At 39.4% G+C, this 72,089-nt stretch overlaps 2 protein-coding genes across 3 annotated transcripts; both read right to left on the bottom strand.

Annotated features, from left to right (window-relative positions):
• Nucleotides 1–17,467: 17,467 nt before the first annotated feature.
• Nucleotides 17,468–53,374, bottom strand: LOC135477534 (mediator of RNA polymerase II transcription subunit 24-like). Of its 2 annotated transcripts, none has more exons than XM_064757674.1 (23): nt 53,228–53,374; nt 51,586–51,792; nt 50,051–50,133; nt 48,818–48,930; nt 46,118–46,332; nt 44,514–44,637; nt 43,545–43,704; nt 42,447–42,560; nt 40,830–40,957; nt 39,503–39,589; nt 36,674–36,776; nt 34,304–34,446; nt 33,848–33,968; nt 33,255–33,439; nt 31,661–31,760; nt 30,612–30,787; nt 27,783–28,014; nt 26,217–26,451; nt 25,224–25,282; nt 24,736–24,826; nt 22,268–22,342; nt 20,174–20,319; nt 17,468–18,578 (listed from the first exon to the last, which is right to left on the bottom strand). In XM_064757674.1, the coding sequence occupies exons 2-23, from the start codon at nt 51,749–51,751 to the stop codon at nt 18,402–18,404; spliced, it is 3,033 nt and encodes a 1,010-aa protein (XP_064613744.1). In that variant the 5' UTR covers nt 51,752–51,792; nt 53,228–53,374; the 3' UTR covers nt 17,468–18,401. The 2 variants fall into 2 exon arrangements, with proteins under 2 accessions (XP_064613744.1, XP_064613745.1); XM_064757675.1 differs by having other exon boundaries at nt 33,255–33,424.
• Nucleotides 53,375–62,417: 9,043 nt separating this feature from the next.
• On the bottom strand, nt 62,418–65,927 carry LOC135477646 (beta-1,3-galactosyltransferase 5-like). The gene has a single exon (XM_064757820.1). The coding sequence runs from the start codon at nt 65,917–65,919 to the stop codon at nt 64,867–64,869; it is 1,053 nt and encodes a 350-aa protein (XP_064613890.1). The 5' UTR covers nt 65,920–65,927; the 3' UTR covers nt 62,418–64,866.
• Between the last annotated feature and the right edge of the window lie 6,162 nt (nt 65,928–72,089).

Below are 72,089 nucleotides of genomic sequence, written 5' to 3'. Positions count from 1 at the left end.
GATAAAGTGTATATCAAGTCAAAAATAATGTGTCTCGAACGGAAGGTAAAAGAGAACTATCTTTAGGAATAATTTAAATATTTCTTTTTACATTGTTTCTTACCAAGGTATTCCTCAAGATCCCATAAAATGGGTTTTTCAGACTACATTTTCCTTATTAGGTATTTCACATTTACTTCAGAGTTTGAAAATCATATAAAACTAACTAGAATGATCCTAAGATATAGTTCAAATGTTTTGTAGACATTTGAGTTATAAACAGAATTCACGAGACAATGTAGAATATTCATGTTGCCTATGTGTAGCTTTTTTATACAGGCGTGTGCATGTGTTAAATACATGCGTATATATACTTGATGGAAGATGGATGCGTATATATACTTGATGGAAGATGAATGCGTATACATACTTGATGGAAGATGGATGCTTATATATACTTAATAGAAGATGGATGCGTATATATATTTAATGGAAGATGGATGCTTAAATTTACTTGATGGAAGATAGATGCACATATATACTTGATGGAATAATGGATGCACATATATAAATGATGGAAGATAGAAGCGTATAACAATACTTGTTAGAAGATGGGTACATGTATATAATTAATGGAAGATGGTTGCGTGTACATACTTGTTGGAGGATGGATGCGTATATATACTTGATGGAAGGTAGTCGAGTATATATACTTGATGGATGTAGTGTACATAATTTTAGGTCAGGTAATCCTTCTGTAGTCTACATAATTTTAGGTGAGGTAATCCTCCTGTAGTCTACATGACGCCTCCATATTAACCGCTCTGGATCGTTACATTTACTAAACTCTGGTCAGCGTCCAAAAGGTGTCTTAACTTTACGACAGACTACGCTACTTCGTGATCTCAAAAGAAAGCACGCCCTAAATATCAGTAGACCTCATATCTACAGAACAGTCGTAGCTATCGTAATTCAGTGGTGTCCTTTTCTAAAACGCAAAGCACCTAGTTGCCCAGTGTAGCATTCCAACAACTGGCTCTGTCAACAAGATGTTGTGTTAATACTTTTCTCTGTTTACAGTTTTTTGTAACCATGTTACAGCAGCAGTTAACATGTTATATTTTTAACATTTAGAACATGCTGACATTTTGACATTTGCGTTTAGAGAGATCGGCAATCCTGCTGTAGTGTGCATGTATTTAGGTGAATTTACCCTGCTGCAGTCAACATGACATCAGGTGCAGAAAACCTGCTATAGACCACATAAATTTAGGTGATGTAATGCTGCTGTTTTCTACAAAACTTTAGGCGAGGCAATGCTGCTGTAGTCTACATAACTTTAGATGAGGTAATCCTGCTGTAGTGTATATAAATTTACGTGAGGTAATGCTGCTGTAGTCTACATAACTTTAGGTGAGGTAATCCTGTTGTAGTCTACAAAACTTTGGGTAAGGTAATGCTGCTGTGGTCTCTATAACTATAGGTGAGGTAATACTGCTGTAGTCTGTATAACTTTAGGTGAGGTAATCCTGCTGTAGTCTACATAACTTTAGGTGAGGTAATGCTGCTGTAGTCTACATAACTTTAGGTGAGGTAAACCTCATGTAGTCTACATAACTTTAGGTGAGGTAATCCCGCTGTAATCTACATAACTTTAGGTGAGGTAATCCTTCTGTAGTCTACATAACTTTAAATGAGGTAAACCTGCTGTAGTCTACATAACTTTAGGTGAGGTAATGCTGCTGTAGTCCACATAACTTTAGGTCAAGTAATCCTGCTGTAGTCCACATAACTTTAGGTCAAGTAATCCTGCTGTAGTCTACATAACTTTAGGTGAGGTAATGCTGCTGTGGTCCACATAACTTTAGGTCAGGTAATCCTGCTGTAGTTTATTTAACTTTAGGTGAGATAATCCTGCTATAGTCTATATAACTTTTGGGGAGGTAATCTTGATGTAGTCTACCTAACTTTAGGTGAGGTAATCCTGCTGTAGTCTACAAAACTTTAGGTGAGCTAATCCTAATGTAGTCTACATAACTTTAGGTGAGGTAATGCTGCTGTAGTCTCTATAACTTAAGGTGAGGTAATCCTGTTGTAGTCTACATAACTTTAGGTGAGGTAATCCTGCTGTAGTCTACATAACTTTAGGTGAGGTAATCCTTCTGTAGTCTACAAAACTTTAGGTGAGGTAATGCTGTTGTAGTCTATATAACTTTAGGTGAGGAAATCCTGTTGTACTCTACATAACTTTAGGCGAGGTAATTCTGCTCTAGTCTACAAAACTGTAGGCGAGGTAATCATGATGTAGGCTATATAACTTTAGGTGAGGTAATCCTGTTGTAGTCTACATAACTTTAAGTCAGACAGCTGCAATTTTATGTTTACTTATTGCTTTTTTTACAAAGCAAATGTTGGAATTTTAACATTTTCTACATTAGTTGCTGTTAAGAATGATGCAGAATGTTAAATGTTGTAAGGTAAGCGTGCCACCAACTAATAACACTGCAGACTGGGATATAGGTAACATTGCAACATTTACAATGTAAAAACAGGTGCAGAACATAACGCCGAGGTGTATTGATTGGGAATTAAGATTAGATTGGTATGTTTGAAATTTATTCAATTCCTAACACTTTATAATTGTTTGTTCCAAGAATACACGCTTTCCCTCTTGCCCCACTGCCATGGAGTCAGGTTTATTAACACTGCAGTGACGCCTGCACGGATTTATACTGATATGGGCTAACCAGTCGTTGTGCTATCCCCTTAATGCTGAACGCAAGGCGAGGAAAAATTATTCTAGCTGCATTTTCTTAACGGTCTTGCAGACGGCCACCATATCCTTGTATTGAGTTTGTGGTTTTAAATGAATGCTATTTTGGTAGTGCGCATCAGTGGTTTGTACAGACGCCTGTTCATTACAAATTTCCAGTTTTGAAGTCACAACTATATATAGTCACAATATATAAACTAGTCGATTAACTGCATTTCATTATACTTGAAATCGATCAGACACAAAAGTGCCGCTCCTCACTTTAGGGTTATAAAGGTTTAATCGAACGGCTGATTATGCCTTGTAGCTTTAATGACTGCACTGAGGACTGGGCAACAGCTGAACAATCGATGGCCAGCAGTAAGTTATTGTCCACATGTCATCGTACAAAATCAAAGTTAAAATTGATAACGGTTAGACATCGGAATTATGTTGTCGTTCTGTCAACTAGAAGTATGACACATTTTATGTATCCACATGCTGCAGGAAAATATTGCTTATAGGTGCACTCATGACAAAATCTTTTTTCCTGATTTTTCATGTGACATGATTGGAGCAGTATTGAAGTAAATAGTCCTGTTTCTATTATTCCCTTAGTGATATGACTAACTCGGGTTTAGTATGGAAGCACATAGTGGACATCTCTCTACCTCGCTGCCTCGTTACGCTACTTCGCTTCCTTGCTCATGTCGCTACCTCGCTACCTTGCCGCCTCGCCGCCTCATTACCTCGTTAATGCTTCGCTTAGCTACTTCGCTGCCTGCATTAGAAAGGTCGAGGTATCTAGATGTCCTCTATGAGGGTCCATAGCTTAAAGTCATACCGTAGCGAATTCCTTTAGTAAAATTTTGTCCTAAATTTGAAAATATTGTGGTCTGCTAATTGAGGGTCGTGGATGTTCCCCGCGGTGTGCCCGGTCTCCTATTGCCTCCGGCCAATATCGTATAAGTGAAATATTCCTGAGTAGGGTAAAGCACAAATTAAATGTATCAATAAATAAATAAATAAATCGATAAATAAATAAATAAAAAATTATGATATGCTCACGTCTGTCATTTTCCATTCTTGATCGTAAAATATGCCATTCTTTTTTGTGATACTTGAGGGTCAATTTGTGTTAATCCTTTTGTATATTATACTTATTTATTTATTTGTTTGGTGTTTTGAATATTTCACTTAAGCGGTGGACACACTAGACGGATTTATTTCGATCGTACAAGCGTATTTTGGGAATTTCTAAAAATGCGCCTAGTGTATTTCGCAGGCGGTCTTGTTCGCCCCGAAATTCGCGTGTACACGTAATCAAACATACCAGATAATAGCGAAGAATTACGCCGGCGATTTTACTCTTCCCGTGTCGTGGGTCTGCTCCAGCGAATTTCGGCGATTGAGACGATCGAACTGACCAAATGGGCAAGTGTGTTGACCTGTGATATTTTGTTTGTGCTATATGGTGTACTGGGTAGCATGACATAACCTATACTGATCACGATCAACGGAAAAATCCGCCAAGTGTGTCAGCAACTATGCTGTGAACATCGTCAGTGTATTTCGCGGGCGATTAAGTCTGTCACGCAAAAACTTTTGCCTTTTGTGACCCAGGCTTAGTACGACGACGGCCAGCATTATGGTGAGTGGCTGCTGGACAAAGGTTGAAGGTTGAGAAATTGCCTTGATCAACTAGTGTCATTTAAAACACCCATACATTAATAGCATCACGAATGGAAAATTGACGTAAACAAAATTTACCATGAACTACATTAATAAATAAATAAATAAATATATTGTTGATAAGATGTTATATAAGTTGTTATATAAGTTGAATTACAGACGTTCTCAAACCAAAAAATAGTAATAATTAATAAAAAAATAGAAAAACCCAAAAAAATTTTATACCAGATGTTTCTGTCTTCACCCTGTTTTACGGTAGTAATTTAGCAACGCGCCGTCATATTATACGTCAGGTCCTTCTAATAAGTTATATGGCGTGCAAAATACCAAAATCTAGCAAATCCATACAAAACATTCATCCCTCATCCAGCAACAACAAGTTTTGTTTTATCAGCATGCTTTGCAAATACAATGTGCTCTAAAGCTTTTTATATGAAATGGTCCGATTTGTATCTGCCATGCTGATTTGGTGTGGAAAAAAAGAGTACTTTCGATATTTTTGTAACACCTGTGGTTATTAGCTCACCTGTCCTTAAGCCGCCAAACCTTCCAATGTTAAAGCATCTGTTGAGAAGACAATCAAATAACGAGAGTACACCAACTAGCTGTATTGTTGAGTACTTAATTGATAGATGGTATCTAAATTTGCACTAATCTGTCAATATTGATGTCCACAAAATGAATTCCCTATATATTCAGGCACGAGTCAACCAATCCTCGACTTAGTTCCCAGTTCACCAATCCGGGCGTATCACTCTCTGACAGTCATGGCAGTTTGGTATAAGATACTTTTACTCTTAGCGGTCGTTTGCGCGGTTTACGGGAGGCAACAGTCAGGTAGGACATGTTATGTGCCATATCCGCAAGCTTCTTCTCCCACTGCTACGGAACTACGGAACACTTGAACGTCGAACGAAAAAAGCTTCGGTTAGGTGGTCATACATACATTAACGCTATAATATTCCGAAAAATGTATGGTTTTGTTTTTTTTAATGCAGTTCCAAAAGCGTTGGCCCAAGCGTTCAAATTTTACAATCCCCATTGGACAAGCTCCAAAGCTTCTTCCTCTCGCGTCCGAGTATACTTTCAAATAACTCGCCTATTTAATTATCGACAACTTATATACTAGCATATATGTAACTTATTCGCCAAGAACATTTCTTAGCATGATTTCGTCTTTATTTCAAACTTACTTTACTTCCTTAGACCTGTTAATCCTGGTGGTGGTTTGTATTAAACGTCGTTTTGGGAACTGGCCTACATAGAATTCCAAATGGAATGGGCTAAGCTGGTCCCGTTTTCCCAATATATTTATGTCCGAATATTTCCCCTCAGTGACAGAAAAAGAGCATCAAATGGAGAGATTTCCAAAAAAAATAAACTATATTTATAATAAATGAGCATATTTTTTTCATTTTTGGCATATCTTTCTTTATTTTCCTTAAAACCATATACCCTTCCTTTCATAGTACTTATCCACGTATCCTTTCAGTAAGGTTTAATCTCAAAGAGGATATACCGATCAACCCAAATCCAATCCAGTTTTTGCTGTTACTTTGGGATAATTACCGTGCTCAAAATGCAAGCCTCATGCCGCTCAAAATCAACCATAAAGTTACTAAAGTTTATTAAGCCGGCCGCATTATAACCTTTTTCAAAGTTTAGAAAAAAATTTCAACAGTGTGAATAGTACAGAGAAGAGTCTGATATTCACAGAAAGGCAATAACTTTCTTGAGCTATTCTTGGTAAATACAGAAAATTTGAATTGATTAGCGAATCTGGATTTTTTGTCAACCCAATATAGCCTTTTCAACCTGAAAACATTCTTCTGCAGTAAAATGCTGACTGATCTTACGGATATCATTTTAACACTATACCAACTGTTTTGGACTTTCATGGTGAAAATGAATATTGACATTTTAAGTTAACGTTTTAAAATAATATACTTCCTAGAGCAGAATATTTTAAGAGAAGCTGTGTTCCAATTTTTAACTTGTCCTTTGGTAAATTGGGGCCTGGAACTATGAATGTGAGTGTCCAGTGTAATGCGCACGCAGTGTCTCATGCAATAGGCAATAAGGCGAACGTTTTGCTACATGTTGTCTTGTTGTGTTCGAAAGGGGTTCTAATCTCCATTTGTTTTTCCGCAGATCTAAACTGCCCATCTCGCCTTTGGCTGGCAGTAGATGACGACCTGTGCGTGGCGGGAATTCCCAAAGTTGCCCGAAACAAGCCGTTATACTGCAAGAGTCTGTCAGAGTCCGCTGAGTACAGGCTGGTAAATGGCCGACACATTTGCTTGCTGCATGTTGAGACAGACCGGAAGGCCAGACAAGGTCGGTTCATGTTTTACATTAAACTCACTAAGCTTACTGACGAACTTTCCAAATTGCGACAGATATGCACATCATCTTACACCAAAGGAAAAAACAGTTCAAAACACCAATCTAATAATTAAAATAAATAAATATTACGGCGACGAAAGCTGACATAACGCCCAAAACAGCTTTAATGTACTGACGCCGGTGACTTGGTCCGCCGCGCATCCCACAAGTAAACCATTTAACAATCACGAGGCTAATCTGAAGGACTGCAGATACATATCATGTTGTCGAACTCAGTCTGGGATGTTTTAATGTGAACAATGTTCATGTACTTACATTCTTTCTTAATGGCAAATCTATTTGCCCTTCCCGTGAAACTATACTTAAAATCCAAAATTATTCCAAAGTCAAGCAAGTTTCCATGTTGCAGATCTATAGAAAGGATTTGAGCATCTGGAAACATCTGGAAATAAACGATTTTTTTCATTGAAGAGCATATTATGCGGTCTCTGTGAGTTCAAGTCCATCTCGTGCTGGTTTCATCTTCATCCATACGAGGTATAAAGGAAGTCTGCAAGCTACGCATAGTCATGAATTTCCCCTGGGTTCTGCCCCGTTTCCTCTCATCAAACATTTGACCACTGGCGTAAAGGGGAAATTTTCTTGAGTACGGCGTAAAACACCAATCAAACAAATAAAACTGAAGAACGTAATAACGATGACTGAATAAATACCGACATAGAGAAACATTTACTTTTTGTCTTTCTAAGAAATTTGTTTTTCTAAGAAAGTTTAACTTTTCCAGCAGCAAATTTCAGCAGACATTACTTAATGCTACAAATAATTCATTTTCTCTTCTTTTCTCCTCTGTAGATGATTATGATCACAACACTGGTGGTTTTCTTAACGGAGGATTGCCAGGCCGATAGAGGGCGTGCGTAACTTCCTATGTCAAGCGGGAAGCAAACTTGAGGTTGGCCACGTTTTGAACATCATCACTTCCTTGTCTAGTAAAGTTCACGTATCGCCATCGTGTGTGGAAGTCACGGCTGAATCCTCAATGATCACTGTAAAACATTAAAAACGTGGAACACCAAAACTGCCTTGTTTACTTCATTAACCAGTGCTTGACCACTTTCCTTATAGATGTTGTAGTGTTTCCCTGTGACTAGGCAGTTGTAGAATTCGGACGTTATGTCAGTATGTCAATGGAAGCGTCAAATTTTTTGACATCGTGTCTTTAAGCATTGGTGAGGCATTCATTTAATCCGTGGGCTGAGTGTAAGACGATGTAAGAAGTTGCAGCAATATATATTTCACAGTTCATAAGCTAGTTTCAGTAGAAGGACCGTCAAAACTTATCCAAGAGTAAATTTATTTATGTACTCTCTGAACAAAATGTAGCTAAATACTTGAAATCTATGGTGGCCTCTATCGACCATGATGATAAAGTTGGATGTCAGTGATGTAAAAGTTTTTAAACTTTTCGATTCACCTTAGAATGAAATTCTTGTAACCTATATTTGTGTTATGTTTACGCGTGTGCCAAAAATGAATAGCTATTCCGTTATTAAATATAGCATTGGATAGAACAAGCAAATATATCTTTTGTGACGTCAATGGCAAATAAACTGGTACAGAATAGCCAATTTCAAAATTAGACCCTATCAGTCAAAAACTGCTGCAAAAAACATAACGGTAGTTAAGAATATATTTCTCAAGGCGCTCTACCTATATTTGCTTATTAGATATAAATGAAGACTTACAGCATAAAGAGGTAAACCAGAACACTGACGACAGTGTGATAGCTGGAAAATGGTCACATGTACCCTGTGAATTACGGCCTCTTGTCAATTTACCTCACCGGCCCGGATAGCACAGTTGGTAGAGCGTCCGCTTCGGGACCGGTAGATCCAGGATCAATCCTTGATCGAGTCACACCTAAGACTTTAAAAGAGGAAGTTGTAACTTCCTCGCTTGGCGCTCAGCATGAAGGGGATAGTGCAACGACTGGTTGACCCGTATCAGTATAATGGCTCGGGCGGGGCGGCTTACTTGCCTTCGGTAAGTCGTCTCAGTGAAGCAGCACTAAATAAAAGAGCGGTGGAAATCCGTCCTGCATTACACGTGCATGCACCCTAATGATTCCTTCGTCGTCATATGACTGAAAAATTGTTGAGTACGACGTTAAACCCCAAGCACTCACTCACTCACTCAATTTACCTCAGTCAGAGTTTTATTCTCACTGTTCATGTAAATGCTTAAAGCGAGGTAGTCGCTTTAATATTATTTTCCTGAGTTGTATTTAAACGTTTATTTGGATCTGTTCAACTGAACTTTTCAACCATACGCGGTCGGAGTTAAGGGACCTGGATATTAATATGTAACAAAGTAAGAACGCGTTTGTTTACACCCTTCATGGTCGAATACCAACGTGTCTTGACAACGGAATTTTCCCATCGACTTAGGTTCTGGGAGTGGGTGGAGCCTTAATACTGTCGCTCAGGAGAGCTATCTGCTGAATATCCAACTTTTACAAGTTCTAGGTGCTGAAAGCTGTAATTTTGCACATAATCTGTATTCAACGAACTCTGTTATACTGTGGAGTTTCAATTTTCTAACCTTGATCCGACTACCTCGCTTTAAGTTGTACCAGAAGCTCATTATCTAGAAGTATCCAACTTCCCTACAGCTAGTCTCCACCGCACCTTACACTTTTAATCGATCTTTAACATATTAGGCGACGTATCTGCGCAGCCATGTATTTTTCTCTTTATTGCGCAGCAAATGTTGGAGGAATGGCTGATGCAAGGTGGGCAAAAATATTTCAAACGCTGTTACGACAACGGAGAGTTTGTAAAACTGTCTTTGACAGTAACAGTTTTAGAGTTGCTTCGAAATATAAAATAGTCGTCCGGTTCTTAACTGAACACCAACTATCATTAGCGAAAAAGTAGCTTTTGAATAAGAAGGTTCGGTTTCACATGTGACCGGTTCTTGTTGGAGCCATTTACAATAGATTTCCCATGATTCAATTCACAATTTTTACCCAAGTGGGAGGTATATTTATCAACCAGGTGGCACGATCTTCTACTGATCACGTAACATCTGAAACGTGTGACGCAGACTAGCTATAAGGAGGCTGCATACTTCTAGGTTATCAACTTCAGGTAGTAGCAAAGCAGCGGGTCATGAAACACGTAACAAGGATGTCAAAAACAAGATGGCGTCAAGACAATGAACAATGGGATGAACAAGACAAGATATTTGTAACAAACAAGGCAAAAGAAAGGTACAGAATAAAACGTAGACAAAACGACAAAAGGTTTATGAAGAGGGCGTGGCAAGACGTAAATGATGTCAGTTACACACAAAATAAAGGTCATGAACACGACTTCATTCAGGACAGAACCGTTTCAATGCTGTGGAGACGGGCTGAAGGTACGCCCAGGTACAGTGGCCAGTTCAAACGTGTATTATCAGTTTAGGCCGGTCCTGACTTTAGTTAGGACTAACGCGCCGTTAGTCTTTTATTAGGTTAAGACTGGTGTTAAGCCTTAAACCTGGCTTACATTTTAATACATTTTGGAACAACAGTTTCATAAGTTGTACCTTCCACCGTACTCTGGCTGACCGAAATGGTAAGTCACAGTAACATCTCATTGGCTGAATACCAGTGACTACTGCTTATAACAACTCATCTTACACCGGGAAATATAAAGGTTCTCCTTCTTCCGTTAATAGAGGAGTTTTGACATCAAACTACTGGATCATGTGACTCGTAAAATATGTTAGGCAACCTTTGTTCACACTGGTTTAAAGATCACCTGTCTCCTCACGTTCCGGAAGCACAGATGACACCTCTTTCCTTCCAGATATTCTTAGGCAATAAACTCCCAGCTCCTTAACTAAATAACTCCTTGTAAAACCTTTTGTGAGATGCCCATGTTATGATCCTTGAAAAATCGTTGCTTAACATTTCAGAGAAGAGGTTCTCCGTGGCTGTGAGTGTTAGCACCCCAGCGCAGTCAGAATCGTTAAAGAGCCTCTCTGTGAGTTGAGGCCCAGCTCATGTTGGCTTTCTCTCCGGCCGTATGTTGGAACCCGTGACAACAACCTGCGGATGGTCATCTGTTTCCCCCTGCAATATTGGCGGCAGAAACCTCTGGCAGTTCTAAGGCACTATAGACTGAGTCATCAGTTTTAATTATACTGAAATGATGGTGGTGTTTCCCCCAGGCTCTGCCCGGTTTTCTCACACAATGATGCAGGCCACTGTCGTATAAGTGAAATATTTATGAGTACGACGTAAAACACCAAATCCATACATAAATAAATAAATGTCAGTTGAACTTTTTCTTTACCTTTAGTGATATAGATTTAGAACTTGGAATTTCCATATTGTTTCAGAGGGCTAGATGGCTGGTATAGGCCAACTTAGTTTATTTGATCAACATATTCAGTTAACAAGACAATGGAAAGCGAGAGTGGACTATCTTTGATTCTTTAATCTTAAAATTACATGTCGCTTTGGACAGGTATGGAGTCTTGTACATTGATATCGTGGTATATTTTTGAGGCTGACCATGAAATTGCAGGTTTTGGAAAGTCAGGCAATCAGATCGGTTGGGTACATTATCTAGAGACCTGGCGGTGGAGGCGGAGGGGGTGGCGGTAATCCGCCTGCTCCGTTGCCTGAAGGTCCTTCCTCGTAAACTGAAAATATAGAAAAGAGAACCTTCAAATGGTTGTTTGTCTTGAATAACAGTAGATTAAAAACAAGTGAATGTTTTAATATATTTCAACTAGTACTTTGGTACAAATACAATTTTTTAACAGTCACACTCTCAAATGTTTCACTAATACGATGGCGCTCAGCTGTATGGTGGCTGACGTAAACCACCAGTTTTCTAGTGCCTGCCATAAACCACCAGTTCTCTGGTACCTGCCATAAGCCATCAGTTTTCTGGTGCCTGGCGCAAACAACTGATCACGAAAAGGCCACGAACAACTATGTTCAAAACTTATGCTGGCTTCCTCACCGGTCGTATGTGGGAAAGTCTTCCAGCAACCGGCGGAGGGCCTTGGTACAGTGTACATCTCCAATCAAATAAATAAATTGTTCGAAACCGGCGCACGTCTTTCTTAGGTCTATATCAGTTGCAGCTACTGCATGGTCATACCGTATTTAATTTCTTCATCTTGGTAAAACGATCTAAGGATAGACTTTCTCCCTTAAACTGTTGTGGTTTTCGAAATAAATATGTAGATGACAATATGCAAAGCCATTGGTTTTGGAAATTTTTGAAAAGTACTCATACTAAAACTCTAAACGGCTCAAATCGGACTCACATCTTGCAGGTCGGTGAATTCCCACTTGTAGGACACACACTTCGCCATTGGGTCCCGGAATGACAACAGCTGTTTCTGAGAAACTTCGACAGTAGGACTCCTTATCATGGACATGCGCAGGAAACTCCATCACACAGAACTCTTTACCGACTTTCTGCCAGGTGTTTGATGGACAATGTAGACCTGTGAAGAATACAGGAGAACGTCGATAAGCCAAGTCTGAAAGAAGATGCTCTGAAAAACAATCTGTTAATTTTAACAGAAAGTCTGTTGTCTTTGTGATGCTGGAATGTATTCGCTTGTTGAAACAGATTTTTTCCCTTCAACATAGCACACGTATTCTATTAATTCAAAGACAGAAAGAAGATGCTCTGAAAAACAATCTGTTAATTTTAACAGAAAGTCTCTTTACTGTGTGATGCTGGAATGTATATGCTTGTTGCAGCAGATTATTCTGTCAAAAATAGCACACGCATTCTTTTCATTGAAAAGAAATATTGTGTTAGTCTAACGAGATGGTAAGTTGAATATAACAGAGTACTATGTTATAATAACGGAATACATTCTAGCATCACGTAAACATCAGACTTTCTATTAAAATTAACGAATTATCTTTATTAGTGTTTTTTCATAAGGCAGCAGAAAAATAACACATGCCCGATTGACCTGATTTGGTTCAAAGTAGTTTAATTATTTTAATAGGCCGTCATTTTCAAACAAGTTCATACACAATGCGAAAATCAGAACGTGTGTTTCATGCCCGAATTGATTGATAGCTAAAACTTTAACATTGCTGGGTTTGGTAGATTCTCGCTTAGCGCTTGGTATAAAGGAAGAAATTGGTCATGTGCTGATCGACAAAGTGTCTGTATTACGTGACTGAGTGGGTCGTCATGTCTGGTGTCTTCAGCATGACGTTCCATTGAGGCAGCGGTATAAGTATATCGGCACTGGGTCAGACCTGTTGCAAAAGGACACCATTGTGATGTGGCCGAAATGTTTGAACCAGAATCAAGTAGACTGACAAACCAATGTCCTTCTCAGCATCTCTTGTCTGCTTCAATTTTTGAATAGTATAACTTGCATATGTTTAAAACAAATTCAACAGTGTATATATGTTTATTTTAATTATTGGGTTATTATTTCGCCTACACGACGATATCGTTAGGTAAAAAAAGGACAGGGGTAAGAGGTAACATTCGCACATAAATTGAAAGGTACTTGACAAAGCGCCTGACCTACAGATGCAAGCTAACCAACATCGGTCTGGTTTACGGCAAGTTATTTTGATAGCACATGTATCCGTTATATGCCAATTGTGGCTGATAATAGTAGGTTTAAATTGCTAAGCGCCTTAGGCGTGTTGACGTGCATTTATTTAATGATTTATTTCAATGTTGTTCAAATGTATCCCATGCTGGCGGAAGACCACGGCCACACGGATATCGTTAACCATTTATGATCACCAAGTAAAGCCTAGCAAACTGTGAGATATTACGAATCTACTTGCTGTCCAAGGAAAGGTTTGAACCCACAGCTCTTGAATTCTAATGATTGAAAAGCAATATAGACCATGGCCTGCTCCTGTCTGTGAATTAAATGGATGAATGCGATTTCTATGTCTTATACATTTATTAGTTTTATGTGTTTATTTCTTGCCGTAATCAAGAATATAATACTTATTTGATGACGGCCAGCACTATGGTGGATGAAAACCGGGTAAAGTCCGGGGAAGCTTACGACCATCCCCACGTTGCTGACAGACATTCCCACGTATGGCCGGAGAGGAAGCCAGTATAAGGTGGACTTCATCTCACAGCGGCCGTATTGGGAAGAGACTCCTGTGTCAATGCGCCGCGCTATGGTGCTAATCATCTCGGCAACGGTATCCCCTTTATTCGGTATTATTAATTCATTATTCAAGAAGTTGTTATTCACGAGAAATGTTTGACCGTTTAAAGGAAAGGAATAACGAGTGTTCTGTTTTTAAAAAAAATATCGTTATCTTAAAGCCATGCACGAAAACTTGACAGAAAAATTCTCAACATACCTGTTTCGTCCAGCCCAATCACCAAGGAACTCCCCACCAGGAGAAGGACTACGCCAAGACAGGCGGTCACGGTTGCCATCTTTACCAGTGTTGGTGTTTCTCATGTATACGCCTTATAAATGGGCGATATAAATAGGCAACTAACATGTAGGCCTCAATCTGAATAGATATTAACTGATATCATCTACCAATATAGCTGGCCTATGTGGTAATAGTGGACCAATCAATTTTGGCGAGATATTGGACTCTTGAAGACTGATTTAATACTGATACAGAGTATACTAACTTTAGCATATGTTTAAGCACATGCTGTAGCTGAACCAAACCGTGTTGTTCGGGAGTTACACCATTCAAAAACATCTGTCCGGAAATCAAAGAGTCTTCATCTGGCTTGAGGATTCACCTGTACAGAAATAAGACAAAATTGTATTTTTCTTTTGGTTTGGTTTATCTTTGCAGACATCTGTGAAATTCTTGTCAACTTTTAAATATTCCCGCTGGTATGCTTGAACCACGTAAAAATGATAAGATTAGCTGTCTGTCTACTTCTCCATTTCCATTACTCACGAAAGAGATGAGCAAAGATGGACATTGCGTGCAATGACTCAGAAGCCTCTCACCAATGCAGTCGCTTCCTCGGAGAAAGAGTCTGTCACAAACCTGTGGATGGTCATGAGCTTCCCCAGACGATGCCCTGTTTCCTCCCACCATAATGCTTGCCTTTGTCGTAAAAGTGAAATATTTTTGAGAACTGCCTACATCAATCAATTAAAATACAATTCAAATACACGTATATATTACTGTTAACAGTGTGTCTTCTCATAGTATGAATTTTGTTTTACCTGTTGAGCGAAGGGGGAATTTTTTTTTTTTTTGCAACAACAGTCTGGGATCTTGAAGAGTTCTCCAAATGCAGTTTCGACATGAAAATATATACATCAGAAAATAAGTAATAAGTGTAAATTGTACACAAATGTGAATCATATCCAATACAACAGGTTTCTACTCAAGTGGTGCAGACAGAAAGGGAAAGAATTCTTTACTCTAAGTAAAGCGATCCTGTAGATGCAGTGGAAACACCAAAAAAGCTTGCGCACGTGAAGACATGAACGGACGGACGGATAAGCCAAACGGTAATACGCGTGCAACGAGCGGTTGGAGATCGCACTATAGCTCAATCTCGTTCCATTTAACACATTCTACCGGGGATACAATAAATCGTTCCAACTATAAATGTGTTGAAGATTCAAACAAAGCCCATATAAAGACAAACTAATTCTTATGTTAATATCCAGCTGCTTCAGTCGCGCTGATAAAGTGTATGTCAAGTCAAAAATAATGTGTCTCGAACGAAAGGTAACAGACAACTGTCTTTAGGAAAATAATTCTTTTTACATTGTTCCTTACCACGGAATTCCTCAAGATCCCATAAAATGGGTTTTTCAGACTACATTTTCCATATTTGGTATTTCACATTTACTTCAGTGTTTGAAAATCATATAAAACTGTGAAACTAAGATATAGTTCATCAGACATAATTTAACAGAAAATATTATATTTCAAGTGTTCCTTAGACATTTCAGTTCCAAACCGGATTCATGAGGCAATATAGAATATTCATGTTGCCTATGTGTAGCTTTTATACAGGCATGTGCATGTGCTAAATACATGCGTATATATACTTGATGGAAGATGGATGCGTATATATACTTGATGGAAAAATAGATGCGTATATATACTTGATGGACGATGGATGCGTATACATTGGTAAAACACCAATCAGACAAATAAGTGAGCAAATAAATAAAGCTCTCAGTGTATACGTTAACGCCGTCGATGTACGTGTTACCGTTCAAAATCGTTAATTTACATTATTATTTTTTCAAGCTTAATAATCATTTTAACTGTAAATAGTATAAACAGAGCTGTCAACCCACCTGTAACAAGGCCGTCTCCTTTTCCACATTAAGGTGTACTACAGTTGTGTTTCACCAGAATCTTATCAACAAAAACTTTCTCCTAGGCCACCTGACGCCATGTTTACGTAGAAAACATCGCCGGGTATATAATTTAACGTCGGCTTTTAAATATTTTAATATACTATGTGTATTTGAACAGATGTATGTTAAAGGCAAAAAAAAAACCCTAGTAAAATAAAGTGTTTTTCAGATGAAAGACAATAAAACACTTTCCACGAAAATAGTTTGATTCATATATGTTTGTGTAATTTTTCTAACCGACCTAAAATGCATTTAAAACATAGGATTGCATGGTCTGTTTTATCCAAGAGTCACAGTAATATTTTAGACTTGAAATAGTTCGTTTCAAGGCCACAATATTGATTGGTGTACTTTCTCACACTACATATACTACATGCTGGTGTGTTCTTTGCCTTTTCGTGGCCGCATTATTGCAGTCTATGTTTGGCTGCATTGGTAGCTGGTATCGTAATATAGAACGTCACGGTTTTCAAAAGACGGACTGAAGTTGATGCTTTTTCTGGTTACATGTTATTTCTACGATGTATTTATTTGATTGGTGTTTTATGCCGTAATCAAGAACATTTTATTTATACGACGATGGCCAGCATTATGGTGGTTCTACCCTGTATATTTTTCCTGTAAATTGCATACAAAAATCCGGAAAAAACCGGAAGCCATTACAGTTGTGAAGCTAAACATAAATGGCAGTAAGGATGTATTTGTGATGTTGCTGTCTGCGGAAAATATCTTACTTATTGTCATAAACATGTAGCCTGTAGCGTATGTGGTCTCACTTTCAGTACAGAAAAATTCCACTTTGAAAAGATCAGAGCGTGTTGCGGTCTAAAGACAGCCAATTGACTACTATAACATTTACTAAATATATATAGTTTAAACTGAAGTAAGACCTTACATAGGAAAAAGAGAACGTTAGGTTTCTTGTTGCAATTACCGGTTTCCTGTCACCATAATGCTGGACTACGTCGTATACTATTGCCTATTGGCTTCTCCTGCAACTAGAGACGTAAGTCCAGCTTATGCTGGCTTACTCTCCGGCCGTACGTGGGCAGATCTGTCATCAACCTGCGGATGGTCGTGAATACGGCGTAAAACACCAATCAAATAAATAAATAAATAACAGCTCTAGAACCTCACTACTGTGTATCGCTGAATCATAGTGCTCTTTGGTGTACAGTGCATCAACCATACGTATTTCAAACATGAAACTTAAAACTGTACAGAGAGATAGGGCACTGATATGACCAGAATACTGTAGAAAACAACGTTCAACTCCACGGAAGGAAATAAACAAAACAAAACAATAAAGCATGAGGGATGGGATCATTTATTAGCTGACTAATAAAACCTGGCAACAATCTGACAGTGAACATATAATCAGGTGAATAAATATGAGAGTCCGTGCCAAGTTACAATAAACAGCCATTGTAAAATGACAAGCATCCACTGCCAGGTAACAACAAGGTACCAAGAGATTACCGGTCGCCTGATTGAGCAGTTTGTAAAACTGCATGATGTTCACGTCATGTGATACATTCAAATATTGACCTCTAAACCAACAAGAAGTAGAATGATTGACACTGTCATACACAGATATTATCCTCTACTATAGTGTTATGATCTTGCCTTTAAATCAACAAGAAAGATTACAAAATGATTATACTGTCACAAATATAACTGTTTATCGTATGCTTAAGGCTTACACAGCTGTGACTTAATAGAAGTCATATGTTATGCTGTTGTAAATGATTGTGGTGGTAAAAAAAGACACTGTGGGCAGTGCACAGCTTTACCACAGAGGTCTTTGATACACAAATTGCGAACCACATTTGGCAATCCAATTACTATTGTAGGCAAATAGCTGAGCAAGATGTTGAGCTATGAGGACTTCCTTGGTCTTTATTGCAATATGCAAATTGCTACCGATGATTGGTTGTGTGTGTACTATGGATGGCCACTGCAACCCTAGGATTGGTCAAAAACTTTAACCAAACTGGACACCACCAAAGCATCTGATCCCTCTCTCACAATACCGCTCCTTACTTTGTAAGGCGAGCTAAAAAAAAAATCACTACCCAGAAACATTCATATTCAAATATTCAGTTACACATGGCAACATCATGTTGTGTAATCTCTTTATATCAGCTGTTTCCATCTGCTATGGCTGTACATTGCACTTTGGTAAAACGTCACTGAGGAGCTGTCTTCCCTCACGTGTGGCGCGAGTTCTCACATGCTCTCCATGTCACTATTACGTCAGAGAAGCAGTGTCTGCAGCCTTGGCGCTGCTTTTCCGTCGATGGTAGCGTGTGTTTTGGCAGATGGCTTTAGCGGCCACCTTCCTTCCAACCCGCGAGGACAAGTCACAGCCGTTAAGAACATGCTGATCAGAAAAGGCTTCGGGCATCATCTTCATCAAGTGACTCATCTGCAAAAGGATTCAAGAATGAACGAATGAATGAATGCTTGAGGTTCAACGTCGTGCTCAGTAATGTTTAAGTCATTTGACAACGAGTCATTAGGTGTGCATACATATACTCTGTCTTCTTGTGGCAGGGCCATGCCGACAAAGTGCTGGCCCTACTCAAGTATAATTCTGAAGACACCAGACACCCCACCCAGTCACATTATACTGTCACATTATACTGTCAGCGGGACAACCACTCCTATATCCCTGTTCTAAACCCTCAGTGCTCAGCTTCAAGCGAGGAAGCAACAAGTACAATTTTTACAGTCTTTGGCCCTCATTTGATCCCATCATTTGCCCTCACTTCAACGCGGATGCCATTAAGCCACCGAAGCAGTCAAAAGGATTCAAGAACTGAACACAATTTATATCTGTAACTTGGGCATGCCAGTGTAACGTGAGCACACACCTGTAATGTGAGCATACCAATGTAATGTGAACATACCAATGTAATGTGAGCACACCAATGTAATGTTAGCACACCAATGTAATGTTAGCACACCAATGTAATGTGAGCATACCACAGTAACGGGACCATACCACTGTAACTTGACCTAAACTCTGTAATGTCACCTAACCACTGTAACGTGATTTCACCACTGTAACATCAGCACACCACTGTAACTGACCTCACCAATGTAATATTAGCACACCGCAGTAGCGGGACCACACCACTGTAACGTGACCCATCACTGTAATGTAAGCACACCACTGTAACCTGACCCACCACTCTAATATGAGCTGAACCCTCAAACAGGCACAACGCCACTATGTTAGTGGAACAACACTTTTTCACACAAATGCGTCGTTCAAACCAAACAGGGTAGGGAAATGCGCCATCCCCAACTTAGTTTGTGCTGTGTACATGTACATGTGTGTAGTGGTTTTGGTTAACAGACGGAGTTCTAGCTAACAGATGGAGTTCTAGTTAATAGATGGGGTTCTAGCTAACAGATGGGGTTTAGCTAACAGATGGAGTTCTAGTTAATAGATAGACTTCTAGCTTACAGATGGGGATCTAGTAAACAGATGGCATTCTAGCTAAAAAATGGGGTTCTAGCTAACAGATGGAGTTCTAGTTAATAGATGAGGTTTCTAGCCAACAGATGGGGTTATAGCTAACACATGGGGTTCTAGCTAACAGATGGAGTTCTAGTTAATAGATAGACTTTTAGCTTACAGATGGGTTCTAGTAAACAGATGGAGTTCTAGTTTAACAGATGGCGTTCTAGCTAAAAAATGGGGTTCTAGCTAACAGATGGAGTTCTAGTTAATAGATGAGGTTTCTAGCTAACAGATGGGGTTCTAGCTAACACATGGGGTTCTAGCTAACAGATGGGGTTCCAGCTAACACATGGGGTTCTAGCTAACAGATGGAGTTCCCAGCCCACTCCTCTGATTTGCCAGCTGCTCGGGATAGTAACAGGGATAGTTGTAGGGACAGTTGCAGGGACAGCACTAATATCTGCCCTTAATTTATTTTTTTCCTTTACACAGGTACCCTTGATAAACTCTTATTATTACTGTAATATACCAGCTTATTACTATTTACTTACCATCTGAGGAGGCATAAACTGTAAAATATAGCGAGCAAACTTTGGTCCACATCGAATGGCCTCATCGATGAAGGCTACAGTAAAACTTGTCCTGGGGCCAACCTGACTGTCCTTGGACACAGCATTCAACATCCGGAAGAGATTCACTAAAACAGATGAGATTTAGTTACCGTTACAAAGCAATTTTTACTATAATGAAACTTCATTTATTCTGAACAATTTCTCAAGGCCTTCATCTACTTATTTCACTTACTGCAGAATTTATTCAATTCTTGGAAAGAGGGGCGCTCACACAGAACTTGAAGCATTGAAATTTGCAAAGCACGTTTGTCTCACAATTCTTCTTCAATGAGCGTTAGTATCCAGTGTATTGATCAGTAAATCCCGTATCAGACAAAATACACGTACTGCGCTTTTTGTTAGACATCAACAGTCACGTGAGGGAGGTGTACACGTAAATACCCATATCCTGCAGCCGATACTATTCATGTAGCTGTTCCTAGGTTACCTACCTTTGTTCAGTTGTGAAAACAATGACGATGCTGAATTAATTTGCCTGTACATTGGTCTTCTGCATTAATAAGAGGGTTACTGACACCATGTACTTCGGTAATCTGTCACTCAGTAACCCGCGTATTCAAACCAATAATATTCTCGCACCCTAACACTGATTTGAAATCACAAAAGATTATGCCTTGTAATTCATACATAAACAAGGCATGGATGATGAAACAATCCCATTGTATTATAATTCTTGTGCCTTACATGTACTTGAGCACAGCTCAATACATGCAGTACTTTTGAGATATCGCCCTAGGCAATAATGTGAACACAAAGTATAAACATCATTGGGTACACCGAGTGACCATCCTTTTCAGAATTTTAAAAATATTTTCAGAACACCTACAAGAGAATGACTTCAGATTTAATGGTTGTTCACTTTAACATTGCCCTATTTGTTATTTGAGGCCTAACCCTTTTAGCTCTTCCTGTACATGTCGTGAAATGTGATTTATTGTAAATCGCACAATACTTCACGTATTACAGCAGAATGTCCGGCCATATGTGGGAAGATCTGCCAGCAACATGTGGATGGTCGTGGGGTCCCCCCACCATAATGCTGGCCGCCTTCGTATAAGTGAAATATTCTTGAGTACGGCGTAAAACACCAAATCAAACAAATAAATAAATAAATACAGCAGAATGATAAGTTGATGAAAAATGCCTTGAGACTGTAGGTGATTTACGGTAGGTACAAGTTCTACAGTTTAATCTTAACTGACTTAGTCATTCTCCCCTGGACCTCCACCACACATTCCACCAACAACGCTCCATGTGTTAAACGTTCGTGTACATGCACAATGTCGTCTAGTATTATGCAGCCTTCCTACGCGTCAATCATTTCAAATTTTCACGTTTTTTTTCAAGGCTTTTTTTGGCTTAACTCTCAGTCTTTCACTGTACACAGCAAGAAATGAAGTATTTTCAACTATGTTGGGGAAACAAATTTCCCCAAAAAGGTGTTGTTCGCCAGGTTTTTTCTCAAAAGTGTCTTAGCTATATGACAATGTTGGGTATTTATGTCAGACGGAACTTTTTCCTACGTTGGATTCTCAAATCGTGTCGTAAATCTCTCCATTGGGCGTAACTTCTACGACCTATCAGCTACCTAGTTTTGGAGAAGAGCTGGAACTCAATTAAAAAAAATGGTAAAAAATGTATACGCACTAATGTATAGACAACAACAACAGCGTAAGATTTTACAAAAGGCGATTATGTGCTCGAATTCTTCAATGGTTTTGCCTTGCAAAATTTGTGACCTGTCGAGGACGTAAATTCATTTTGACAAATTGTGACACTGTAAATTTTTTGAATTAAGACGAGCCTAAACCTACGACCAAACAGAGTCCCTGTTGAGAAACAACCCTCACATTGCATTTGCACTATCAATTTTAAGGGTCTTCCATATCCTACAAGCAAAACAAAAAAAAAAACAAATGATTTGGAGGACCTGGGAAAGTTACTTCTACACTGTAGGCCTCTCAATGTTGTCAAGGACTCAAGTGATCCCTGATTATGGAGCCAAATACTCACCTAAAGCTTTATTTAAGGGGTCCCTGGTATCGTATGTGGGCGACATCTCCCCATCTTCCTTCGGTGTTATCAGATCTGAAAATGAGGAGGGAAGTTTAGAATGAAGAAAAACACAATTTTGGAAAATAACATTAGAAGAAAATCAGATTTGAAAATGAGGAATGAAGAAAAACACAATTTTGGAAAATAACATTAGAAGAAAATCAGATTTGAAAATGAGGAATGAAGAAAAACACAATTTTGGAAAATAACATTAGAAGAAAATCAGATTTGAAAATGAGGAATGAAGAAAAACACAATTTTGGAAAATAACATTAGAAGAAAATCAGATTTGAAAATGAGGAATGGAGTTTAGAATGAAGAAAGACACAATTTTGGAAAATAACATTAGAAGAAAATCAGATTTGAAAATGAGGAATGGAGTTTAGAATGAAGAAAAACACAATTTTGGGAAATAACATTAGAAGAAAATCAGATTTGAAAATGAGGAATGGAGTTTAGAATGAAGAAAAACACAATTTTGGAAATAACAGAAGAAAATCAGATCTGAAAATGAGGAATGGAGTTTAGAATGAAGAAAAACACAATTTTGGAAAATAACAAGAAAATCAGATCTGAAAATGAGGAATGGAGTTTAGAATGAAGAAAAACACAATTTTGGAAATAACAGAAGAAAATCAGATCTGAAAATGAGGAATGGAGTTTAGAATGAAGAAAAACACAATTTTGGAAAATAACATTAGAAGAAAATCAGATCTGAAAATGAGGAATGGAGTTTAGAATGAAGAAAAACACAATTTTGGAAAATAACATTAGAAGAAAATCAGATCTGGAAATGAGGAATGGAGTGTAGAATGGAGAAAAACACAATTTTGGAAAATAACATTAGAAGAAAATCAGATCTGAACATGAGGAATGGAGTTTAGAATGAAGAAAAACACAATTTTGGAAATAACAGAAGAAAATCAGATCTGGAAATGAGGAATGGAGTGTAGAATGAAGAAAAACACAATTTTGGAAAATAACATTAGAAGAAAATCAGATCTGAACATGAGGAATGGAGTTTAGAATGAAGAAAAACACAATTTTGGAAATAACAGAAGAAAATCAGATCTGAAAATGAGGAATGGAGTTTAGAATGAAGAAAAACACAATTTTGGAAAATAACATTAGAAGAAAATCAGATCTGAAAATGAGGAATGGAGTTTAGAATGAAGAAAGACACAATTTTGGAAAATAACATTAGAAGAAAATCAGATCTGGAAATGAGGAATGGAGTGTAGAATGAAGAAAAACACAATTTTGGAAAATAACATTAGAAGAAAATCAGATCTGAACATGAGGAATGGAGTTTAGAATGAAGAAAAACACAATTTTGGAAATAACAGAAGAAAATCAGATCTGAAAATGAGGAATGGAGTTTAGAATGAAGAAAAACACAATTTTGGAAAATAACATTAGAAGAAAATCAGATCTGAACATGAGGAATGGAGTTTAGAATGAAGAAAAACACAATTTTGGACAATAACATTAGAAGAAAATCAGATCTGGAAATGAGGAATGGAGTGTAGAATGAAGAAAAACACAATTTTGGAAAATAACATTAGAAGAAAACGTTCTGAAAGTATTGCTGCCAAACACATAGCTACCTATCAGCTCCCCTGTCACATGCAGTCGTATACATGTAATGATTTATTTCCTTTAACTGGTGTTTTACGGCAGACTCAATAATATGACAGTGGCCAGCATTATGGTGGACTGGAAACCAGGCAAAGCATATAGGAAACCAAAGGCCATCCGCACGTTGCTGACAAACCTTCCCACATATGACCGAAGAGGAAGCCAGAATGAGCTGGATTTGAACTTGATAAAATCCAATAAGCAAAACTTCCTAAGTCAATGAACAAAATCTTGTACCTGTCTTGAGGTTTTATCACAGAACTCTGGACACATGTGCAAAGTTTCAATTGAACATTTCACATGGTAAAAGGCAAAAGTGCGAAAAACTTAGGGTGTGTCAGAGAGACAAGGATTAAAGCAGACTGACAGAAGAGGTGAACATCGACAGTTACCTTAGTTACCACCAATAGAGGGCTTATGAGCTCTTATAAAGAGACAGAGAGATTTAAACCCCTGACATTGGCAAGTTACTGATGCACTTTTTTGCAAGAGATGTACAGATATGCACATCATATTGGTGAAAACGTACAAGCTGCAACATTGTTACAATGTTTAAAGAAGACTGTTCTTGGTTTTCAAAGAATGCGAGACTGCTCAAGACGCCACACAGACATCATTTTTCTGTTATCGAGTCCCCACAAACAGTGAGGGCAAGGAAAAATCTACGAATTCCCTATCCAAGTCCAGTTTTGGGCCCGCATCTCCTGTTCTCGAGCAACTGACAGACAACCACCTTTAACCACTAGACTGTGGCCTTCTCCCTTGGGGTTTATCATGAGGCAGCTCACCTAGATTATATCCGTCCAGGTGGAAAGTGATCTCCGCGGGATCCTGGATCCGTCTTTGTTTACTTGGTCTACTCTCACTTTCTTCCAAGTCCTATCAATCAGATCAAATACAAATCCTGAAATGGACACTTAAGATATGAGTAGATCCAGAAATTTATGTGTAAATGTATATTGCCACAAAACATTCCCTAAAAGTATGATAACAGCAAAATATAGGTTGTGTGGCCATTTTTTTTCTTATTTATCCATTGTTTTAAGTTAGAAATAGTTCATCTTAAATGTCTTGCACGGCCTAGTTGGCTCAAATTTTGCTGTGTCTACCAAAGCTTTGTCAGGGGGTTTGTCAGACACCTGCTGGAGGTCTGTGGTTTATACCAAGCACTCCAGTTTTCACCGGTCGTATCCATCAAGAATATGTACATGTTAGTGAAAAAGTCTTCAGCACGTCAGCTAAGACCAATCAAGCAATTATCTATTAAATGCCTTACCTCTAGATCAACATCTTTTCGGGATCGCTTCCTGCCACGACGCGCATATCCCACACAATCTAAGCAAAGAAAGAAGAAAATCACCAGTCCAATTCAGACTAAATGCAAATGATGCATAAGATAAAACAAAATATCACAATGGTGAATGCATTATGCTAACTGGCATATGTGTACAGAGTATGTTGGCAGTGTGAACAAAAGCTATATTTTTGCCTATGTGACCTATCTTTGCTGTGTGAACGAAAGTTATATTTTTGCCTATGTGACCCATCTTGGCAGTGTGAACAAAAGTTATATTTTTGCCTATGTGACCTATCTTTGCCGTGTGAACAAAAGTTATATTTTTGCCTATGTGACCTATCTCTGCAGTGTGAACAAAAGTTGTATGTTTGCTTATGTGACCTATCTTGGCAGTGTGAACAAAAGTTATATTTGTGCCTATGTGACCTATCTCTGCAGTGTGAACAAAAGTTGTATGTTTGCTTATGGGACCTATCTTGGCAGTGTGAACAAAAGTTATATTTTGCCTATGTGACCTATCTTGGCATTGTGCACACTGCATGTGTTTTTACCTTTATGACATATCTTGCAGTGTGCAAACTACATGTGTTTTTACCTTTAAGGACTTATCCTGGCAATGTACACAGTACGTGTGTTCTTGCGTTTCTTGCCTTTATGACCTACCTTAGCAGTGTGCACACTCCATGTGTTCTTGCCTTTATGACTTGTCTTGGCAGTGTGCACACTACATGTGCTTTTACCTTTATGACCTATCTTAGCAGTATGCACACTCTGTGTGTTCTTGCCTTTATGACCTATCTTGGCAGCATGCACACTCTGTGTGTTCTTGCCTTTATGACCTATCTTGGCAGTATGCACACTCTGTGTGTTCTTGCCTTTATGACCTATCTTGGCAGCATGCAAACTACAGGTGACTTCACCCTTAAGACCATGTGTGCACACAAGTACACACACACACACAGAGGTTTTTACCTTTATGAGCCGTCTTAGCAGTGTAAGCCGAGCTAATACACATGACACAGAGCTTAGCGAGCGTGTAGCCCCGTGGGTCAATCAGCAGGTGGATCCTGTGGGAGGACTGGAGGAGTGTGGGCAGTGTGTGGAGCAGCAGACTGAGGGTCAGGGGCTCCAAGTCTATGTGGAATGCTGAGAACGCCATGCTGAGGGCTCTCGTCAGGTCTATTGGCTGTTTACCCTCAAGCATGTGCTGAAAACAATCAACACATCCAATGTGTATTTTTATCATTTTTTGGGGAAAGAACGATTAGGCGACAACCATTTTATTTCCTGTTTTAACGGGAGAACCACCGCTCAAAAAATTCAAAAACTGAATAAAAATAAAACTCAAATTCCACCTTTTTATTTATTTCCAGATTTCCCACAAATTACATGCTTTACAAGATTTTATTTTTATTTTTTTATTTTATTTTTTATTTCAACAGGCTAGGCTCTTGATCTAAAATTTCAACCTTGCCTACATATAAGATTTAATACAGTTTTAATTTGATTTTGAGAGATCTAATGGTTTCAAAAAGGGGTTTTGAGACTTGGAAATGTAGATTTCAGCACCAAACATAATATTTCATGACCTTCGTTTACATGTATCTCTAAACATGTACGCTTTGAGGCAAATGAATGAATGAATGAATAATTTCATGCCGCATCAGCATTACATATAATAGTCATGTCTGACATTCATATACCATTCGTCGTACGTAAAGGGCATTCCAAGTCGATAATCGCAAGATCCATTTCCAAAACAATGTTTAACACTAACTCCCAAAGACAAAGGTATGTAAGAAAATATACAAATAGGAAATAAAGCCTGTAACACTCAAGAGAGAAGCGGTCATCAGTTTTCAATGATGCCGGGCAGACTGTGGATAATCCAGGCAGGAATTCCATATCAAAGTTCAAATTCGTAGTCCATGAATGAGTTCCAGGTCAAATAACAATTAAACAAGGTATCTCAGTCATGCTTTGATTGCAACTGTTCATGAAGGCATCATGCAGATGTAATGACCATGTTTTTCAGCCATAACATGGCAAAAACTTTATGGAGCAAATTCTTAGGCCCAACATAGTATTGCCTTGCTATAAAGAAAATCATATTTTCTATTTCTGAGTTCATTTTCATGTATCCTTTAACTTTATTTTTTGCATAGCACTACAGTATTTCTCTCTCCCTCTGATGAAGCTTACATGTACATGTCCTTCATTTTTTCTGCTTCCTTTCCTTTCAGGTTGGAGGTGCAAATCATATGAAATATAGCTTGTGCTATTATCATGTGACTACTATCATGACTTTTATCATGAGCTTACATGCATGTAGCAACTTGTATTCAACAAATCACACCATATCAACCAAAAGTCCTGTATTTCACCTTAAGCTTATTGCATTTTTCATCGAGTTTGTAGGTTTTTTTTAAGATTACTTTAAAACTTTAGTGTCAGAATTAAAAGTATTATTTTCTTAAAGGCCTTTGTGTGTATTTTTCCATACCAGCATCATAATACAGTATTTTACTGGATACTAACTCTGACAAGCTGGTCGCACAGCCAGTCAGAGCCACAGAGGTTGAGGATCTGCTCCAGGGTGTGCAGAGAAGTGAGATCTAACCATCCCTGACTGAACACTGTCCTGAGGCAGCGAGCCAAGGCATCATTGGGCAGAGTCTTGGCTGGAATCAGGTGCTCCTGGGAGAGAGTCTGGGCTGCTGGTAGGATATCGCTTGTCATCTTCCTCAGTACAGAGACCATCAGGTGTGACCTGAAAAACAAAGAACTTTTTTTCAGTAAGTAGACACCACCAGGTGTGAACTGGCAAACAGAGAACATTGGTCAACACGTAGACACCATCAGGTGTGACCTGAAAAACAGAAAACATTAATCAACACGTAGACACCATGAGGTGTGACCTGGATTCGCGGATTTCGCGGAAATGTGCGAAAATAAGTACCACTGAATATAAAGCCCATGTAAGTAATTTATTAATGTAGCATGCGACACAGTTATAAATTCATTAACAAGCACAAATACTTTTTCAAAATATGTTAATTAGAAAGAAATAATTAGATGTATTCCGGCTTTCACAAATCCAGCTTAACTGATCGTCAGTTAATCTTGCTTTCTTTTAAGGAGGGTTAGCTCCGTCTAAGTATTGCCACAATGTGACGTTGTTGTTGTTGATTTATTGCTGCGGTTAGAGACATACAAATCAATAATTTGTACTGGGCACGTGTACGTGATACAATATACATACGATGAGAGAGGCTGTTTTTTTATCGACTGTACTTGCCTTCCTTTCAGATCACCTTTCCGATGCGCCCGATACAACGCTCGGGGGTTTCCGCACTTCAAACTTCTTTTCCATAATGACGATTTCTGAGAAATTTACTCAAATCTGTCATATTTTCACTAACTTGCTGATGCATGAGAATTAAACTGGGATTTATTTATATCACATTTTAATCCCTCATCGTCTCCCGGAGTGACACTAATATTTGCTTACACAGTGCGTAAGGGCTTCGTCTTATACAGATTAACAGTCTTCAAAAGATTAAAAGCTTAGAAGGATTAACTTCCTTTGTCTGATCAAGTTACTGTATTGTATAGAATTTTTGTCACATCTGACAGGTACAAACAAGTTTAAATGATAACATTGTTACTTGAATGCTTGAGCTGTTTTATTACTTGACGTTTCTATGCTGAAGTTTGATTTTCGTTTATCAGTTGTCCAAAAACTCGGTGAAGATCCGCGAAAGATATCTGACTAATAGCTGGTTACACATAACTGGTGAAAAGCTGACCTCTTGTCAATTTTACCTCAGTTAAGGTTTTATTTTAACTGTTCATATAAATGCTTAAATAGTAGTAAATTACACGCCACCTAGCATCATGGCTTAAGCCGAAGTCCACATAAAAAATGCAGCGATGTAAATTGCAATTTATTACATGTCACTGCAGTAGAATTACTCAAAATGTTGTGTTAGTAATCAACACATGTAACATACAATAACATAAAAACAATGCAAGCTGATGAGGCCTTGGGGATGCTTAGATGACCACGGCCTAATCCAGCCTCAGAAGGGCAGGGAGGTGGAACCAGAGGTGAAGGGCACCTCTTTGTTAGATATTTTGATTCTCATATATTTTAAGGGGGTTCAGTCCCCACAGGAGACCTCCACTACACGTGTACACCACAACACCTGCCCTTACTTAGTCCGAGTTGGCTCTGACATCAGGTTTGGCAAAATTTTGATTGGTCATTATACATACATATAGCATGTCCCCACATCAACGTCAGAGCGCGCTCCATTTAAAAATGCTGTGCAACCCCCTTGCAATTTTTAAGAGGCGTCAGAACCAAAAATTAGCCCTTATAAACTAATCTGCGGCCATAGAGCTTCAGTCAGAAATGTTTCTTATCTTTCTCTGTGTCAACCTATGGTACATATATGCACAACGGCCATTGTTTATTTTTGCCGTCACGCAGCCGCGAGAATCTTCAACTATTCTCAACTATGACCAGCCAGCCCTGCTTTGTTGTCTTCCACTGGTTATATTTATTTATTTTTTTTTTCTTGAAGCAAAGGGCACTGTAAGAGAACGGCAGCGTCCGATTAATGGACTCGGAGAAGGGCTGGATTACATGGATAACTGATGATTATAATGGTTGGCATGGAACCACATGCGCAGTAATGTTCGTTGAAGACCACTTCCACCAATTACATGCCCCCTGGCACAATGGCTTAAGCAGAATTAGGTAGAAAAAAAATGCTGCGATACTGATTGTAATTTAGCCTAGATTGCCAGTGGTTTAGAAACACTCAAAATAGGCTTTTCAAAGAAAAGTGAAAAAATTTTCAATGCGGAATTTTCTGTGAACTACAGCTATTATACATGTATGTCTTCAATGAAAAGGTACTATAAAATCAATAGTATGCTTTTAAGGAAAATGGGAAAAGATATGGCAAAAGAGTAAAATACATACATGGATTTATTATTTCTCAATAATGCCTATACTTTATGCATCTTTTCTGTAAATGGGTGGAAATATTCAGAAATGATGTCATCAATAAACCTACTGGGGACACAGAACCAGCTTATCGACCCCAATTTGGGCTCCCCAACTCCGACAAAACTGTCTTGGCAGCTATCACCGTTGACATCAACACAGCAGGCTGAATAAATTCCACCCTGACTACAGGGGCCTTGGGAAGACTGTAGTTTAAAGCCTTTTGCACGCCCCAAGAAGAAAACAGGGAACTATTTCATACATGTACGCAATATCATATATTCTGCACGAAGAAATAAAAAGCAAGCGTTGCATGTATCCTTTAAACTTCAGATAATTTATATCCTTACCTTTCATTGTAGTATTGGTTTGTGGGGTCTGGTTGAATGGTCTTAAGGAGCTGTTGTAACATGCTGAGGGGTTTGGCCCGTCCCTCCTCCCCCACAGTGTTGATGTAACTGCACAGCCAGGCAGACACAACAATGGGCAGGCAGCACATTCGGCTCTTCACATTGTCCAAGGTCACCTAAAAAAATAGCAGACATCTTTATTGATTTATTTGTTTGACTGATGTTTTATTTATTTGATTGTTGTTTTACGTCACACTCAAGAATATTTCACTTACACGATGCTAGCCAGCATTTATAGTGGGAGTAAACCAGACTGAACCTGGGGGAAACCCATGACCATCTGCAGGTTGCTGACAGGCCTTCTTGCAGGCGCCAGAGAGGAAGACAGCATGAGCTGGACTTGCACTCACAGTGATCGCATTGGTGAGATGCACCGTGCTTATGTGCTCACCCCTAGGGGCACGGAGACGCCCGTGGTCATCTCCATAATCACACATCCACAGAGTCATGCATATCTAAATCAACTACCTATTTGTACATGTGTTTCACACGTATAGGGACAATTTCAAAGTGAAACTTTTTTTTAATTTATCACTAGACAGGGGCTGAGTTTGTTTTGTCATGGCAGTAGTCTTTTCTTGGAAAGTATTCAGTTTTTGGCAGCCTTCGAGGCCGAAGGGGTTCACACACCAGCACAGTGCGATGACCCTGCAGCTTCCCACCAATGTGGTTGCCGTAAGTCCAGCCCATGCTGGCTTCCTCTCCTGCCGTACGTGGGAAGGTCTGCCAGCAACCTGTGGATGGTCATTGCTTTCCCCTGGGCACTGCCAGTGTCCTCACACCATAATGCTGGTCATCGTAGTATAAGTGAAATATTCTAAAGTACGGTGTAAAACACCAATCAAATAAATAAATAAATTGATGTTTAAAAGTACTCTCAAGGATATTTCCCAAAACATTTTAAACACCTTTCAAAATATTTCAAGTACTTTAATGAAGGATTTAAAAATCCAGTAAGAAACCTGTCTTATGATTCTGCAGTACTGTACCTTCACATTCTCAGCAGGAATAACTCCTTGTTCCCATGCAAACAAGACCTCCTGAACAGCAAACGGAGCATTCATGCACACTTCATTCCACTTCTGCAGGCTGCACAGAAAAGACAGAAAATTAAATATTAACACCTACATCTAATCAGTGAGAAAAAAAAACAAAAAAACTCAAGAAAATGGACATTACTACTTTAATATGAATATTATGAAATATTTTTTTCTTATATATTTGAAGTGGAAGAGACAATTTACGGGTACTGATGAAGATAAACAAACCTGTTTATTTAATGACACACATGTGCTTCCACTCATCTGCCTTTAAATTATTTTATTTACTTACTGTTTATTTTCCGCAATATTCAAGAATGTTTCACTTATACCATGGCCACCAGCACTATGGTGGGAGGCACAGCCCGGGGGAAACCCTTGACAATCTGCAGGTTGCTAGAAGGCCTTCCCACATATGCTAGAGAGGAAGCCAGAATGAAGTGGACCTGAACTCAGTCACTGCACCGATGAAAGCCTACTGGGTCACTGTGTCAGGTACACTAACCACCTCAGCCCCTAAGGCGCCCATACTGTTTTGTAGTTGACTGCATGTATGTATTCATTTATTTGATTGGTGTTTTACGCCATACTCAAGAGTATTTCACTTATACAACGGCGGCCAGCCCGGGGGGAAACCCACGACCATCCGCAGTTTGCTAGCAGGCCTTCCTACATAAGGGACTGCATGTAAGAAATGACGGTAAAACGTTGGCCTCGCACAAAGACCTCTGCATGTATTCTGGAACAATTTATAAACCTTTTTGTTATTAGTTTTTTAGAATATCCAGTAGTAACAGTCCTATATATACCAGTGCTATCAGAGATTAACAACATGGCTAACAAACTCTCATTATCTTTCTTCACCTCTTTAAAATGTAATGTCACTTCTTATGAGAATGTGTTCTTTTTTGGAACGGGTTAGGGGGAGGCGAAAAGCTTGTACATCACATTCATAATAATAGTTAACTGTGGACAACCTAAGGCCATATTTATCAAACATCTTTAATATGTCAAAATTTCAAACACAACTTCAATTAAAATGTTTTGCTACAGGAAGTTTAAAATTTGTACACAGATTCTTTTATACTGCATAACAATGTACGAACAGATTGAATTACTTTCTGTTCTCGATTTGTTTTTTTAATCCCTTGGAATTTATGTCTTTAGTCTTTAGTAATAAGTTGCTTGGCAGACACCGCTCAGGGGCTTGCCAATCAGTATTAATATGTTGTTCAAATTTAAATTTAAATTTAAAAGTCCTTTTCCATCACAATTAAATGTCATAATACTTGATATAAATATTGACTTGATTTGCCTGTACGCCCTACTCAACAATACTTCGCTTAATATACGTCAGCGGCCAGGTCGAAGGTGGTTATAGTGGAAGAAAACCGATCAGAAACCAGGGGAAACACACAGCTAGTTATGGATTAAGTTTATCAGAAACATTTAAAGGCTGCAGCTTTTCATCAGGAGGTTTGAAAGTGAGTGGTTGATGAATTAATCAATCAACCAACTGGGTTATATAGAGGCTGTGACTGACCTAGTCTTGATCTCCCCGCCCACGTACATCTGGCTCAGCAGACTGTCCAGCTTGAGGGAGTCGGTGGGACCGCTGTTGTCTATTGACTTGTACTTGCCCTCATCTGGCAGACAGCGCACCGCCCATTTCACGAAAAAAGACTCCATGCAGTCTGCGCTGCATGAGAGGATCTGCAAACAGAAAGTCTAATAACGTTTAGTATTTTGTGTCAAATTTAAAACACGGACAAGCGATGGTGGTAGGTCTAATTTTCGTTGAAGACTACATGGATTTGTCTTTCATCAATACAGCATGCACATTTGTAAGTCACATATGGGATAAGGTTGCCAATAACTTGTTCAAGGTCGATGGTTTACCCTCCAGTTTCCTCCACCCATGAAACCGAATGCCACTGTATAGATGTAAGTGCATTCCTTGTTAACAGGGGAGGGTGGGATTCAGAGGGAGGGGGTGGGTGGCGTTTTGTGAAATTTATGTGGAGGCAGCAGAAAATGTTCATCTAAAAAAGGCTACCAAAGAGCCTGCCTGTAGGTGAGACATAAATGCAAAACTGTAGTACATGTATCTCATGTGTGGTAGAGAGGAGCGAGTACCTCAGTGCCGTAGATCTGCGTAATGTGACAGAGCATGAGGAAGGAAATGTCAAACAGCAAGGAGCGATTCAGTGCTCCTTTTCCTGTCTCCCCAGAAGACTGCTTAGCAAACTCGTTCAACCTGAAAACAAAAGCACAGGTATAAACACATGCAATTCTCTATTCGTGCTACCTTACCTTCAACCTTTTTTTACATATGGGAGCCACTTTCAGTGCGAATGAAGCCCCTTTTTTTATCTGATTTTGGAGACAAATCTACGTTAGTTGGGTTCATCAATTTCTGGGTTTCACGAGAAGTATAAACGTAAGTTTCCGAGTCTACACAGAATAATTCCTTCAGAACAGGCTTGAATAACCACCTTGGTAGTTTGACAGAGAAGCCCTGCAGGTTGCCCGTGGCAGCCAGTGTTGACAGTATCAGCTTGACCATTAGGGTAGAGTACACAAATGTCTCACCTTACTAGTTTGACAGAGAAGCCCTGCAGGTTGCCCGTGGCAGCCGCTGCTGCCAGTATCAGCTCAAAGCTCTTCCCGCAAGACATGTGAGACAGGACCCCCAGCAAAGCATCCTGGTTTTTAGAGAAATCTGCATCTAATGTCTGGGCAAAACAAATATAAAACGAAGAACTGTCAGAGAAGAGGTAACACAGCTATTCAAATAAATACATGTAAATTAATTTCTTCACAACACGAGTACCATGGTTCAATTTTATCACAGGATATAGAAGTATTGACATTAAACAAAAAATTTAGCCTTTAAGTTTATCCTTAAATACACTGTACATGTAATACCCATACCTTCATGATACTTGTGACTGTGGGTTCATGTTACTGTAATAACCTTTCAGACCTTCATGATACTGGTGGCTGTGGGTTCGTGTTACTGTAGTAACCTCCCATACCTTCACAATACTAGTGACTGTGGGTTCCTGTTACTGTAATAACCTTCCAGCCCTTCATGATACTGGTGACTGTGGGTTCATGTCACTGTAATAACCTTTCAGACCTTCATGATACTGGTGGCTGTGGGTTCGTGTTACTGTAGTAACCTCCCATACCTTCACAATACTAGTGACTGTGGGTTCCTGTTACTGTAATAACCTTCCAGCCCTTCATCATACTGGTGACTGTGGGTTCATGTCACTGTAATAACCTTCCAGCCCTTCATCATACTGGTGACTGTGGGTTCGTGTTACTGTAGTAACCTCCCAAGCCTTCATGATACTGGTGGCTGTGGGTTCATGTTACTGTAGTAACCTTCCATACCTTCATCATACTGGTGACGGTGGGTTCGTGTTACTGTAGTAACCTCCCAAGCCTTCATAATACTGGTGGCTGTGGGTTCATGTTACTGTAATAACCTCCCATACCTTCATCATACTGGTGACTGTGGGTTCGTGTTACTGTAATAACCTTTCAGACCTCCATGATACTGGTGGCTGTGGGTTCATGTTACTGTAGTAACCTTTCAGACCTTCATGATACTGGGGGCTGTGGGTTCGTGTTAATGTAATAACCTCCCATACCTTCATGATACTGGTGACTGTGGGTTCATGTTACTGTAATAACCTCCCATACCTTCATCATACTGGGGACTGTGGGTTCATGTTACGGTAATAACCTCCCATACCTTCATGATACTGGTGACTGTGGGTTCATGTTACGGTAATAACCTCCCATACCTTCATCATACTGGTGACGGTGGGTTCGTGTTACTGTAGTAACCTTTCAGACCTTCATGATACTGGTGGCTGTGGGTTCGTGTTACTGTAGTAACCTCCCATACCTTCACAATACTAGTGACTGTGGGTTCCTGTTACTGTAATAACCTTCCAGCCCTTCATCATACTGGTGACTGTGGGTTCATGTCACTGTAATAACCTTCCAGCCCTTCATCATACTGGTGACTGTGGGTTCGTGTTACTGTAGTAACCTCCCAAGCCTTCATGATACTGGTGGCTGTGGGTTCATGTTACTGTAGTAACCTTCCATACCTTCATCATACTGGTGACGGTGGGTTCGTGTTACTGTAGTAACCTCCCAAGCCTTCATAATACTGGTGGCTGTGGGTTCGTGTTACTGTAGTAACCTTTCAGACCTCCATGATACTGGTGGCTGTGGGTTCATGTTACTGTAGTAACCTTTCAGACCTTCATGATACTGGGGGCTGTGGGTTCGTGTTAATGTAATAACCTCCCATACCTTCATGATACTGGTGACTGTGGGTTCATGTTACTGTAATAACCTCCCATACCTTCATCATACTGGGGACTGTGGGTTCATGTTACGGTAATAACCTCCCATACCTTCATGATACTGGTGACTGTGGGTTCATGTTACGGTAATAACCTCCCATACCTTCATCATACTGGTGACGGTGGGTTCGTGTTACTGTAGTAACCTCCCATACCTTCATCATACTGGTGACGGTGGGTTCGTGTTACTGTAGTAACCTCCCATACCTTCATGATACTGGTGACTGTGGGTTCATGTTAATGTAATAACCTCCCATACCTTCATGATACTGGTGGCTGTGGGTTCATGTTACTGTAGTAACCTCCCATACCTTCATCATACTGGTGACTGTGGGTTCGTGTTACTGTAATAACCTTCCAGCCTTTCATGATACTGGTGACTGTTAGTTCATGTTACTGTAATAACCTTTCAGACCTTCATGATACTGGGGGCTGTGGGTTCGTGTTAATGTAATAACCTCCCATACCTTCATGATACTGGTGACTGTGGGTTCATGTTACTGTAATAACCTTTCAGACCTTCATGATACTGGGGACTGTGGGTTCATGTTACGGTAATAACCTCCCATACCTTCATGATACTGGTGACTGTGGGTTCAGCTCTCAGGATTAGACTTGCGCTAGGCTGTTGTATTGGCGGCTCTACAGGGTGGGTCTTCTGACTCTCTGAAGTTCTGAGATATGAAAAATTGTTCCCATTAGATTCATGAGTTTATGGCTGCTCTGACACTGATCATATGCCTGAGCCGTATATAGCTTTCAAATTTGGGCACCCTTTAAAGGTAAAGACCTCTAAAAATCAAAATAGGCATCACTAAATAGACCACTTAAAACTATGCGTAAATATACTTTCATTTGGTTTTTTTTAGACCTTTGTGAAGAGAGTTAAAGGCGTTCAAACATATGAATTCTAAAGTCGGCTTTACGGACCATACTATCAGAGTTTAGAAACTCTGAAGTCACAGGAGGTTTTTCCAACTTTAATCATGACAATGAATGTTGGTATAACTCTTTTTACCGATAACGACATCTGAAATAATGGTTCTAAAAATCCCTTCCTTGTGGTGAACATCAGGAAAAAATGGTGATGTGAAGTCAGAGTTCCTAGATACCGTCTATATGGCACATAAAGCCCACCATAGTATTCAAATATTTGATTGCCTTTCAACACTCTTAAAAAAATCTGATAAAATAAATCAAAGTATTTTTACGCATCATTTTCAGTTGTCTATATGGTGAACTTTACTTCATATTTTAGCTTTCTTTTACTTTAAGTAGGGTAATTTGGGCTAAAATATTTATGCCACTGAATATGACATAAATGCAGGTGTTCATTTGTACCATTGTCCTGTATGTATACAATAAAACAATTTCTTTCCTGAAGCTTAATACATAAATCTGTAAACCCTCTAAAAACAATGTTGACCTCTAAAAACAATGTTGTCCTCTAAGAAATGTTGACCTCTAAAGGCAATGTTGTCCTCTAAAACAATGCTGACCTCTAAAAGCAGTGTTGACCTCTAAAGGCAATGCTGTCCTCTAAAAAAAATGTTGTCCTCTAAAACAACGTTGACCTCAAAAAACATTGGTGACCTCTAAAACCGATGTTGTCCTCTGACCAATGTCCTCTATAAATCATGTAAATAGTTCATAGCTGCACATGTGCATGACGACGAAAAACAAGGCATTCAGAGAACACTTGCCGATCGTAAAACTGCATAATGTTCAAGTCATGTGATACATTCAAATACTGACCTCTAATCCCAAATAAGGAAGAATGCTTGACACAGTCATACACAGGTATTATTCTATAATTAGACAGCGCTAAGATCAGAAAGGCCAAAATAATTATACTGTCACACCTATGACTGCTACCGATTGGGTAAAGATTGCAGAGCAGTGACTTCGTACATTATTGATAGAGTTGTAACGATGAAAGATAGATAGCAAATATTGCACAGTGAAGGTTGAATACAGTATAGTCTGAGACTGCTCTGGTTTGGCAACATGGATGACCCCACTGCTCCATTTAAAAACCTGATGCAGTTGCCATGGCGTTTGAGACAAAAATTACCCATTAAATACTTCTCACGGCCTTTAATAAGTTTGCGGACAATGATGTTCCTTATCTTTTCGTCTGTCGATTTATCACAAGAACGATGTCGATCGGTTCTTTCACAGGCTCTGTTTGCCCGAGATTCCTTGGTGATGCTCAAAGCGAATGGGTGTACAGACAGCCTCGCCAAATCTCGACAAGGGCCGATAACTGCACCAGGTTTTAAAATGTAGTGCACTCTGACGTTGCTTTGCCAAGGTTAATGTGGCTAAACAAAATTTGCCAAACCTAACATCAGAGCCAGCTCGGACTACAATATTCTTCACAGGTGGAAATGATAACCTACGAGAGGCAAACGTTCTATTCATTATTCATATTTTAACTATATGATAATTTTGTGTATTTGAACAGTTTTATGATGAGTGTATATATAGCATGAGGCCATACATGTCTGGTTGCATCACATACATGTACGTGTGATAAAGCTATATCATGATGTCATCCCTGACTAAACAAAATGTCTCATTCCAGATGTCCTGGCATTTGGGTGTGAAAAGTTGATATATAACTGAAGTGAAATAAAACCTTTGTCAGTGAAGGAAATTCTGACATTTCACCAATATTAAAATAATACCTACAGTGTAGGTGCTTTTAAAGGGACATATTGAAGAAAGAAATTCAGAATTTTGGAGTTGGTTCAGGTAAATACAGAAATGAGCTGCATCTGACTCGAAACTAAATGGGCATATATTTTTCGCAAAAAGCTAAATTAAAAGAATTCAAAGAGGAAATCTGTCACGGGTCTAAACTGCTCGCCCGACGAAATAACATGTAAACAAGGCTACACAACGAAGATTACCACAATGCAACATTCGCTTGCGGATGACACGTGCAAACAATATGACAGAGCGAAAGCAAATTATATATCTATCAAACTAAATGCAATCTCCTTTTCTACTGACCATGTATAATAAAGTATTCAAAATTCCCAGCGATGTCTACAGCAGAACACAGTAGGCTTCATAATTACAGCACAATTACTAACACTTGAAGTGCACTGAACATCTTCCATCATCTACAGTACAAGGGGAGGTAACCTGGTGAGTTACGTCAATATTTAGCCATATTTCTTGAGCGTGTTGATCATCAAAGGAAAACCCTGAATAAAACTGAACATTCCATTCTCGACTTAAAGTCAGATACATATCCGTTGACATCCGAAAGTCATAAATTTATGCAGATGATGTTTAAAATTTGATGGCCCTTTCCAAGGATTTATACCAAAATACACTCTTTTTCAAAGACAAGGGCATACAGCATAACAGGCAGCTACATGCATATCACCTTCTCTGCATTAACTTCTTCCACTGTAGCTCAGACAGAAGTCCATGTTTATGACACTCGCCCAGTAGTATTTGTAGACAGTCACAGCTGAAACACAAGTTTGGTTTGAGACTACAATTAAGCAACAAGTCAAACGATTTTCATTTGCAGAAAGAACAGCACCTCAGAAACTAAAGATAACGAACATAAGTCATTTTAGTAATTAGTGTGCTTTGTCAGACTAAAAATTTTAAATTTAAAACAAGCACAAAAAAAATGGTTAATATCAAATTCACACTTTACTGATTTAAAGTGCAACAGGCCTGAACTGCTTTTTCCTTACAGTACACTAATGCCTCAACCTTTCCACATGTGAAGAAGCAACATTCAATGATTAAAGTGCAACAGGCCTGAACTGCTTTTTCCTTACAGTACACTAATGCCTCAACCTTTCCACATGTGAAGAAGCAACATTCAATGATTAAAGTGCAACAGGCCTGAACTGCTTTTTCCTTACAGTGCCCTAATGCCTCAACCTTTCCACATGTGAAGAAGCAACATTCAATGATTAAAGTGCAACAGGCCTGAACTGCTTTTTCCTTACAGTACACTAATGCCTCAACCTTTCCACATGTGAAGAAGCAACGTTCAATGATTAAAGTGCAACAGGCCTGAACTGCTTTTTCCTTACAGTACCCTAATGCCTCAACCTTTCCACATGTGAAGAAGCAACATTCAATGATTAAAGTGCAACAGGCCTGAACTGCTTTTTCCTTACAGTACCCTAATGCCTCAACTTTTCCACATGTGAAGAAGCAACATTCAATGATTAAAGTGCAACAGGCCCGAACTGCTTTTTCCTTACAGTACCCCAATGCCTCAACCTTTCCACATGTGAATAAGCAACATTCAATGATTAAAGTGCAACAGGCCCGAACTGCTTTTTCCTTACAGTACCCTAATGCCTCATCCTTTCCACATGTGAAGAAGCAACATTCAATGATTAAAGTGCAACAGGCCCGAACTGCTTTTTCCTTACAGTACCCTAATGCCTCAACCTTTCCACATGTGAAGAAGCAACATTCAATGATTAAAGTGCAACAGGCCTGAACTGCTTTTTCCTTACAGTACCCGAATGCCTCAACCTTTCCACATGTGAAGAAGCAACATTCAATGAGTGTTAAGAACCTTTTAATTTGATTTTGGAGAAAAAAATGCAATGGTAGGATTAATTAGCCAAATTGAGGGTTTCACAAAAAGTCTACACAGAATAATGCCCTCAGAATATGCTTGAATAAATATTTTGTAATCAGATGAAACACTGGTGAATGAGAACTAAACGACTCACTTGCACTTGGTGTCGGTCAGGTCCAAGATAGGGGTATAGTTCAGCAGGTCATCTATACCTTTTTCCAGGTCCTCAGAAAAATCACGACCATTAAAACTGTTTTTCACACGGATCAGGACCTGCGGTAGCTGAAACAGATTCAATGAAAACTTGAGTAAAAACCCAGATGATGACCTCTGCAAAAAAGCTATTATCCTCTTCATCCTATCTGAGTTATCTCCCCTTCAATGAGAAACCAGATCCTAAGATTCTAAAAACTTTCCTCACTTTAAAGGTAAAGTGAGCAGATGTTGAAAGGCTGTCCGAGACACAAGATTGGTTATCTGATGAAATCAGGGTACCCATTGGCAAAGCGTACGCTCTTAACAAATTACATATACGCAGGGCCATATCTTAAGCATTTTTAGTTCTGGCAAACATTTGGGTTTCCAAACTGTTTAAAGCTGAAACTAGCTAGCCAAGATGTATTAAACTAACAAGTCCATTGAACACAGTAAGCACAGTAAGTACAGCAAATTTCACCAATTCTCAGAAAGCATCATTCTGAGTTGCATTTTATAAAATTTCTTTATGCACTGTTACAATGTGACCTTTTAAGTTTAGGGATCAGGCCAAGTTTTTTTTTGTCTAGATATGGCCCTCGTACACACTGGCATAATCTATGGTATTATAACCAAATCAGGGTACACACTGACATAATCTATGGCATTACAACCACATCAGGGTACACACTGGCATAATCTATGGCATTATAACCACACCAGGGTACACACTGACATAATCTATGGTATTATAACCAAATCAGGGTACACACTGACAATTTATGGCATTATAACCAAATCAGGGTACATGCTGGCACAATCTATGGTATTATAACCCCATCAGGGTACACATGGGCATAATCAATGGCATTATAACCAAATCAGGGTACACACTGACAGCCTACTCTGCATTGACGGCCCAGTATTTTATTTGTGCAATAGTCTACTGGCCACTCAGCTCATACAGAGTACAAAGAAAGCAGTCATTAATCCAAATGTTGTTCAAGTGCTGACTTCATACTTAGGTAAGTCAATAAAGGACCACTTACAACCTGCTGAAGGACTCAGATCGAAATGATCGAGATAAAAGTTAGTAGGGTTTAGGAAAATTAACTGAAAATGTTCCTATTCCAAAGTTTGCAATTGCAAAAACTGACCGATAACTGTTGATGAATTAAGATAGAAGGAGAAACAGTTTTCCTCGCCATAGCAACTAACATTTGTTAGTTTCATGCAGGAAATCAACCTAAAATAAAGATTTTCAAAGAGCAGTATAGTTTCCAGCTTATGGACCTGGTGTTTCTTATTCCTACACGAGCTCACCTAAAACACTTCTCCGCCCCTGTAGGTATACCTCTGCATAATGTACACTTCTAACAAATCTGGGTACACAAACATAACACACGATACTAACACATTTAATAGTCCAGATTACACTGGCCTCTCTTCAGCAAATGGCAATCAATGTCAGATCTGTTTCTCTTAAAAAAAGAAAATAGCACTAAATACTAATGAGCAGCCTATCCAATATCTAACAGTTTGTAATTTTTCAGGAGTTGTTAAAATATGCGAATACCTTAAGGAAGGTAAATGCTGCCCATTTCCTCTCCTCGTGTTTCCCTGTCGAGTCGATCAGACCCATATAGCAAGCCCGGAACAGCTCCCGACACAAGTCACTGCGAGACATTTTCTGGAGGAACAGATCAAAAAGGCAAACAAACTTGATCAAATTCTGAGAGTTGTACTGATCTTTAGAAAGGTGTTTTGAAGTTTCCTTAGAATGTAAGGGTAGTGTGATTTCCTACTGGAAAATTTTTTTCACCAATAGCAATGTTTCCAGACTGCTGAAACTACAGTGGCACATGAAAGAAATGTCAAACATTTTCTGGAAGAAGAGAATAACAGTAGCCCAAAAAATTTATTTATTTTTTTATTTGATTGGTGTCTTAAGCTGCGCTCAAGAATATTTAACTTGTACAACGGCAGTCAGCATTACAGTGGGAGGAAACCGGGCAGAGCCCGGGGGAAACCCACGACCATCTGCAGGTTGCTGTCGGACCTTCCCACGTACGGCCAGAGAGGAAGCCAGCATGAGCTGGACTTGAACTCACAGCGATCGCATTGGTGAGAGATTCCTGGGTCATTATTCTGCGCTGGCACTCTAACCGATTGAGCCACAGTGGCCTTGTCCAAAAAATAAATCTTCATCTAAAATACATGCAATAATTTATTTATTTAGTTATTTGTGTAACTTGTTTTAAGTAAGAGTATATATTTAAGAGACTTTTCGCAACAAAATCATGTATCTCATCACCACTCATGATGTGAGTATTTATTTGATTGGTGTTTAAGGCCACACTCAAGAATATTTTACTTTAACACACTACGGTGGTCTATCCACAAGTTGGCCACTGACCTTCCAAATTGGACTGCAGAAAGGAAGCCAGCGTGTGCTGGATTTGAACTCACAGCGACTGCATTTGTGAGAGCTGCCTGAGCCATTGTGCTAAACTAGCATGATAACCACTCGGCTGCACAGGCCACTATATGTTAGAACATGTCAAAGTACAAAAGAAATCTGTTTCATGTCTACTTAAGTTTCAAGCCTAGATGAGACAATAAGCATCATTTGACACAGGCCATTAACACCTGTATACATATAAACTCAGTTCACCTGTAGCTTCTTTATGACAAAGAGCTGCTCTACAAAAGGCTGTATATTATTGGTGGGGTTGAGCACAGCTTCCAGGGAGACCAGACCATTCAGGGAAGAGCAGACAGGCTGGTCGGAGAGATCAAGTACTGGCTTATTGTCCACTTGTATCTCCTGGACACTGCAACATGAACACAGGTACATGTAAATGCTTACCATCATTTCTCCATGTTTCAGTGTTGTTATAAAAACGTTATTTTCTTCATAATAATAAAAAAAATAATAATACCTTGTATGAAGACCTTTTCTTTTTGTTATTTCTCACAGTTTGACTTCATTAATTACATGTATGTGAACTTTGAGGTGATGTTCCCCTATGGTAATTATGAACTCCAGGCTTCTTTTAACAAAACAAAAGCAACCCTCTGAAACCACCCAACACAGCAAAAAAAAAAATTAATGCATAATTTTGATTTATAGATACATAAAATTTCCAAGAAAACACTACCATCTTTACCGTTTACCATCTGCTCCACCTTCAGGCCACCTTTACTGTAGCCATGGGGTTTCTCTCTAGCTCTGTCCGGTTTCCTTTCACCATAATCACATAAGTGAAATATCCTTAAGCGAGACTTAAATTTGTACATCTTACTGTCTTACCGCCTGTCTCTTATTACTTGTACTGCTTTCTATTGGTGCCCTTACTCATCTATGGTCATGAGTTTCTCTCGGACTCCTGTCGTCACATCCTTCAGCACGACATAAAAACACCAAATAAATAAATTAATTTATCTTTACCATTTACCATCTGTACCGCTTACCGCCTGTACCCTTTACCGTCTGAACAGCTAGCAATCTGTACTGTTGACCATCTGTGCCACTTACCACCTGTACCCTTTACCATCTCTACAGCTAGCAATCTGTACTGTTGACCATCTGTGCTGCTTACCAGGATCAAAGAAAATCTGCAGTGAATCTTAATAGAATTACCTGTCCATGAGAGAAAACGTTTCACTAATCTTCTCCTTGAGAGGGTTGGGAATGTAGCCCTGGGGAAGCTGACTGAGTGTCCCACGGATATCCACTTCAGCTTGTTCCAGTAGGCGATACGTGTCTGTCAGAAAAAAATCAACACTGATGCATTTAGGCAAAACCATAAATCGCTCACAAAATGAAGAAAATAAATATATTCTTGATATATTTTTTATTGCATCAGGAAATAAACCACATCACCCACAGAACACTTGTACACTAGGCCACTCCGGATGCTTGTGTAGTTTGCCCAGTCTTGTGACTGCGATTCTGAACAACAGTTGTCGAACTGATCGCGAGTATCAGACCATGCTTGATTTTTGAAATCAAAATCTCCAGTTGATCTTCTTCACCTGTCGTTTAGTGAGACCGGGCTGTTGATCATGATTTTGAACGATGCAGACTGCCAACCAATCATATGAATCAATTTTGTCACATGATCATAGACGTGTACACAGTTTTGTCATGTGTGTTTATGACAATGCCTGTCTTAATCACTGAAGCATGACCAGATGAAATTGAGGTTGATCGACACTAATGGTTTCAAAAGACGAGTTTGTTTGAAATTACAAAACATTGCCATGGGGTTATGTGAAAAAAAGTTGGTTTTAAGAAAATTATATATACAAGATGTACACTCAAAATATCAGACACATGTATCTGGCACAACTATCCAATCTCATTCCCCAAAAATATTTATATGTGCCAAATTTTAAAAACAAATTTCTTTCTAGTCACATTATTTGATTGGTGTTACGCCGTACTCAAGAATATTTTAATTACACGACGATGGCCAGCATTATGGTGGGAGGAAAGCGGGCAGAGCCTGGCGGCAACCCACGACCATCAGCAGGTTGCTGGCAGACCTTCCCACATACCCACATGACCCTTGCAGTGACTATACATGTATATAAAAAATAAAAAAGGAAACAGTTATAACTTCCTCCTTTAACATCTTAGGTATGACAAAATTTCACTCAACGTAGCCTCATAAAAAATATGATATAAATATCATAATATGATAAAGTATGATCATCAGAAGCCTCAAAAACTCAGATCTTATTTTATAAGTTATTTTACTGAAATTTGATCCTGGTGTGACTGGATAAGAAATAATCTAAATGATCCAAAGATGACTTGACGCACGCTTCCACATCAAGTGTGAGGGTTAGTATTCACTGTAATTCTTTCGACCTTTCAGCGTGTTAGCAAGACGTTTATTTAAGTATATTCTGACGGCAATTACCGGCCCCAAGATCACAGTTGGTAGAGTGGTGGAAATCCGTCCTGCAAAAAGGAGGCACATTACATGTACTCTAAGGACTCCTTTGTCATCATATGACTGAAAAATTGTTAAACCCCAAGCACTCACTCACTCACTCACTCACTCATGCCGAAAGCATTCATTTTGCACAATCCGAGGATCATACATGGCAGGTCTACTGTACGCGAAGTCATGAAACTGACCAACCCAACCAATGAAGTCAAAAGTGTACACACACGTATTTAAACTGCACCGAAAATTGAGGTTGAGTAATTAGGGTTACATATACTATGCACACCTGACTCCTCCATCCTGGCTATATAGAGCAGTGAGCAGACGGACGGCTGCTGCAGTGCACGCTGCAGCGCTGACACGGCGCACTCCATCACCTCCAGAGACTCGGCCATCTGCTTATTGTCCTGGAGACGCTTGAGTATGCAGGTGAGGAACCAGTACGAGAGAGACTGTAGAGACTTGGCCAAGTTCAGGGCTGCCTCAGCTCCGCAGTCAAAACTGAAAGTGAAAGTAAGGTAAAGCAAGGTAAACAAAGGCTACCTGGCAGCTCAATGATTAGTATTTATTTATTTATTTAATTGATCTTTTACGCCGTACTAAAGAACATTTCACTTATGCGACAGTGGCCAGCATTATGGGGGAAGGAAACTGGCCAGAGTCACTGGTTGCTGGCAAACCCACTGATTAACGGTTCAGTTTACAGAGGCTATATCGGAACTTTGTGCAAAAATTCATATTTGATAATCAATTCGGACTTCATCTCCGAGTCCTGAAGTCGTGAATTTGGTAATTTACGGTAATTAATAGGCATGCAGAGCATCAGCGATGAAACATCCTCTTGTGTCACTGTGCTTTAAATGCTTATAAAACTTCGGGTCAATAGATGCTATACCTTTTGAGATACCAGCCCTAACATTTTGTTTAATATTGCTTTCCCTCTTATTGGACGCCTACGCAGACATAAACTGCACCTATACTTTGTACACACAGGCTAAAAGTTCGTTTAAGTTTTGTTTTCATCAATTTTTGGGCCAAAAATCTCTGATATAGCCTCTTTAAATGGCAACCTGTATTACAGTGTAGTTGATGAAAGATTTTGCTCATGAAATCTCACATTAACCTTTGTGCACTTAACTGTTACAAACTTGAACAACAGGCATAATGGAAGAGTACAAAACTTCATGTACCCTTACATGTATATTGTTTCATATTTACATAAAGTGCGATCTTCAAATCAAGCTGGTCGCTGTGAGTTTAAGTCCAGCTCATGCTGTCTTCCTCTTCGGCCACACGTGGGAAGGTCTGCCAGCAACCTGCGGATGGTTGTGGGTTTCCGCCGGGCTCTGCCCGCTTTCCTCCCATCTTAACGCTGGCCGTTGTCATATAAGTGAAATATTCTTGAGCACAGCACAAAACACCAATCAAATAAATAAATAAATCAAACCATGTTCATAAGGCTAAAGATGTAGTAAACACTGAATATTCAAGTTTACCTGTCCCAATCATAACATCTTACTACTGGACTAAGGGTCCACAATTTGATCATTTTGAAGCAAAGTTTATGACAAGCCCAGTAGTTCACAGATTACAGCCTGTGTTTAAATGGCAGCCAAAGCTGTGCGCAAATTTAGTTCATGTAGTGACATTCAAATTGGTAATCCTCAACCAACCACTGCTCCCTCATCAATGCAAGTGCTCACGGGTAATAAGAGATATTACGTCATTAAAAGATTTTTTAGTGTGGGGAAAAAGTTATTATAACAGACCCTAAACAACCAGAACCAGCCAGATGTACGTGCATATGGTTCATAAAGCCAACCACAGAATTCAAACATCTGAAGGTATTTAACTATGTTTTAAACGAAACCCCCAAAACCTAAATGAAAGTATTTTTATGCACAGTTTTCAGATGTCTATCAAATGAGGTTTATTACAGCTTTTTTTTTTCACTTAAATAATAAGCTTTAAGTAGACATGGCCCTGGGATAATGAAGTAATCTTAGACTTAAGTCAAAACTTCAACCATTAAACTTGGTATATTCCTTTACCTTGTTTTAGTTGAAATTTGTTGTCCCATAACTTACCCAGAATTTACGTTTTCAACCAAAATTCTGACCTTGTAATGTACGAAAAGTGATTTGAAATTTTGACTTAAGTCTAAGATTACATCGTGGTCTCGGGGGCATGGATTTCAGTGAAAAGCCATGACAGATAAAGAGCGGGGACTTGAGTGGTAGCTATGGTAATATGACATAGTATGGGCAAAATGTGAGTCTCGGCACCAAATGCGTAATTTCTCAACATCTTATTTGCCCCTAACAGATTTGGAATTTCGCATAAAGGTTCCCGCAAAACAGCCTCTGCGGGAGTCTAGGTGGATCTTCCTAAAAACTAGCAAAATAAATGGTACAATGTATGTCAAGCCTGAAGTCCACTTTAATGTGTACACGGTCGGTAAATTGTGACGTTGTTGTTGTACAAGTGAGGTCATTCTGAGATGTCCATGTAAACAGTTTAGGGTGGTACAGCCGAACATATTTATATCGCCAGATATGATTGGACAGTCTTGAGCTATCAGTTGCTGGCTTTTCATAATGTGAGGAAGATGATTAAACCAATCAGAAACTTGGTCACATTAAAGCTTTAGGCTCTTATTTGTAAACTCCTAAGACAGTGCGCAAATGATCTCCGCCACAGATCATTCACTCCTGCACATGATTTATGTTGGCGTACCTCAATAAATTATCAGTTTAGGAACGCAATCTTTATTCAACGCATAAAACAGATAACTGCAGCTTGTTTCGTTCGTTCATTTCTTTATTTTTCTTTGGCAGTTAGTTTTAGAATAGATGAATTATGACTGGATTCTCTGGATTCCCGTAAAAACGCAAAATTTTAACCCTGCCTAAAAATGCACCTATGAGAGGGACTTTAGGTCATTTACAGTAGAGCAAAATACTGCGTTGGGAGAACCATTACTTACCTCAATGAGGCCAAGAATTCCTCGGCCAGCCCAATAAGTCCGACCACGCAGTAATGTTTATTGATATCTTCATACTTGACAATGCTGTCAAAGACAGCGCTGTATCGGATAACCTGTTCAAACAAACAACGGATACATGACATGCTTGGTTTCTATTTCTTACTACCGAGTATATGATGTGGCCTGACATAAAATAAAATACACATAAGCTTCTCACCCTTATTGTTGGAGTGCATATATAGCTTAAAAGTATGGTTTTCCTCAAGCCCTAGCAGTCAGTCTGGAAATTACGTATAAGCAGCCTGCTGTGAAGACATAATAGCTTTAATGGGGGAGAGCCCATACTGGGGGCGAAAAGCTGGTTCAGCATCCACGTATGGTCATCAATGACGTCATTTCTGACCACTGACAGAAAATATGTATAAAACAGCTGGGTAATTCAGCCGTATCTTTCTGACCTTTTCTGTAAAACTATACTCATCGCTTTATGGTAGCTTTCCATGTATCTCTTGAATTATTACCCGAAATTTTCTGTTTGCAAACCTCAGATTTTCACCCTGACATGCCTGCTTCATGAACAGTTATTCTGACACCCTTTCCATGAAACACTCCACTAAAAACTGCACTTAAACAAGGGCTAGAATATTACACATTTCTTCTACTGCTCAAAAATGTCTCCACCTATCACTAACATTTTAGAAATTTGGGAAATTCCACGATCAGCTAGTCTGTTAAAATTACTGTTTTCCGCTAAGTATTTTCTTCTTCATACCTGGCTGTTATCATAATGGACAAAATCCTTACGAAGTGCTTGTAGAGTTTCAAGATTCGACATCATGCTGACGTCTCTTTGTGCCTTAGCAATGTTACTTTATGGCAAGCAAAGGCCAATCAGCGATTTTTATCACGGGTGGGTATTTACAATAACTAATATTATTAATAATCAATGACTTAACATCTTGAATTATTTAACTATGCAGTTGGTAATCTACTGGTGACAATTTTTGACATTGTATGAATTGGGATTTGTGGGGAAAAGTTTTCTTTTTTTTTTTCACTACCTTAAGACTGATTCCAATACACAAAATATTACATGCGAGGCTTGGGTTGTGCAATTTCTAACATCATAAACATAAATATATGTTCAGACATCTAGGTGTGAGGGTGGGAGACATTCTTGAGTGTCCAAATAATTACAGAGTCTGAAATTATAGAAGAACTACGGTAACTCACATGAGTGCAGACTGCATGCCTCAGAAAGGACAGCACAATTTTGTTAGGATTTGGTCCCACAAGTGCCTGCTGTAGTAGAACATCTGCAAATAAACAGGAAGCGGTGTTTTATAATGCGAAGAGCGCCAGACAAAAATATTTATTTATTTGAGCATTGTTTCAACGTTGTACTTAAGAATGTTCTCATTTAAGTGTATATGCTGGCAATCCGGTTTGCTGGTGGAGAAAATTTGAGTGCTCGGAGTAAACCACTGCAATGTATCGGACAAATCTTCTGATTAAAGCAGCAGTGGAAAAAGTGTCAGAGCTGGATGCAAACATGCCACCCCATTGGTCAAGAGCCAGCAGTGTAAAACTGTCAGAGCTGGATACAAACATGCCATCCCATTGGTCAAGAGCCGGCAGTGTAAAACTGTCAAAGCTGGATACAAACATGCCACCTCATTGGTCAAGAGCCGGCAGTGTAAAACTGTCAGAGCTGGATACAAACATGCCATCCCATTGGTCAAGAGCCGGCAGTGTAAAACTGTCAGAGCTGGATACAAACATGCCACCCCATTGGTCAAGAGCCGGCAGTGTAAAACTGTCAGAGCTGGATACAAACATGCCATCCCATTGGTCAAGAGCCGGCAGTGGAAAACTGTCAGAGCTGGATACAAACATGCCATCCCATTGGTCAAGAGCCGGCAGTGTAAAACTGTCTGAGCTGGATACAAACATGCCATCCCATTGGTCAAAAGCTGGACATTTGCAGTGATCCAGTCCTTTCACTTAATTAAGTACTGACAACCAATAAAAACACAGTTTCAAAAACCATGCCACTAGGTTCAAGAACACCAGGATGGTATATGTTCAAGTATGGGCCTAGTTGATGAAGTATCATTACATGCATAGTACACACTGGATTTCGTAGTTTTCTATCATTACATACACAGTAAATCATCAAACACTTTGCCCCTAAAAGTGGGTTTTTAGAAATATATACATGTAGATGTCAATCATATTACTTTTGGTGCTAACATTGTCCCAGTATTAGGATATTGTCCTACCTTCCAAACAAACCTTAAAAGATCTTTTTAAGATCAACCGGCCTATCAGATTCAGCAAAAATGGTTCATGGACAAAGTTTTACATCAAAGGTAGCCGTCAAATTTAAGAAATTTCAATCATACAGCCACCATTAGTAATAAGTTCGCAAGAAACCCAACCGAACCTCCAACAAGGGAAACACTGTTTAAATTTTCATTAAGATTTCTTTTTTTCTTTATTTTCTTTATTCATGAGCCAGAAAAAGACAAAAAAAAATCATCCATACTTTTTATTTTGGTTAGGGTTTGGTTATGACAAGCACACAGTTTTTAAAGGATGACTTAAACTTATCTAATGTACTTGCACACTGAGCTGGATTTGTAAAATTTTCAAGACTTACAAACAAGCTTTATCAAAGACTTTTTTCAATTAGCCCTGGAAATACCTCTGTACATTTATTGACAACTGAATACCCACGTGACAGTAGCAAAGATGTGTAAACTAACCAGCTAGATCAGTTGTCTCCCCTGCTTGTGGAAAGGTAGTGAGGATCTGGCGTAGTTGCACACCCCAGTGCATGTCCGACCACCGTTCTCGCCACGCCTTCACTAGGGCTGACTTCACCACACCAACCAGCTCCTTTTGACTCACGGATGCCACGCAGACTGCCATCTTTACCCGACAACGGCTTCAATTCAACTCAAAGTCACATTCTTTGAAACAGAAAACAAATTCAAAAATGCAAATTTATGTCTGGTTATAAAAAGTATTTATAGAATGTATTTCCATTTTACAAACAGTGACAACATCAACAATATGAATCGTTTCACAAGCTTAAAAGAAACTTTTAAGAACAGGGACAAACAGCATTTTAATGGGTTATTTTGGGCTAAGTTAATTTCTGATATTAAGTAAACAGAAATTAATGCTTTACAAGTATTACATACATACTAAATTTTAGCACAGCATCAAAATCAGCATCAAAAAAAATTATGGTACAGTCAACACAGGTAAATTTTTCCAACATATCAATTAAGTTTATCAGGGTAATACACCATACAATTTAGGCCTTCTTAAGGTGTGCTCACTACGCTGTATTCTGGGCAAATGTGCTTGTATTTGGCACTGAAAAGGGTACTATTCTTTAAAGAAAATGACACATTCTGGATCTGAATTTGAACATTGGGCCATATCTGCAAGTAGGTATCCACAACAAGTTTCACACATCTGCACATTTCTTTCATGTTCAATAATCCAGCTGCTATGTTAAACCTTCTATAAGCAACAAATCAATCTAATGAGTTTTAATAAGGGGAAACCTGGAGTGACCAATGTAAACCACCAACCACTGGCAAGTTACTGATGATCTTTTCCACGACAGGCACATCACATTGGTGAAAGACAAGAGATTTTTGCTGAATATTAAACTACTATGGATCCCTTCTCAGATGTTCACTGTGAAAGCAGGTTCTTCATTTAGTTGACATCACTCTACCAAAATTTCTTAAGGGTTTCCTGATGTGCCATTCATCAGATTATTTGAATACCTATACCTGACTGATTAAACAAAGCACAACAAACAACCCATCAAAACATAGAGTCACTGTGAGTTCAAGTCCAGCGTTCATGCTGGCTTCCTGTCTGGCTGTACGTGGGAAGGTCTGCCCAGTTTCCTCCCAGTGTAATGCTGGCCGCCGTCGTATAAGTGACATATTCCTGAGTTCGGCGTAAAACACCAATCAAATAAATAAATAAATCAAAATATAACGTACCACACATAGAGTACACACACCACAGACCTATCTAATTAAATCTTTTACAATTATATGGCATTATCTTGGAATGGACAAGAGCGTGTGCAGAATTTTCAACTTGATGACACAGACTATGACACAAAACAAAACTCTAGGGCATCCTTCCCACATTTTTGGAAATTGCTGATAATCGACTCACGCTCCCTGTGATGTGAAAGTAAGTAACATTCATTAAACACGAGCACAACTCTTGTTACAATTTTCGTACTAGAATTTGCAGAATACCTGCTTAAAGTTCTAGTCAGAAAATTCGGACTAACAGAACTCCTCTATCCTAATTGACTTAGATAGACGTGTTGTTGTTGTTGCAAGACACTCAATTTCAAACACCTACCGGTACACTGTTTTCTCACTTGTTCCTCTTGGTGGCGATCAGCGACAAGCCTGGTCCATGTGTAATTCCTGAAACACACGCCATAGCCAACATCTATACCTGGAGCAAACTTGAAAAGAACATCAGTTTCGACAGAACGACAACAGTACCCATCACTCTGTACACATCGTTGCTGGGACCTCTTTGTTGAGACCGTGGCGCTCCTTGCCGGGACTGGTCGTCGCTTACATCAATCAAAAATCCCCCGAATATTGCCTTCGTCTACAACTTGGAAAGGTATTGCCTTTGTATATAACTCGGTATAAATAATCGTTTTAATATGAAATAGACAAGATCTAAAACTACGGGGCCATAAAAGTGACATCGTGCGAAAAAGAAATTTTGGAAGAGAAAAAAAATTAGGCCTACACGGTGAAAGAAAGCAAATTTGATATTTATTTTCTCTTCTAATTTTTTTTTTTCAGTGTTACTTTTACGGCTCCGTAGATCAGGCATACATACATATTCACTTTAAGTTCTGAGAAATAACCAACATGAGCCCTGCAATTCTTCTTGTGTCCGGCATCAGTTCACAAGCTATAAGAGAAAAACTCATTAATGAGGGGGAGAAATTTACCTTTGACAAAGCTATTGAAATTATCCAAAGTTTTGAATACGCTCCAGAGGAGTTTACAACCATAAAGTAGCCCGCTACCACTGAGGGAGCCTCTGCGGCCCACGTTCATGCTGCAGATAACAGGAGTAACAATACCTGACGTGACGGTCGTTCTACAAACAGACGTGGACGAGGAAATTTCAAACAGAGACAGTACAGGCCAAATAAACAGAACAATTCCAACTCTAAACAGAAGACGGTCTGTTCACGATGTTGATACGATCATACCACCAGTGACCATTGTCCAGCCAATTAAAGGTAGCCAGTGTGATGCCTGCAAAAAATGGAGCCATTTCTCACCCGTGTAATGTTCAAAAGCTGCGCATGAAATGAATATTCAGCATAATGGGGAAGACAGCCAGGCTACAATTAAATGACTCTGACTTTTTCATAGACAGTACTGACAACCCCAGTTGTCAACATGATGAAACATTTGTTGAATTATTAGTATGTAGGCCTAATACCCCGTTAAATTCAAAGTTCACACAGGTTCACAGGTCCACATTTTCCCATACCAGATGTTCAGTAAATTAAGCTCTCATAATAGCCCAGCCACACGGAAGCTCTAAACTTGTTATGGTAATGTTCTTAAAACAAAGGGTCACAGCTGCTTATCATGAAGTGACAAGGGAATACAACAGGACAACAGGATTTCTTTATCCTGGACACACAATCGCCTCCAATTTTGGACATAAAATCATGCATTGAATTTGAGTTAATTAAACTGGTGTTTTCAGTAGATGAGTCAAATTTGCACGTAAAATCAGCGACAAATGAACACAAGCCCTTAGATCAAAAGTCTGTAGTGGAAGAGTGAGCGAGCGAATGCCTGGGGTTTAACGTCGTAGTAAACAATTTTTCAGTCATATGACCACGAAGGAATCCTTAGAGTGCATGTAATATGCCTCCTTGTCGCAGGGCGGATTTCCACCGCTTTTTTATCTAGTGCTGCTTCGGTGAGACGCCTTACCGAAGGCAGGTAAGCTGCTCCGCCCGAGCCATTACACTTATATGAGTCAACCAACCGTTGCACTATCCCCTTCAGGCTTCAGCGAGGAAGTTACAACTTCCTCTTTTGAAGTCTTAGGTGTGACTCGACCCAGGATTGACCCAGAGATCTATCGCTCCCGAAGCGGACGCTCTACCAACTGTGCTATCAGGGCCGGCTTTACTGGATGAATACAGTGATGTATTCGCAGGCATTTGCAGTTTACCAGGTGAATGTAACATACAGCTAGATCCCAATGTTGCGCCTGTAGTTCACCCACCTCGAAAGGTACCAGTGGTGCTACGCGAGAAACTCCGAGACGAATTAAATCGAATGGACAACGCAGAAATACTCACAAAGCTAGAACAGCCAACCGAATGCGGAAATTCCTTAGTTCCTGTCGAAAAGCCACATAGTGGCAAACTTTGTGTGTGTGTAGATCCACAACACATAAATCGAGCAATCATGAGACTACATCATTCGATGCGTACACTTGAAGATGTACTTCCGCAGTTATCAGATGTCAAATACTTCGCCAGATTAGACTAAGTAAAACAGAGGAAGCGTTTGAATGGTTAGATGGTGTTGTCGGTCTTGTCGATGACGTCCTCGTGTTCGGGTCGACACATAACCAGCACGACACAGATCTAAGAAAAAGGCTGGATCGTGAGCGAGAATATGGAATAAGATTTAATGAGGAGAAATTGTATGTCGGTCAAACAGAACTTCCATATTTCGATCACACCTTTACCTTCGATGGTATCAAACCAGACCCAAGGAAAATCAATCTTAATGCAGTTGGAGACATGGAGTCCCCCAAAAATCGAGCTGAACTCGAAACCGTTCTTGAAATGGCAAATTACATGTCATGGCAATGTGTAGCCTGTCAAAAAGTCAAAGACTTGCTATCGCGATCACCAGGGCCGAGCGAAACCCTAACCCTACAAGCAGATGCGCCTAAATACGCTGTATTGTTACTGGGACAAACGGTTGCATTTGGATATAAGTCGAGATCATTTATGCCCAAATTGAAAAAGAAATGCGTGCAATTGTGTTTGGGTGTAAATGATTTCATCAATACGTGTACGGAAGACAGGTTTCTGTAGAAAGTGACCCCAAACCCCGCGTGTTTGTTACAAAGAAACCAGTCTACACTGCACCGACTACTGCCTATGATGTTACAGCTTCAGAGGTACCAGACAAGCATCATACACCTTGCAAGGACAGAAAATAATGTGGCCGATACAGTTTTTCGTAAATTTCTCAGAAAAAAAAAACTTGGCCTGATCTAAACGCCGGTGTAGAGGCTCATGTCACTTTGCCCTAAGCGCATTACCTGTAAAATGATCGTAAGATTGAAGAAATCAAATAAGTATCAAATTCTGATCCACAATTTGTTACACTGAAGACCACAATCCTTAAAGGTTGGATTGGAAACGTAAGAGAACGTCCAACTGAAATCCATGAATTTCGGACATTTCGTGACCAACTATCCCTAGCTGACAGAATTGTAACGAAGGGCATGAGACTTGTGAAACGGAGATCACTCACACATAATCTATTCAATGCACTACACAGTGGGCATATGGGAGTTGAAAAATGCTTAAGTCGCGCTCGTGATTCTGTCTTTTGGCCTAAACTATCTTCAGGGTTTGAGTTAATCCACCATTGCCCAACGTGCTTGGAACGCCGTAATTCTGATACAAGAAAACCCATTGTTTCCCATGCTGTTCCGGAGATTCCGTGGCAAGTTGTTGGCAACGATTTGTTCTTATGAAATGCTGAAGAATACTTAGTCGTTATTTTGAAGTAGAGAAGCTAACTAACTCCAGAAGTTCAAATGTCATTGACAAAATGAACACTATGTTCTCAAGACTCTCGAATACCCTCTAAGGTAATTTCTGACAATGACCCGCAATATTTTTTCGCAGGATTTCGCAGATTTTGCATTTCTCAGAGAAATTTGGTCTGATCTAAACGCCGGTGTAGAAGCTCATGTAACTTTGTTCTAAGCGCATTACCTGTAAATGATCGTAAGATTGAAGAAATCAGATCAGTATAAAATTCTGATACATTTTGCAATTCAACCTCTAGTCCATATTGCCCCCGCTCAGGTGGACTAGCCGAGAAACCTGCTCAGACAGTTAAGCGCATTTCCACAAAGGCTAGATCTGATAGCCCAGACCTGCGTATTGCCCTGGTGGAGTATACAGAACCACTCCACTGGACATGGGTCACTCCCCTTCTGAACTCCCAAATGGGAGGAAACTCCGTTCCGTAGTCCCAACAATTATATCACAGGTTAGTACCTCAGTTGCCACCACGCTCAGATATATATAACAAAATGCCTGACTATAAAGTTAGATCTAAAGGGTATTACGATGTGAAAACGAAACCATTGCCAGAGATGAGTGTATAGGCCATTCTGTTAGGGTGCAACGGCAGGACAAATCATGGAAACCAGCTGTTATATCTTGAAAACATAACCACAGATCTTATGTTGTAACAACCCAGGACGAGACAAATTACCGTCGTAACCGCTTTCACTTGATCAAAACGAAAGAAGCTCAAATTGTACACAACCGGTTGGATCCACCAGACGTTCATAAGCCAGAAAGTGAGAATGTCGGTCAAACAATCGATACATCTCATACCATTTTCCCACCAAATGATGATGTACAAAGAGTACCCGACACCAATCTATATTGTACCAGATCGGATGTCCAAAGCTCATACAGTCAGTGCAACTATGTTCTCTTCATGTATGGTTCATGGTTAACATTATGGGTTGTTTTGACTGCCTGATTTGATTATGATCAGCTAAGCATATAACTCATCCTAGTCATTGCGTTTCACAACATTTAAAGACTGACATATTTGTCATGACCACATGTACTCGTCGATGGGGTGACACAGAAGTGTTTATTACCAACAAGCGGTACAGTGACGTAAATTGTCGTGACAACTGGATTAGTCTAGTTTTGTTCCATGCACAATGCAATGACATATAACAACATCTCTTCCTTTTAAGTGTGCAGTTCAAGTTCAGTTAAGCTGGGGAGGTTTTCGGCGGTACAATCCAACATTTTCGCCACGTATAATGTAGGATTTCGGATATCCCGACTCTTTAACAACAGTACCGGCAGGGCTCTACTGTTTGTCGTTGTCAAGTTTCATGCGACTGTTGTCTCCGGGCTCTAACACAGGCTAGTCTCTAGCACCATGCCTCTTGTTGAAATGATAGGCCTGGTCAGATTTGGCTCGGCTATCATCATGCTGGATCTCGCCTCTGTTAGGCCATTTAGGCTGTAACATACTGGGCAAGGCAAGAACAGTCGTCCAAACTTTCCTTGACAACATCAATTCATTCGGGCTGTGGCCTAAACTAGGTATAAGCGTATCTCTAAACGACAGTAATGCAAGGAATTGATCCTTCTAACGGACAATGTTCTTTGCTGTCTGCGCAGCTCTTTTTACCTTACCGTTTGACTGGTGAAATTGAGAGCTACTAGATACATGCTTGATGCCATACGTTTTCACAAAAAAACTTTACGTTGGATCTCCTGGAATACGTTCCTTGGGATGCAAAGGTGAACTGGAAACTTTTAAAGACCGGTAATACTGATGTGTATGTTTTTTTTATGTTGTTGAACTGTCTGTAAAACTGTACGTCTCATTTTATATATAAAGCATTGTTTACATTGTAATATTGAGTCACTGAGTCTGTTTTCTGTTGCTGTTTTCAATACCGTAACAATGGGAGATCTGGACAATAAGTCTGCTATGACTAGACTCTTCCCCGATACATACTGAGTCTTAACATTATACCGCATCAGTCTAAGTAAGAGTCTTTGACATCTAACTGGAGCTTGCTCAATGTTCCGATCATTGATCCACGGAACCAGTGGTTTGTGGTCGGTCAGCAAGCTGAAATGTTCGAGTCCACAAATGTACTTGTTGAATTTTTAACATGCCCAAGTGCTAGCCAAGCACACTTTCTCGATCTGGGCGTATCGTCATTAGACGACGGTCAGTCCACGAGAACAATAAGCGACGGGTTTCAGCCCATCAACTGTGTTGTCGCATTAACACAGCTCCAATGCCGTACTGACTAGCGCCAGCACTCACTGTTGTCGGCTTATTAACATCATAAAAAGCTAGGACCAGAGACTCAGAAATCATGTCCTTTAATTTCTCAAACGCTCGCACTCTAAGGTTCATACCAGAACCATACTGTATGTTTTTGTAACAAGTCATTAAGCGGAACTACTATCTCGACCATTTGAGGAACATGTTTCCCCAAATAGTTTATCATACCAATTACCTGCCTGTTTATTTATTTATTTATTTGATTGGTGTTTTACGCCTTACCTAAGAATATTTCACTTATACGACGGCGGCCAGCATTATGGTGAGTGGAAACCGGGCACAGCCCGGGGGAAACCCACGACCATACGCAGGTTGCTGCCAGACCTTCCCACGTACGGCCGGAGAGGAAGCCAGCATGAGATGGACTTGAACTCACAGCGACCGCATTGGTGAGAGGCTCCTGGGTCATTACGCTGCGCTGGCGCGCTAACCGACTGAGCCACGGAGGCCCCCCTGAGCTGTTTAACGTCGGTAGGTGGGTTTAGGTCCTTTATGGCTTGAACATTATCAGGATGAGGCTTAGTACCATCCTTACTCACCAAATGTCCCAAGTTTTTTGGCCGCGTTCTTTTCTTAGTTTCTTCATATTTGTTATTACTATTACTAAAAATACTTACACAGAGACGAATTGCTGCATCACGAACTTTTCTGTGTTAATGTGTGTAAGTTTAAATCCACTCATCGTTAATTTTCATATCAGTTGTGAACACAGGTATAAAAGGGAGCTTGCGTTACAAGGCCAAAATTAGTCAAATACGAAAGCACAACTAAAAAAATAATACCCCAAATGTTTGTAAACATCATGGTATAACAAATGGAGGAGAAGGGCGAAAAAGAATCCCCCCCCCCCCCGCCCCCCCAAAAATGTACACGCACACTTTGAATTATTAAATAATCGGATATAGACTGAATTGCCACATTTAAGGATCGGAAGTGACAAACAGTCCTAGAAACGTGGCAGAAACAGTAATGTCAGAGACGTCGTGATCCAAGCCAAAGCAATCGTATATACCATTTACAAATGACACTAGAGACATGAGCGGAACAGCATTCAGTATGCAAATGCATAGATGAGTGATCAATTTTTGCCACCACATTGCCATGGATAAAAAACATTTAGATGTATTTTTCTCAAGAACGGTTAATTTGCATAAATCTGATATTCTTTATGAAGATACACCACGTTCGGACAAATTAAGTTTTGCAAAAACTACATTTAAATCTTGAAAACTGTGGAAATGCACCGATCACCGAATTTATTACGCACCAAATAATGGTTTAATTTGAGTGGATGAATGAATGGATGAATGAATGAATGAATGAATGAATGGAGATTAACGTCGTGCTTGGCAATTTTTCAGTCATATCACGACGATGATTCATCAGATGTGTGTACATATACTGAGTCGTCTTTGGGGCAGGGCGATACCATGACAAAGTGCTACCCGCCACTGAGGTACCAAATGACGCTCCACCCACTCCCATTATACTGACTATTTTTAGCGTCTATTTCTAACGTTTATTTCAGCGGTTAAATTTTGTCGTACTAACTGAGCTGTACATTCTTAGTCTGAAGATTTCAAACAGATTTGTGATCATCGAGTTTAACGAAAGGTCATCACTCCTGTGGGCTATACCGTTTCTTTTATCACACACATGCAACGCATCGACCGACCTCATGAGTGATGGGGCCACTACCTGCCCCATCACTCATGAGGTCGGTCGATGCGTATCAGAATGATATCAGAATGCAATAAAATACTGTCCCTAGCTTCGGTTATAATAATACAATGAACACACGCATTCTCTTCATCTAAAGCATTCACAAGATCATTCTAACCAACACCCGAACCATATTTGTACAGAATGCTAGTTAAATAGTTCCGCGCGGCGACACCATGCAGTGGTGAGACTTAGTTAAACAAGCCCACATGCGTCTCCCAGCCTCCAAAGCTCAACCTTGCCCGGTGGTGGCAGTGATGTAAAGCGAGCGCAGAAAGGAGTAAAGGGCAAGTTGAATAGCAAGTATACCCATTAGTTAGAAAGAAGAGGATTTCAGGGTGTCGAACAGATATATAATGATTTAGCTATAGCTACTTGCATATAATATAGAACAGCCAGTACACAAACTTATTATAGCAGCTGTAAAAACCTGTAAAATGTAAGCAAATGAGTTCAACATAATACAGAAACCCAACAATTTGTGTATTAGTGACATATTCCATGCGGTTACGTGAAATTAGTACATGTACATGTATACATACATACATATGTAAGGTGGCACGGGTATGTGATAAGGTTATACCTCTATTGAATACCTCTATTCAAGTCAGCCCCAGTACTCCTTACAGCGCATGCGTCGCTATCTACGTTCGCTGTACATAAATGCCAACAATAGACAAGCTTGACTGTTGGAGCCCGAGCGACAGATGTACATGGCCGTAACCTGATTTCACCTCTATTCAAGCTAGGAATAATTTAACAGGTTATATTGGTCCCATATTCAAGTCAGCACCCCAAATCTCCCCCCCCCCCCACCCCACCCTTGTCGCTGTCTACGCTCGCTGTATATCACTGTCAACCACAGAAAGCTTGACTGTTGGAGCCCAAGCCGCACACATACACGGCCATAACTCTATTTCAACTCTATTCAAGCTGGGAGTAATATAACAGATTATATTAGTTCCAGATTCACGTAGGCTTGCTTAGGCTTAGCCTCAAGACTGATGTCCTGGAGCAGAGCTATTTAATAAGCCTTCAGCCATAAAATTATTTCACCTGTTGGTTACACTGTACGTCAAATAAAGAGAATGCATTATTAGAAGCAAAGGTTGAGACACAGTTTTTGTGTTTCCTAATGTCATTTCTAATATCATCACAGTGTCCCCTGTGACCTCGGCGTTGCTTGAGATCTGTGCACAATTAGTCTTGCTCGTTGTAGCAGCCATAAAATTATTTCTCCTGTTGGTTAGAGTCATGTGGTGCATATACACTGTACGTCAAATAAAGAAAATGCATTATTTGAAGCAAAGGTTGAGATACAGTTTTTGTGTTTCCTAATGTCATTTCTAATATCATCACAGTGTCCCCAGTGACCTCGGCGTTGCTTGAGATCTGTGCACAATTAGTCTTGCTCGCTGTAGCAGCCATAAAATTATTTCTCCTGTTGGTTAGAGTCATGTGGTGCATATACACTGTACGTCAAATAAAGAAAATGCATTATTTGAAGCAAAGGTTGAGACACAGTTTTTGTGTTTCCTAATGTCATTTCTAATATCATCACAGTGTCCCCAGTGACCTCGGCGTTGCTTGAGATCTGTGCACAATTAGTCTTGCTCCTGTTGGTTAGAGTCATGTGGTGCATATACACTGTACGTCAAATAAAGAAAATGCATTATTTGAAGCAAAGGTTGAGACACAGTTTTTGTGTTTCCTAATGTCATTTCTAATATCATCACAGTGTCCCCAGTGACCTCGGCGTTGCTTGAGATCTGTGCACAATTAGTCTTGTTCGCTGTAGCAGCCATAAAATTATTTCTCCTGTTGGTTAGAGTCATGTGGTGCATATACACTGTACGTCAAATAAAGAAAATGCATTATTTGAAGCAAAGGTTGAGACACAGTTTTTGTGTTTTCTGATGTCAATTTTAATATCATCACCGTGGCGTTGCTTGAGATCTGTGCACAAGTCTTGCTCGTTGTAGCAGTGATTAAAAGTGGTCTGTCCCAGTCGCCGCTGTCAACGTTGATTGTCCGAAAAGAGAAAAACTTGAGGGTTAACAGCATAAAAGTCTTAACCTACTTTACTGTTTTAACAACAAACAGAAGCAATAAATAACTACCGGTACTTATTGTAAAAAAAAAAAGAGATGTGTGATTCGAAAATGGCTTACAGAATTGACAGACACCTTAGTGTGAGGCATAGATGAGGTACTGCACACCCCATCTGTATTATCCGAGGTGTATTGTACATCAAGTATACCCCAGTCATATCCATATACCTCAGAAACTTAGAGCAATTTTTTAATATTGAGATAATGCACCTGAAATAAACCGCAGCAACTTTGAAAAAATCAACACTTAGGAGATGTACCTCAAGTACACCTCAGAAACTTTCAAAGTAAAACAAAATGAATGATGTACATCAGGTACACCTTAGAAACTTTGAGAGTTTTTTTACTATAATTAAGTGATCATGCACCTCAATTTTTTTTTTGTACCATGCAAGAATTCATACATTATCAGACGCAATAAATGATTGCTTGTTGTATTTAATCCACTTTCTTTGAGTATTAATGGAATCTAATACATATACATGTACATTTCAAACCTATAAATCGCTTTGTATGACCTCACTAAAGATTTCGCTCATGACTAAATTGCACTTTTTTGTCTGATTGGAAGAGATCTACATTGAATCTCTGACACTAAAATATATGACTATCTGAAGACCAGTGAAAAGTGGGACTCGTGAGACTCGAACTCACAGCTTTGGGTTCCTTGACCCACTGCGCTACCATGCCAGATTGGGGCAGCTTGTTTGTTAGAGTTCACAAAAACAGTTAAGACCTTAATACTACGTTTACAATTTTTAATGTTCCGAAAACAAATGCCAGCCATCATCAGTGAATACATCAACATATCGGAGAGGTCTATTGATCTAAAAACTTTGGAGGTTTGTTCGGAAAGATTGGAAAGATTAGTACTGGATTTATTTGGCACCTAAAGTAACATTTGTAACAATTATAACGTGCTAAAAATCTCACATCTGTCTCGAAGTCAGAAGACCAGGGATCAAACCCCGGTTGGGTCATACTAAGATTTTAAAAATGTTACTTGATGCTGCCTTCCTTGGCGCTCAGCGCTGAGAGGTTAAAGCAAGGTGGCTAACTGGCATGATGTCATGGTAATCTGACTTCAGTGGCACCATAGAGTCGCCTTGCCAAAAGAAGACAATATGCACACCTAATGACTTCGTCATTGTGCGACTGGAAACTTGTTAAGTATGACGTTAAAACACAAGCATTGATTGATTCATTCATTCTTTCTCACTTGTTATCATATTGACACAATCGCATATTGTGAATATATATATATACTTTCATTGACAAATCCACAGCTCAAGGGTTTATTATTTACATGTGGAATGGTTTACTAAATGTCATGACGAATACATGTACTACATTTTAAGCCATTCCAGACCAGCGAAGTCTGATGTACTGGCAAGTAACACTGCAGCATGTTTTAAAACTAATTCTGCTTAAAAGGAAACATGAAAGTGTACTGTAAAACAAACTGTATGGTATTAAAAATAATGAAAAAAAGTTACATCATAAAATTCTACATATTTTACAATTCTTAACCCCATTACTTTATGCAGTGTGCTTGGTGCCCCCTACTCGGGCGCTCCCCCAGAATAAATTGTGTTGATATCTACTACTATCACTATTCAGACGTCACCACACCGGAGCAGGCTAGTTAATTTCCAGACTGACCTTAGGAAAACCATAGTTGAAAGCCATTTTGCCACGCCAAGATGAAAGATGAGAAGCCTTTTTTGTACTTTTACCCAACATGTGGATGTATACAAGTAATAGGGCAAATCCTATACTAGTAGCCTATTTTCAGAAATAAAAACCAGTGGTTTCATAGGTCCTTTCAGTTATGGTGCTAGAGGGCAAGTAGTTTGCTAGTATTTGTGCATTTGTATAAACAGTTAGAACAAAACTTTAACTATGGTAAATTGACCACAGGCAGTACTGCACCGGCTAGGTGTGACAGTTGGTCACACTCTCGACGCTGCTCTGGTTTTACTCTCCATGCTAAAGAGCGGCTCAATCTCTTTCATCACATTTTGTTAAAGAAGAAGTGCTCCAGTGATAGTTTTAAATTCAAGAAAATCTCGTCAAATCTGGATTTTTTGCCCTGAAAGTGTCCCCACAGTTCATACATATTGCTATGCGTCACACCCATAGCACCAGCTTTGTCCCCTAGTGCAAAATTGCACCAAGTCAGTGAGAAGCAAAACAACTCTCCTTTGTCCGGAATCTTGGCTTTCAATATCTGCCTTAATACACCTGTAAAAAAAGCATCTTCTATTACGAAATAAGGCATATGTTCCGCTAACACTAATAATTCCCCAGCCATTCTGGCTGGAAATGCATAAAATGGTCCCGAATTGTGGACTGGGAAAACGTCATAAGGGTACACAGATTCACTGATCCCGTTTGAGCCACTGCGATAGACTTTATTCTCACACATACGATAGCCCAGAAAAAAACGATCGTCATGAATCGTTTTTAAGGCTGCTACCCAATTTGGAATGTGCAAGAACACGTCATCGTCAGCTTTGAGCACAAACTTAGCCGAAGAACAATATGTGCTGACCCACTTGATGGCCGCAGTAGTCTTTATGGTAAGATTCCTGTAAGTATCCCTGAACTCTGCTTGCACCACATCGCCATATTTTTGGCTTTCCTGCGTGACGACGTCCTGGCTCCCACTGTCGTGATTAACGCCAAAGACAAAGATGACCTTGACGATGTCTGTCAGCGGCGTCCCATCTGCCCAGACCTGAGTGCGACTGATGCTACCCCATGTGGCCCGTATCGCACTCCTTTCTTCCACGTGATTCACTGCGGATGCAACAAAGATCAAGAGGAACGGGTTGGTTTTTGAACAGATTTCCTTCGCAGGGATAATGAACTTGGAAATATTTACTACGCTTTGCGACACTGGAAGAAGATCGGGTACCACCCGTTCACAGTTTTGGGGTAACATGTTCCACAGAAGCCACAGACCAGTCAGAAGCAAAGCCGTTACAGCCAGGACTTTCCTCTTTGGTCGTCGTGTGTTCGTGTAAGAAAACTGGAACACTCGCCTGATGAAAGAGGAAACCATGGTGACTTCACCTTAAAAAAAAAAATAAAGTAAAAATTAGCGGTGGAAAACAAATGCATATCAAGTCATAGATGAGATGAGTATACCAACAATGAATACCAAACACAACTGAACTAAGGTTCTATACCCAGATAGTTTGAGTCACTATATAAAGTAATTTTTCTATCAAAACTTTTTAAACGACATCCAACCTTGGGAGGTGTGTCGTTTCCAACCGTTAGAACTTGTTTACCGCTAAATCTATATATCACGTACAACTACCTTCCCGCACCTTGCAGGAGGTCTTTACTTAACGCTCAGCATATCTTAAAGGACTAGAGTCCAGATTTATCATTTATTCACGATTAGTTACTCCTGTATACGTTTTTAAACTGAGCATATAAATATTGACAAAAGGATCATTAATCTGAGTATACATGTAATATGGCACTTTATTTATTTAATTTATTTGATTGGTGTTTTACGCCGTACTCAAGAATATTTCACTTATAAGACGGCGGCAAGCATTATGGTGGGAGGAAACCGGGCACAGACTGGGAGAAACCCATGACCATCCGCAGGTTGCTGACAGACCTTCCCATGTACGGTATGGCACTTAAAATCACTAGACGGTGATCAGGCTGGTTTTATACATTTTTCCATCCATAAAAAAAAAACCACACACACAGGAAACAGTACAAAAAAAACCTCTGAAGTTTAACTGAACTAAAAACTAGTAGATAGCCAACGTTTAAACCACTTACGAACCTGTGGACGGTCGTGGGTTTTCTCCCACCACATAAGTCGTATTAGTGAAATATTCTTCAGTACAGTCAAAAATACCAATCCAATAAATCAATAAATCACTTATGTATTTATATTATGTACAACAGCATATAGACCAAAGGCTATTCAGAAGGCCGATAAACATGCTTTTGTCACCGCATACACATGTAGGTATGAATTTAGAATACCGTCCATCAAAATGATATAGTTATTATGAAGCCGACAGATACATAGGAAAGTAAATAAATAAATTTTAATTAGGATAAACACACAAAATGTAAATACATTTACAATGTAACACAGGATAAAGCTGTAGCCCTATATTGGCAGAAAAGAGGAAGAGGAAGCCAGCATGACCTGGACTTGAACTCATAGTGACTGCATTAGTGAGAGGCTCCTAGGTCATTACGCTGCGCTAGCGCGCTAACCAACTAAGCTGAAAAGACAAAATTCTAGTAGAAACATATTTAATAAACATGCATTACATCTTCATATAGATCATTATTATACAAAGACAATATACATGTATACCAAGAAATGGTGTCGAAAACCCACCATGCAAAATTATTCTCAAATGTCTTTTTTCTCTATTAAAGAACAAGACATTCAGAGAACACTGGTAGCTCATCTCATTGAGCAGTTTGTCAAATTGCCTAACATTTAGGTCAGGTGATACGTTCAAATACTGACCTCTGACCTGTCTAAACCTAAAGCAGAATCTGAATGTCTGAAATACCGCCCCTCTCCCCTCCCTCCCTCCGTCCCACCTTCCATCTTCAAACATTTCAAAAAACAAAAGCAAAAGAACTAAGAAAAGCTTCAGTGACATGACGTTATATTGCTTATGTTAATGGCTTCATATACATTGTTTCATGGGCCATTCCTGGTGTGCATTAATTTACAATACTGATACACTGAGTTGAATGGTGAAATGTAGCAATCTTATGAGAATACAGTGTGCATGAAAATCCAATATTGCTGTCTTTAGGAAGGTCGAAAGACTAGGTATGTCCCTTTTTTTTAAATGAAAAAAAAACGATTCTCCGATGCTTAGGCCTATTTATTTATTTATTTATTTTTTTGATTGGTAGGCCTACATGTTTACACTCTACTCAATAATATTTCACTTACATGACGCACGCCAGTATTATATGGTAGGACCATGGAGGTAGAATATTTTACCCAGTGGGAGAAACTGGGCAGGGTGCGGCTGACTGTCACGACCATCCGCAGGTTGCCAAATGACCTTCCCCATACGACTGGAGAGGAAGCCAGTATGAGCTGGACTGGGTCATTGGGCTAACTATCTCGGCCACGGAGACCCCGAGATGCTCACTGTAAACAGCTGGTTCTTCAATGAACATGTATTGATGTCACGTCACCATGTAATAGCAACGTCAACTTCAAATTCCATTAATTTGCAATATTTGTATATGTACATTGCATTCGGTCACAGGCACGCGAGGTTATCTCCCTTATGTCTGACTGATACTAATAAATATGGGCACATGTAAAACACAGTTGACAAGAAATCACGACACGGCAATAAAGAAAACCGTTGTTTCTCGATTGTTATCACACCTGTTCGCACTGGACACATACCTTTCCCAATTCCAGATCATTAAACGGCTCGAATTCGGCATGAATGTCACGTTTGAAGGAAATGTCCAAACTCTATCCACGCCATCGTTTACCCCTGGCAACAGTGCTCGTCAGTCTACATCCACGAGGGGACCGGAAGTACATTCACCAGCGGAACGGACATCCCATGAGGAGGACGGTGTAGAGCCCCTGACCAAACATATGGCGCGAAATGCAAAGTAGTGGGATAAAGTTACACACTTGTGTTCACATAAAAGACATACGGATTATATCACTGTATATCTCATACGGCTGCCCAGTATTACTCACCCCGGCGCTCCGCCATTTATAGCCTCTTCGGTTCGCCTTCGGGAGCCGACGGAGATTCACGAACTGGCGTGCATACGAGTCATACTTGACACAAACACCAAGCAGCTGTTAATGACAGCTAGTAGCAGGATGCAGCGAGAGGCTGTCCAAATTTGTCTGGACGGCCAGAATATTTGCCTCACTGGACAAGCCGGTACAGTGAAGACGTATACAGTTAAATAAATCCAAGAATCTACGAAAAACTTTGGAGAATCAGTTGTAATAACATGCACAACATCAGATAAGACAAAAAAAAAAAATTAAAAAAATAAAAAATAAATAAATAAAATCTTATAATAGATGATTTTGGGTTGATTTCACAAAGCCATCTCTGACTTAAGTAAAAGTTTAAAACCTCTTCACAATGCTTAGTTTTTGGTTCTGCAAGTAGAAATTTGGTCAGATTTGTTTTTAGCTAATTGTGATGAGGGTGGCAAAATTTTAAGTTCTGAAGCCGAAACAAGTTTTATGATCGTATTTCAGTTTTTGACTTCAGTCAGAAATGGCTTTGTGGAAACGGCCTTGGAACTTTTCAAAAGTAATCCCGCTAACATTTGAGAAAAAAAAAGACAAAGAGAAAACAATTAATAATAATTAAAAATTACTGAGAGGATTAAAGACAGGATTGTCAGCATATGTGCATGGGATTTCCCTTTTGTTGAGTATTTAGACATTTGTCAGACATACTTTTCACTATAAAATAGTTACACAATTCTGACTGATAATTAATTGAACTCTGGATGCACTTAGTGTGACCACATACATCTGGCTACACAATAGGTGCTACCGTGGGAATTTAAATCAGTCCTTTATTTCTTCCGGGGTCTCCGTGGCTCAGTTGGTTAGCGCGCAAGCGCAGTGTAATGGCCCAGGCGCCTCTCACCAATGCGGTCGCTGTGAGTTCATAAAACACCAATCAAATGAATAAATTGTACCATTCACAAACTTTTTATGATTATCTTACGATACCAGTTTTCCTTACAATTCTTTTTTCGCTGTCAGTTCCGTGGTAAATTCTGCTGTGGATTTGTAATACTGGAGTACAAACCAGATTGGTGTCAGTGTCAAGTATGACGCGCTTGCACGCTAGTTCTTGAATCTCCTGCGGCTCCAGAAGGCGAGCCGAAGGGGCTATAAATGGCGGAGAGCCGGGGTAAACGATGGATTTTGGACAATTCCTTCAAAAGTGATATTCATACGGAATTCTAGCCGTTTAATGGACTGGGATTAGGAAAGGTATGTGTCCAATACGAGCAGGTGTGATAACAATCGAGACAGAAAGGTTTCGTGATTTCTTGTCAACGGTGTTTCGCGCCTGTCCCATTCTAACATACAGATGTACCTACTGCCTCCGTTGAGTTGACATCTCTAAAATACGTGATCTTCCAGTTAATATCAAGTCAAAGCCCTTAAAACATATTGACAAATACTACAGTGATCATCTAAAAATATATACCGACGGATCTAAAATGTGCAGGGTCTTACAGGATCAACATTTGTAATACCGGAACTAAACGTAGTTAAGAATTACAAACTCCCCAACCGACTTGATTTGAAGTATCTTTCAATCAGTAAATTATCTCATCTCTTGGAAATTCAGTGTCTATTATATTTTAATGAAAGGCACAACGCACTTTAATTGTTGGAGCATTGATTTCTATTGCAGTATATTGTCCTCAGTATATTGTCCTCAGTATATTGTCCTCAGTATATTGTTCTCAGTATATTGTCCTCAGTATATTGTCCTCAGTATATTGTCCTCAGTATATTGTTTAAGACTCTTGAGCTTTATCATAATGGACTTCCTTTAATTTGGACTTGGACTTGCAACATTTAAAATTTATTTATTTATTTGATTGGTGCTTTACGCCGTACTCAAGAATATTTCACTTATGCGACGGAGGCCAGCATTATGGTGGGAGGAAACGGGGTAGAGCCCGGGGGAAACCCACGACCATCCGCAGGTTGCTGTCAGACTACAACCTTTAAAAGAAAATGTACGTTGGATATTTGTAGTAAAGACCTCTTCACACATACAGAAATACTCTTAGACTTCCTGCTTGCCACAGTAGCTTAAGGCATATTTTATTATGATAAAGATGGTTTTTGTGCCTTTCGGGTGTCAGGCATGGAAGAAGAGCCTCAAGAATAAAGACAAGAAGTCTACAAGCGTCTAACTTTGATTGGGACAGGAACAATTTATGTGTACAAGAAGTGGAAGAAGTAAACGGTACGTGCAGTACTTTTAGCAATAATTTTTTATGTAACATCATCACTAGTCACTAAGTTACGGAGAAAATGTTGACTTTTTGTTCGTTTGCACATACCCAACAGTAGTCAGAGATTGTTTGAACATTAGATTTGGCAAAATTTTGTTCAGCGAAAGATGGCCAAAAACCAATGCCAGTGGGTGCTCCATTTAAGAACTTGATGCAGTTACCTGCATTTGTCAAATTTGTCAAGGTTTCTCTAAATCAACAGGCGAAAAGCTAAGGAACATAAATGTCCACAAACTTCACGCTGTGGAGATTCATTTCATTAGTAATTTTTGAACGCCCTGATAAACTGCCACCGCAACTGCAACGGGTTTATTACATGTAGCATGTCCTGATGTGATTTGGGGACATCCTTGGCCGACATTTGAAAAAAACAGACAAAGGGAAAACGATTAATAATAAATTAAAAAATTACTGAGAGGATTAAAGACAGGATTGTCAGCAAATGTGCATGGGATTTCCCTTTTGTTGAGTATTTAGACATTTGTCAGACATATTTTTCACTATAAAACAGTTACACAATTCTGACTGATAATTAATTGAACTCTGGATGCACTTAGTGTGACCAAATACATCTGGCCACACAATAGGTGCTACCGTGGGAATTTAAATCAGTCCTTTACTTCTTCGGGGGCCCTCCGTGGCTCAGTTGGTTAGCGCGCAAGCGCAGTGTAATGGACCAGGAGCCTCTGACCAATGCGGTCGTTGTGAGTTCAAGTCCAGCTCATGCTGGCTTCCTCTCCGCCCGAACGTGGGAAGGTCTAGCAGCAACCTGCGGATGGTCTTGGGTTTCCGCCAGGCTCTGTCCGGTTTCCTCCAACCATAATGCTGGCTGCCGTGTCATAAATGAAATATTCTTGAGTACGGCGTGAAACACCAATCAAATAAATAAATAGATTTATTTCTTCTTTTTTTCTATTGTGTTCAGACTTTTTCAAACAGGTGGGAGATCAGCAAACCAATTTACTAAACCCACTAGTTAAGTGTACTGCCTCAGATCCATGGTTAAGACATTTTGTGAGTACGGCATAAAACACCAATCAAGTAAATAAATTATACCATTCACAAACTCATTATGATTATCTTACGATACCAGTTTTCCTTATAATTCTTACCCGTTAACAATTCTTTTTTCGCTGTCAGTTCCGTGGTAAATTCTGCTTTGGATTTGCAATACTG

This window comes from Liolophura sinensis, chromosome 11, assembly GCF_032854445.1.
Source record: "Liolophura sinensis isolate JHLJ2023 chromosome 11, CUHK_Ljap_v2, whole genome shotgun sequence".
Taxonomy (NCBI): Eukaryota; Metazoa; Mollusca; class Polyplacophora; order Chitonida; family Chitonidae; genus Liolophura; species Liolophura sinensis.
This window is presented reverse-complemented; position numbering and strand designations above follow the sequence as displayed.

What these genes read in the sequence shown, in the direction of transcription:
- LOC135477534 (XM_064757674.1), bottom strand. Translation starts at nt 51,751, where the DNA reads ATGGCAGTCTGCGTGGCATCCGTGAGTCAAAAGGAGCTGGTTGGTGTG. An exon ending in ACGTTTTCTCTCATGGACAG is followed by an intron (nt 43,705 to 44,513) that starts GTAATTCTATTA and finishes TTCATGTTGCAG; the next exon opens with TGTCCAGGAGATACAAGTGG. An exon ending in TGCTAAGACGGCTCATAAAG is followed by an intron (nt 25,283 to 26,216) that starts GTAAAAACCTCT and finishes TTCTTTGCTTAG; the next exon opens with ATTGTGTGGGATATGCGCGT.
- LOC135477646 (XM_064757820.1), bottom strand. Translation starts at nt 65,919, where the DNA reads ATGGTTTCCTCTTTCATCAGGCGAGTGTTCCAGTTTTCTTACACGAAC.